At 32.1% G+C, this 72,089-nt stretch overlaps 2 long non-coding RNA genes across 2 annotated transcripts; both read right to left on the reverse strand.

The window, feature by feature from the left end:
* Positions 1 to 8,763: 8,763 nt before the first annotated feature.
* Positions 8,764 to 10,270, reverse strand: LOC123881462. The gene is made up of 2 exons (XR_006799465.1): positions 10,051 to 10,270; positions 8,764 to 9,016 (listed from the first exon to the last, which is right to left on the reverse strand). It is a non-coding gene; the product is annotated as an uncharacterized LOC123881462 (long non-coding RNA).
* Positions 10,271 to 14,243: 3,973 nt separating this feature from the next.
* Positions 14,244 to 17,450, reverse strand: LOC123881463. The gene is made up of 2 exons (XR_006799466.1): positions 17,315 to 17,450; positions 14,244 to 14,426 (listed from the first exon to the last, which is right to left on the reverse strand). It is a non-coding gene; the product is annotated as an uncharacterized LOC123881463 (long non-coding RNA).
* Between the last annotated feature and the right edge of the window lie 54,639 nt (positions 17,451 to 72,089).

Genomic DNA, 72,089 nt, shown 5'->3' on the forward strand with positions numbered 1-72,089 from the left:
TCTGATTTTCTCCGGCCATTCTAAATAGAGATTTGTTGTTGAGTTCCTGAAGAACTAAATTTTTACAACATGATTAAAGTCCATATGATTCATTTAATCGTAGTATAAGTTGGACTAAAATTAAAGGAAATTAACAAAAAATTATTTATGTCTCGTGAATATTATGCTCCTGAAGTAGCAAATTTGAGAAAATAATTTTGTGAATACTTTGAAACGTTATTCACATTTGTGATGTGAAAGACTACATGATATATTTGAGCCTTATTTATGTTGGCACGTTACATTTTGGTATTTTTCTCTGAATACATTAAGTTTTGAGTTTATTTTATGTTGATTTTTTTTTTCTTAAGCTTTGAATAGGTTCTTTTTTACTTATAACTATAATCCGGTTACAGTTTGCATATATAAACTGATTTTAATTATTCGATTACTTATTTAAATCAATTTATTGATTTTAATTCTAAATGCTAGTATGGTTTCAAATAAAAAAAATAAAATAATAAATGCTCCTATTTTCTTATTGCGCTAAAAAAAATATTGTTTTGAGTCTTACATTGATGATAAAAAAAATATCATTAAGACTTCTGAAGAGCTTATGCGATATTGTCCTTTTTCTTACAAAATAAGTAATGGAAGAATGCTTTGTGAATCATGAACCTTACATAAAACTTGATTCTATATGAAATTGTTGTAAGTTCATCAATAGTGAATTATTAATTGGTCCTGAAGTACCATATATCAAATGCTAATATATTTGTTGGGAAATATCATTTGCTATAAATATTATCTGAACTTCTGAAGAGCTTCTAACGTTCGTAGATTAAAGAAATGTTTGAAATGAAATATGTTTGATAAGCAAAATATATTTGGAATCGCAAATTTATAATTTAAATAAAATTGTGTGCCTTAATAAAATGATATAGCAAAAGTGTTAAAACAGTTTGACATTGACAAATCTAATTTGTTTTGTACTAAAATGGATGCGATATCATTTGATGTGTCAAGCCTCAAGAAAATGATGAACAATTTGAATTGGTCCTGAAGTATCATATCTTAATTCAATTGAAGACACTAATATATTTTACTCGTTATACATGTAGTATTTTATTTTTGTCTTTTCAACCAACACAAATAGTGGAACAAAGTCAAGCATATTTTTACCTTAAAGAAATAACAATATCATCCGATCATATGAATATTTTAGCACTACATCAAGCAAATTGAGAATGCACTTTTCTCGAGGCCCGTAATTCAACGCATACAAGAAACTTAATGTTTTTATTACAAAAGGATGGTTCCCGCAATAATTCAATATGAAGATAACATAAGAAGCACTGCTAACTTGGAGAAGAGTATAATAAAGAAAAGGGTTAAATATGCAAAAGGTCCCTACATTTACGAGTCATTTGAGTTTTAGTCCCTGCATTTTAAAAACATTTCATTTTGCCACTGCACTTTCATTTTACTTTAAAAATGGTCCCCGAACCTTTTTTTTTTGTTGTAATGGCACATTTTTGCTGATCTGTCACTATTGACTGGACTTTAGAGTTGATGACTCATTTAATTTTACAGTGAATCGATCAAAATACCCTTAAATAAGTAATTTTTTAAAAGTAAAATAAAATTGACACATCATAAAAAATGTGCCACTTCAACAAAAAATGGGTTCAAGGACCATTTTTAAAGTAAAATGAAAGTCCAGTGGCAAAATGAAATGATTTTAAAATGTAGGGACTAAAACTCAAATGACCCGTAAGTACAGGACCTTTTGCATATTTAAGCCTAAAGAAAATATGTCAAATCTTTCTACAAAATCAACTTCAAGCAAATCTTTTGAGGAACTAGTACCGAAGATTATTCGGTTTTTTCATCTCATATATAACTGTTTTTATGAGGGGGAGACATAAATATATATGTTGTGCACTCTTTTTCCCTTCACCATGGTTTTGTCCCACTGAGTTTTCCTGGTAAGGTTTTTAATGAGGCAGTTCACATATAAAGGATGATATGTACTCTTTTTCTTTCACTAGGATTTTTTTCCAATGGTTTTTTCTCTAGTAAGGTTTTAACGAGGCATATCCTTAACGGACATTCAATGGGGGTGTTATGAATAGTAATATGTAATGAATGTCCATTATTGTATAGGTTTTCTTGTCCCCTAAATATAACGCCCCAAAATTTAGAAATAGTTAGTTTATTAAAATTTATTCGTTTTAAGTGTTTTGGCGTGTTAGTAAATTTTTGGTGGGTAGAATGTAAGACCCGAGAAAATTATTTTAATAAAATTATCTAAAGTGTTAGAAATCAAATTTTATTTTATAATTATGAGTGGCGAGACCATTTTAGTATCAAGTGATTTACTTTTGCAAATGACTCAAAATTGATCATGAAGGACATGTTAATTCTATTCCTTTAATTCCTTCAATTACATTAAACCAACAAATGAATGCTCTTTCTCACTAGCTAGTGGACGTATTGTTCATGTCTTACTTAATTTTCTTCCTGTACATTAGCAAATCAACAAATTCATTCAATTGCATTTATTTTAATTAATTAGAAACATTATATTAGTTTATTTGCCTTGTCATTTTGAGGGATTTGATAAGCCTCTCACAAAGCTAATGACTCACACGGTCCTTTCTCTATTCTCTCCCATACATATATTCCATGTATATATGTTGATTGGTCCATTTTTACAAATTCTCTTGATGTTGCTATACGTTTTTCAAAACTAGCATCCTTTGTCATCTCAAGTGATCATCATGCTTTATTATAAGCTTCATTCTCCTTAGTTCAATTTGTGTAAGTTCTCTTTGATGAGTCTCTATTTTATTTTCTATTTGTTCAATGAAAACTCCAAAAATAATCCATTTTCATTTTCCTTAATGCTGTCACCGTAAAATATCGACTGCGCTTTCGTTAACCGTCAGATCATACTCAATTTTTGACGGTGAGTTCACAACATGTGGCTTTCTATTTTCAACCGTTGGATCGTCTAAACGAATTTTGAAGCATGAGATATCATGTGTGCACGGTAGCTGCGAATTTAGGCTAGTTTGTGCTTGGAAGGAAAGCGGCAAAGGTAAGGGCTCTTTCCCCATACATTCATACTACGTAAGGATTGTGTTGTGAAGTGGTAATATGGCCTTTATCTTTTAAAAGAAAATAATTAAAAATAAACTAGTAGAAAGAAACTAGTTTTGTTTGAAGTGTGTTTGTTGTTGATTGAGAAGTGAGTTGATGATAATTTGATAACTTATAAAAGTAGATAAATAATTAAAAAGAGAAAATAAATAAAAGTATAGAGAAGAAAAGGACTATACTCAAAATATTTGATTTTGAATTAACATATGTTAATCAAATTTAATTGAGTTGATGCTTACAAGATTTATGATTATGCCGTTGTATTAATAATAAATTGTTGTTGTTACCGTTGATTGCTATGGTGGTCGTTGTGTTGCCGTTTGTCGTGTTGACGTTGTTATTATAAGTCGTTGTTTATAAGCCGCTATTATAAGCCGTTGTTTATAAGTTGTTGTCATTAAACTGTTGACTATTGATGTTGTTCTCGTGATTAAGCCGTTGATTATTGTGGTTGTTATAATGATGATGAAGTTGTTAAATGATGTTGCCTATTGACGTGAATTATTATAACATGACATACATTCATTCACGTGTCCAATGGCGTTGCCTATTGAAGTTGTATAAATGACGTTGCTTAATGATGTTGCTATTGGTGTTTCTCAATGAAGTTGAAAATAATGACGTTGATCCACCATGATGTAAAACTGGAAATGTAGTTGTTATTGGTACCACATGCATTTAGCGAGTCTAGGCGCATTCCATGCATTTATTTAATGAAGTTGTATCATATTTGCATTAATGAAGTTGTACTTTACCTATTGGGTGTGTTTCCTCGTTATGTGTTGTTACTACTCGTTGATGTTCGGATAGTGTGTTTCTTTATATAATTGATGACGAGTTATCCGCTTACTTTTTGGAAAATAAATAATTATATATATTTTTGAAAATCTTTTGATTGGTGAAGTGTGTTGTTATTATTTTATGACATTTTTCTTATGGTGAGTATGATTCAATTTGGATAAGAAAATTGACTCTTACATGATTATTGTTGTAGGTACTAAAGATGATGTGTAAAGTTGATATGTTGCTTGAAACGTGTGCGGGGCAGAAAGGGGTTTTTATAAATTGAAAACTTTAATTATGTAGCGAAAAATCCGTTAAGAAACCTATTTTATTTTAATTATTTTGTAAATTAAGTTTTTTCCTAAACAATTTCTTTATTTAAAATTTGGGCTGTTACACTAAATGTGTCCTATAAATAGGACCCCTTTGTTACAATGTATTCCTTTCTCTTCTTCCATATTATTGTTCATGCTTAGAAATAGTTCATAACATAAACAATAATGTTTTTCACATACTCACTAACCGTAACTACTTCTTAACTAACTAAAAATTGAAGTTACTGACATGACTTGGCCCTTATGCAAAATATGATATCTTGTTTTACAACTAAGCTCAGTCAATATGAATTAAAACAATGCTTTAACACACGACAAACCAACCCCATCTAAATTTAATTTTCGGAAGCCTTTTGTATTAAACTCAACACGAAGTCATGTGTTTTATATAGTGCAATTGTAACAATGCAGTTGTTATGCGATTGCACTTTTCTATAAATTGTGTGGTGATAGAATTGAGTACCGTCTCTAAAATAATTGTTGAAAACGATGGATGCAATTTAGAAATTGTGTCTCCTATCTAGGTCAATAAATGTGGTTTTTAGGAGAATTCATTTTGTCATTCAAAAAGATTTAGTGGCGCAACTTGTTGCCAACCTATCTTTCATTCATATGTAATTATTTTTGTTAGAAATAATATAAAATCATTGATATGACTCTATCCTAACCGCTTATCAATGATTTTATATTATTTCTAACAAAATCTTGAATACTTGGCCGGTTTTGAGCTAGGACAACCAGGCCCACATCCAGTGCCTCCAAAAAAGGGGGGCCTCAAAACATTTTGTTTTTTTGTAGTTATAACCAACTTGATAATAAACTAAAAGCAGCCCGGTTTCAATTGTGTCATACTTCAATCCAACTCCTTCCTAAGAAACACGTGGAAACAACCATCGCACTATGTTTTCAATTGTGTCATTTTCTTACTTATGAATTATTATTTTATATTAAATAAATCAAATACAAAAGCTTTGACACTTCAACTAACTTCTTAATTAGAGAAATACTTGCATTTTAGCTTAATAATATGTTAATGTTAAAAGTTACTTAAAAAAATGTAAATATTAAAAGACAAATTTATTATATTTAAAATTAAAATACAAATATTTTAATTATATAGTTGTTTGTAAATTATTTCTTTTGGAAATATTTCTTGTACTTAAAATTATTTTTTTTCTATTAAATAATTATATTATAGTTAATGAAGTTGAATTTGAAAGATAAACTTGTGAAATTCTGAATTGAACTCAAAGCGTTATAAATTTTTTAGAGAGACCGAGTCACCGATTTAATACAAATTTTTATTGCTGAGATCAATTAACATGTCTAAGTTAACCAATTTAATTTGATTCTTTAATGTGGTTCGACTAATCACCTAGTGATTCGACTATTAAACTAGTGAACCAACACTTTTATCGGTTCGATGATCCGTCTGGCTATTAAAATTCTGGTTTAAATAGATTACGTTCTTTAAAAAAAAATCTATTTTTTTTAGTAGGGGTCCATTTTTATTATTTGCCTTGAACCTCTAAAAAGTCGAAACCGACCCTGCTTGAATATATATATAATTAGAGGGTTTGAATTTAGAGAAATGTTATCCTCAAACTCCCTGACAAACTCTTTTCATCACACGCCCATGCAACAAGCCACACCACTCCTCTTAATACTTTCTTTTTTTGGCTTAATTAGTAAAATGGACTCTTAAAGAAAAATGGTCGAATAAGTCCCTTAAAGAAAAAAAGGTCCGAATAGGTCCCTTAAAAACATATTCGTTAATCAGTTTGGTCCTAAAAAAAGGTCCGAGTACGACCAAACTGATTAACGGATATGTCTTTAAGGGACCTATTCAGACCTTTTTTTCTTTAAGGGACCAATGTGAAACCAAAAATATCTTTAAGGGACAATTTTACTAATTAAGCCCTTTTTTTTTTCATGTGAATCTCTTAAGTGCTCACAGTCACACGTAACCCACAACTGGCGCAAAATTGTCTCTGTTGTGAAATTCTTTGGCGCCATATGTAATTCACTATTGTGAAGTCTCTTGACCGCTACACCCATTGCATGTTGTTCTTTTCATGTCAAAACAAATTTGTTGCTTCCTTGTTTGTTTAAAAAAATAAAAAAATTGCTGCTTCCCAACAACTACAAGTGTTGTATAAGTTTGCATTCAAGAGACTAGTTTTAAGTCCAGAGTTGTTGTAGTATTTATTTTGATAATCAAGTATGAGTGGACTTAAGCCAATTGGTTGTGTTTCATCAACTTGTCTGCTATAAATATTATTTGAACTCCTGAAGAGCTTCTAAAGTTCGTAGATTAAAGAAATGTTTGAAATGAAATATGTTTGACGAGCAAAATATATTTGGAATTGCAAATTTATAATTTAAATAAAATTTTGTGCCTTAATAAAATGATATAGCAAAAGTGTTAAAACAGTTTGATATTGACAAATCTAATTTGTTTTGTACTAAAATGGATGCGATGTCATTTGATGTGTCAAGCTTCAAGAAAATGATGAACAATTTGAATTGGTCCTGAAGTATCACATCTTAATTCAATTGAGGACACTAATATATTTTACTTGTTATACATGTAGTATTTTATTTTTGTCTTTTCAGCCAATACAAATAGTGGAACAAAGTTAAGCATATTATTTACCTTAAAGAAACAACAATATCATCCGATCATATGAATATTTTAGCACTACATCAAACAAGTTGAGAATGCACTTTTGTTGAGGCCTGTAATTCAACGCATACAAGAAACTTGTTTTTATTACAAAAGGATGGTTCTCGCAACAATTCAAAATGAAGATAACATAAGAAGCACTGCTAACTTGGAGAAGAGTATAATAAAGAAAATATGCCAAATCTTTCTACAAAATAAACTTCAAGCAAATCTTTTGAGGAAACTAGCACCGATATTTGGTTTTTTTATCTCATGTATAACTGTTTTTATGAGGGGGAGACATAAATATATATGTTGTGCACTCTTTTTCCCTTCACCATGGTTTTGTCCTACTGGGTTTTCCTAGTAAGATTTTTAACGAGGTAGTTCACATATAAAAGATGATATGTACTCTTTTTCTTTCGCTAGGATATTTTTTCCAATGGTTTTTTCTCTAGTAAGGTTTTAACGAGGCATATCCTTAATGGACATTCAATGGGGGTGTTATGAATAATAATATGTAATGCATGTCCATTATTGTGTAGGTTTCTTGTCCCCTAAATGTGTCCTATAAATAAGACTCCTTTGCTACAATGTAAAGCACATATGTGAATAGAATAATACAAAGTCTATTCATTTCTCTTCTTCATTTTCTCTTCTTCTTCTATCTTCTTCCATATTATTGTTCATGCTTAGAAATAGTTCATAACATAAACAATAATGCTTTTCACATACTCACTAACTGTAACTACTTCTTAACTAACTAAAAATTGAAGTTACTAACATATAGACTTGGCCCTTATGCAAAATATGATATCTTGTTTTACAACTAAGCTCAGTCAACATGAATTAAAACAATGCTTTAACACACGACAAACCAACCCCATCTAAATTTAATTTTCGGAAGCCTTTTGTATTAAACTCAACATGAAGTCATGTGTTTTATACAGTGCAATTGTAACAATGTAGTTGTTGTGTGGTGATAGAATTGAGTATTGTCTCTAAAAAATTGTTGAAAACGATGGATGCAATTTAGAAATTGTGTCTCCTAGCTAGGTCAATAAATGTGGTTTTTAGGAGAATTCATTTTGTCATTCAAAAAGATTTAGCGGCGCAACTTGGTGCCAACCTATCTTTCATTCATATGTAATTATCTTTGTTAGAAATAATATAAAATCATTGATATTACTCTATCTTAATAGCTTATCAATGATTTTATATTATTTCTAACACAATCTTGAATATAGGGCCGGTTTTGAGGCAGGGCAACATGGCCTACAGCCCAGAGCCTCCAAAAAATAGGGAGCCTAAAAACATTTTGTTTTTTGGTAGGATTTTTTTTCTACCCCAACAATCTTCCATCTACCCCAACATATTTTCCAATATTCCAATTCCACCCTTATCAAATTTCAGTTTGTTTTATTATTTTTCATTTTGTCATTTTATAACTTTTCCGGTAGACTGATCACATGATACTGTTCCGGTAAGTTTTTTTTTTCAGGTTTGTAAACTTTACCGGAACTCTTTTTCAAGGTGTTCCGGTGTACAAATTTTTTTATTGTTACCGGAATACTTTTCAAAAGTGTTCTGGTTTGTATAATTTTAAGAGTTGTTTAAATTTTTTTACCGGAGCTAGCACTTGTAAAAAATATTCAGGTGTGTAAATTTTTTTTATTACCCAAACACTTTTCCAAAGTGTTCCGGTAAACACTAATGTGCTCTGATTCGTTAAATTTTGGTTACCGGAACACTTTATTTTTTGTTACCGGAACACTTTGATTGTGTTATATTATTACAATACATGTATAAGTCTAAAAAAACTCCTAACAACAAATGAAGTAGCAAGGAAAGTCTTGTCTAGTTGTCAAAAACAAATTGTCAACCCAAGTAACAGCAATTTAAACACCTAATATGCATTACTAGGGTCAACCTATGACACTGCATCTAACATTCTATTTCCACCAAAATTCAAAGACATTCATCAAGTTGCCATTAAAAAAATTCCTTAAGAACTCACAAGTCTAGCACCAGCATTATCTCTTAGAAGAGCTTCGTCGCCGTAGCCGTATCGCTCTTCCTTTATGGCTCTCTGCAAGATTAGAAAATATATTAAAAATATACACAGGATTGTGAATAAGTAAAGCACAAAAAGGTTGAGAAGGGAATTGAAGAAGTGAAGGTCGTTTGAGAGGGGAAGTAACGGAGAGGTTTTGCTTCAGGAAAGTGAGGTTTGGAGAAGAGATAAGCTAACAAACCGGAACACTTTGGAAAAGTGTTACTTTGGAAAAGTGTTCTGGTAACAAGAAAATCAAAGTGTTCCGGTAACCAAAATTTAACAAATCAGAGCACACTAGTGTTTATCGGAGAAAAGCGTTCTCGTAATAAAAAAAATAGAAAATTTTTACACACCTGAATATTTTTTACAATTATTCCGGTAAAAGAATTTAAACAACTCTTAAAATTATACAAGCCAGAACATTTTTGAAAAGTGTTCCGGTAATAATAAAAAAATTTGTACACCGGAACACTTTGAAAAAGAGTTCCGTAAAGTAACAAACCTGAAGAAAAAAAAAACTTACCAGAACATTATCGTGTGATCAGTTTACCGAAAAAGTTATAAAATGACAAAGTAAAAAATAATAAAATAAACTGAAATTTGATAAGGGTAGAATTGGAATATTGGAAAATATGTTGGGGTAGAATATTTTTTTTTTTTGGTAGTTATAACCAACCTGATAATAAACTGAAATTTTTTTTTTCTACCCCAACATTTTTCTAAAAATACCCAATGTACCCTTATTAAAATATTTTTTTTTTTTGTCGTATTATACTGTTCCCGTAGAATTTTCATCCTCCCAAAAAACTGTTCCGGTAAATATTTATCGTTACTGGTAAGTTAACTTTACCGGTACACTTTTTAAAAAATGTTCCGGTATGTTAATATTACCGGTACACTTTTTAAAATCTTTTCCGGTATGTTTATGTTACCGGTAAGTGTACCGGTATGTTAATTCTACCAAACAGTGCCTTAGTTTATCCTTCTAGTAGCTTCTGTTGTGCTGGCAATAGACAGGATCCAAATCTAAGGAACAAATGGAATGAAAAGGATGACTCAAAATTTACCATCAAACAACTCTTCTTCTTACTACTACGTATCATCTTCAACAAGTTGGTTGGAGACTTGCTCAGTTTGCTCAAACGATTCATGTTCAGTTTGAATATCGTGGTTTTGTTGCTAATAGTCTTGCTGATCTTGATGCTTCTATGTTTGAACTCCGTTCACCGGAAACTGAATCTGTTGCTGTTAACTCTGTTTTTGAGCTTCATAAACTCAACGCGCGTCCCGGTGCGCTTGAAAAGGTTTTTTCTGTTATCTGTCAGATTCGGCCGGAGATTGTTACCGTTGTTGAACAAGAAGGGAATCGTAACGGACCGGCTTTTCTAGACCGGTTTACTGAGTCACTTCATTATTACTCAACTCTGTTTGGTATGGTATGAGCTATCATTGTCAAGTTAAGAATGATGGTAGCTTCTGTCTGATCATGGAGCCAGATTTGACAGAATTGGTATGAAAGTGAAGTTACCAAAATGGAGAATCAATTGCCAGCTACTTTGCATTTTAGCACAGATAAAGCAGTTTTACCTTGTGTGGATTCCGTTCATGAACTGAGTTTTTCACACAGCTACTTTGCATTTTTCATGAACTGAGTTTTAACATACCGGTACACTTTTTAAAAAGTGTACCGGTAACATAAACATACCGGAAAACATTTTAAAAAGTGTATCGGTAATATTAACATACCGGAACACTTTTTAAAAAGTATGTACCAGTAAAGTTAACTTACCGGTAACGATAAATACTTATCGGAACAGTTTTTTGGGAGGATGAAAATTCTACCGGAACAGTATAATACGACAAAAAAAAAAAAAAAATTTTAATAAGGGTATATTGGGTATTTTTAGAAAAATATTGGGGTAGAATAAAGATTGTTGGGGTAGAAAAAAAAAATTTCTAATAAACTAAAAGCAGCCCAGTATAGGCCCATTTATCCTTCCTTGGTAACCAAACAAAAATACTCATACTTCAATCCAACTCCTTCCTAAGAAACACGTGAAAACAACCATCGCACTATGTTTTCAATTGTGTCATTTGCTTACTTATGAATTATTATTTTATATTAAATAAATCAAATACAAAAGCTTTGACACTTCAACTAACTTCTTAAGGGTCTGTTTGGTTCGAAATAGAAGGAGGGGAGGGGAGGGAAGGGGAGGAATTTTAATGGAGGGGAGGGGAAGTGAGGGGAGGGGAGGATAATATTTATGTTTGGTTCAAAAGAGGGGGAGGGGAGGGGAGGTGAGAGATTTTTACTAAATATGTGTTTGGTTCACAAGGGGAGGGGAGGGATTCTAAAATTAATTTACTTTTTTATCCTTGTCATCTTTACAAAATCTCAACATTTTAAAATTATTCAGTATTCACTACATAAACAATTAAATATGAAAACTCAATAACCGAAAACTCCAGAAATAATCAAATGCAAAATTCTAACAAAATTTTTTATGTTCAAAAATATTAGAGCACTTCTAAAATATAATGTGTAGAATATGAAAATATGTATAAAACAATTTATTGATAGTTAATTTTCCTAAAAAAACTTGTTGATAGTTTATATATATATATATATATATATATATATATATATATATATATATATATATATATATATATGTATATGTACAGTGCAACGAATTAAAAAGTGTTCATTTTATTATATATAAAAAAAAAGTATTCATTCCAAAAATGTTGTAGGATAGGTAAAAAATAAAAACAAGTATCTTGTAAAAAAAAAAGTACATTAAAACAAAAAAATAAAAATAGTACAGGTAAAAAATAAACACAGGATGTTGGCAACGTAAAAAAAATGGCAACAAGCAAATAACTTATTATGATTTAATATAAATTTTAAAAGGAAAGTTTTGGTATTTTCAAATAAATATGAGGATAATTATGTCAATGTAATTAAAATTATAATAACTCATCTCTCCTCACCTCCCATCCCCTCCAAATCCCCCCAATTTGGGGGGAAGCAAAAATTGGTCATTGAAGGGATTTTGCTCACCTCCCCTCCCCTCCTCTCCCCTCATAAAATTTGAACCAAACACAAAACATTTAAAATATTCCCTCACCTCCCCTCCCCTCCCCTCTAAAAACCCCGAACCAAACATACCCTAATTAGAGAAATACTTGCATTTTAGCTTAATAATATGTTAATGTTAAAAGTTACTTAAAAAAATGTAAATATTAAAAGACAAATTTATTATATTTAAAATTAAAATACAAATATTTTAATTATATAGTTGTTTGTAAATTATTTCTTTTGGGAAAATTTCTTGTACTTAAAATTAATTTTTTCTATTAAATAATTATATTATATTAGAGCTGTCAAAAAGGGCCGGGCTATCGGGCTGGCCCATTAGCCCTATCCTTTTACACGGTCCGGGCTTCATAAAAAGGGGACCGTGCCTTATGGGGCCGGACCTTATCGGGTCAGGCTTTTTCATGGGCCGGCCCACAGGATTTTGGTCCTATTTTTTTTATAATTTTTTTATTGTTATATTTTGGTCCTATTTTTATGCATAAATTCATATATAATTTTTTTTTTATTTTTGTTGTTTTATTGTTATTATTTGTGTTTTGTTCATATCTATAATCTGTTTTATTCCTATTTTTAAGCATATCATCTTTTTATATTTTTTTAAATTATTTTTTTGTGCAATTACAACGAATGATATAAAACTTGGAATATGGTTATTTTAAGCCTATCATCTTTTTTTTTTTGCGGTAAGCCTATCATCTTTTTATTGTATTTATTTTATATTCTTTCTATATTTGTGTTTTTTTACTTAAATTACAATGGATGAATGAAAGATATAAAACTTGGAATTTTTTTTGGGTAGTAATAATAATAATATGACAAAAAACTTATTGGATTAGAATGAGATTATTTGTTAGAGATTTGTTTGTTTGTTTGATGAGGATAAAGAGGAAGATATTGTTGTTTGGGAGATTATGAGAGAAAATATAGGGATACAAATTACCTTCTTGAAGATTTAGTTGAGAAATATAACATAAATTTAGTAGAATATGTTTTTTTTTTCAAAAAAAAATACTATGAAAATTAGTGGGTCAGCCCATCGGGCCATGTAGGGTTTTGCTTATCGGGCCGGGCTAAGCGAGTAGGCCATGAAGTTAACGGGCCGGGCTGGGCCGGCCCCTTTATTTGATCGGGCCCCTCATGGCCGGGCCAGGCCGGCCCCTTTGACAACTCTAATTATAGTTAATGAAGTTGAATTTGAAAGATAAACTTGTGAAATTATGAGTTGAACTCAAAGTGTTATAAATTTTTTAGAGAGATCGAGTCAACGATTTAATACAAATTTTTATTGCTGAGATCGATCAACATGTCTAAGTTAACCGATTTAATTTGATTCTTTAATGTGGTTCGACCAATCACCCAGTGATTCGACTATTAAACTAGTGAACCAACACTTTTATCGGTACGATGATTCGTCTGACTTTTAAAATTCTGGTTTAAATAGATTACGTTCTTTAAAAAAAATCTATTTTTTTAGTAGGGGTCCATTTTTATTATTTGCCCTAAACCTCTAAAAAGTCGAAACCGACCCTGCTTGAATATATATAATTAGAGGGTTTGAATTTAGAGAAATGTTATCCTCAAACTACCTGACAAACTCTTTTTATCACGTGCCCATGCAACAAGCAACATCACTCCTCTTAATACTTTTTTTTTGGCTTAATTAATAAAATGGTCTCTTAAATACATTTTTGGTTTCAGATTGGTCTCTTTAAAGAAAAAAGGTCTGAATAGGTCCCTTAAAGACATATCCCTTAATCAGTTTGGTCCCTAAAAAAAGGTTCGAGTACGACCAAACTGATTAACGGATTATGTCTTTAAGGGACCTAATCAGACCTTTTTTTCTTTAAGGGACTAATGTGAAACCAAAAAAGTCTTTAAGGAACAATTTTACTAATTAAACCCCTTTTTTTCATGTGAATCTGTTAAGTGCTCACAGTCACACGTAACCCACAACTGTCGCAAAATAGTCTCTGTTGTGAAATTCCTTGGCGTCATCTGTAATTCACTATTGTGAATGTAACACCCTTAATTTACCCCTTTATTTTATTTTCAAAAAATTTAATTTCATTTATTTAATAAGGATGTCACACTTACTCCAATTAACTCATTCCTCAAATGATTATAAATCATGCAGCGGAAAATACAAAAATAATATAAGTTTCAAAGTCCGAATTGAAAATACTGAATCAAGTGACATAGTTCAATTGTTATAAAAATTTAACAACATAATTAAATAAAAGTTTCTCCCAACAACATCCTAACAGAGCGACTCCAAATAAATAGCAAAGCAACAGCGATCCGAACACACCATCTATGATTCGTATCCTACCTGAAAATCTACGGTTGCACACCGTAGGGCCAAGCCAGAAGGGGGAATGTAAAGGTGAGTCAAAATACATCAAGAAAGTAACTGAATTAAAACAACGCAATAACTAACAACATCATAAACAACAACAACAAGACCACCTAAGCGGATGGCCACGCATATTCATCAGTCAACCACAATCATCAATCGTTAATTAACTAAAGAGAAATAACAACAACATTTAAATAAATAAATATAATTAAAATGCATGCAATGCGCCTAGACTCGCTACATGCATGTGGTACCAATAGCAACGTCATTTCTAGTTTTACATCATAGAGGATCAACATCATTATATGCAACGTCATTTTCAACATCATTTATACAACTTCAATAAGCAACGTCATTAGACATATGAATGAATGCATGTCATGTTATAATAAGCAACGTCAATAGGCAACATCATTTAACAACTTCGATAGACAACTTCATCATCATTATAACAACATCAATAAACAATGTCCATAAGCAACTACAACAATAACAATTACAACATCATAATTTCGGCAGAACTCCAACATCATCTATATATATAATTCCTAGATAGTTCTCCTACTATCCATCTTAACCCTAATCCACATCATCCACTTACATCCAATTAAATCACACAATAATGCCACATCACTTTCTTACATTATATCATTCTCATCTCTATTTTTTTTTTATATTATATCAATCTCATAATAAATAATAAAAAATTATGCTTCTCCAATTATCCAAAAATTGATGTCACAGGATGTTACAGTTTTCTACATTATTATTGAATTATACCTCTCCAATTATCCAAAAATTGATGTCACAAGATGTTACACTTTTCTATATTACTATAACATTCCTTAGTGACAATGAAGATGAACATAGTTGGATTCTCTTTCAACATTTATCCCATTTAAATGTCAACCGTTTTCATAGAAACAACAAATAGTTTATAATTTAGTCACACTAAAAAATACGAAGAGTGTATACATTATTGACTTAATTACATTTCTATTGAGATTAGTTTTTAGTTAAAACAAATTACTCTTTCAAACCATAGCTCCTATCTACCCTCACGTGTCTGCTATAGTAGCTGGAAAAACAAATCTAAAGTTGAAAGTTCGAATTGTTCATGTGTGGAATGTAACAGACAAATACAAACCAAACTGAGGTTACGTCTATGAATATGTTGTTTGTTGATGAAAAGGTGATGTACTATTTTGATATATTTCTCACATTTTCACAAAATCTCTATTGATGTTTTTTTTATTGACTTTTTCTTTTTTTTTTTTACTTTGATCATCCAATGTGATAAGATTCTTGCTACTTTGGGAAATAGTTTGGTTTCAAAGATAAAAAAATTGGTTGACGAAGGATCGTTGACAATATATTGGTTGGAGGAAGTGATAAGTACATCACTTTATTATTATTATTATTATTATTATTATTATTATTATTATTATTATTATTATTATTATTATTATTATTATTATTTTCATTTTCACAACACTTATTGTTACAATTTATACGAATAATTTTTCAACATTATAATATAAAATACCACATAATACCTGTGCATCGCACGGGTGTGGGACTAGTTAAAATAGATAATTCAACATCGTTATAACCACGTAATTCAACATTATTATTCAACAAAACGGCAATTCAAACAACACAATTACTATCAACGAGCAACGACTTAAAACAACACCGATACACAACAATTATTAGCAACTTCGATTACAACACCAACTAAAACTTCATAACTCAATTAATCATTCACTCCTCTCCAAAACAACAACCTATTACTCCTTTTTAACAGTACTCATAACCCAAATCATCTTGATTTAGTTTACCGACGAAACGTATGAATTTTAAGTCAATTTAATTAATAAAAATTAAGAAATAAATTCAAATCTTAATAGCATATAAAACCAGGGAGAGTGAGGTATACCAGAGGGTTCCAAAATATTTAAAATACCCTTCATAAAATTTTGGGAAATTTTCACAAGATTATAATATTTTTAATCACCTTTTTACTCCAAATAATTAATTAAAAATAGCTACGAGTGTCCAAAAATTACCAAAGAGGTACCAAAATTTCAAGAAAATTATTTACTATTTTATGGAAAAAGAATAAAAATATTTCGAACTCTCCTGAGCTCTCCCGCGCCCGCACGCGCCGGTGCTGCGAGTGGGCGAGGCCACTCGCGCACTGTTCATCTCCTTCACCCGTTTCACTGCAAAACGGGTCGCTCGACCCGGTTCCTCGACCCGACTCGTTCTCTCTCATTTCTCAACGAAAAACAACATTCTTTATACCGTTTTGATCCCCACTCAATTTTAGAAAGATACCCGGTATTTATTTTTAGAAAAGACACTCGAATCAAATGTTTTACATAACAAAAGCTTCACACAAATTTTTACACAAAAACTCCATTGATGGTTGTTCAAAAGCTTCGGTTTTGATATCCTTTTGACTTAGAAAGATCCCATAATCGTTTTAGTAATTGTTTAGACTCTTGAAACAACACAAAAACTCAAGTTTTATGGATTAGCAACTCAATCCTATTTTTCTCAACTTTTATGATTTTAATCTCTTTTCTTTAAACCTCACCATGGATGAAACCAACGAAACTCACACTCAGAATCAGTAACAACCAAGACACGAATTTATTCAATTAACAGAGTACATCATCATCATCATCATCATCATAGTAGCATCTCAAATTCAAGCAAAATCAAACAAAGACAACAAAATAACATCAACATCATTATATAATAGAACTAGGTAGCATAAGAACAACTCAAACACACACATAATAATAAATAGAGCAAATATGCCTATTGAATTCAGAATTTCAAGAGTATAAAGCTCCCTTACTTGGATTGCAGTGAACTCCTTAAATTGAGGTTAAGTTTTTCCTTCCTTGCTTCTCTTCACTCTCCCATGAGCTCTTTCTCTTCTCTCACTCCCTAGCACTATTTTCTGTGTGTTTGTTTTTTGTTATGGATCATCATACTTCTTCTATCAACTAATGTCAATAAACAACTACATTATTATTATTAAAATATGACATTATTATTATTATTGAAATGTTTTAATGAGAATTAAAATTATGTTTCTTCTCATTTATCACTTTCTCTACCATTTTCATATCTACACCCCCTCGATGCTTCCAACACATTTTTATTTAACTTTCTACTTCTTTTTCTTCTTTTAATTTTTATTTAGCAATTATTTAATTATTCGCCACAAAATAATTAAATAAACATCATCAATCAACACTACAACAAGAAAATCAACACCATAATTAAATAAAATGAATCCTAATTTTTGGGGCGTTACAACTCTCCCCCACTTATAGGATTTTTCGTCCTCGAAAATTGCCTGAAGGAAACAATGCTCGATAAAATTCTTTCATCTGACTCTCTCCAACTCCAGCGTCGTTTCCACACCGGTAGGTTATCCCCGGACTATGTTCATCGTAATGTTTTCTTTGTTCCTTAGGTTTCACCTCTCTATCTTCAATTTGTAACTACACGAATTCTACGGTCAGATACTTTCTCACTTGCACATCATCAGATTAAATCACGTACGACAAATCAAAAATGTATTCCCACAGCTGCAACACTTGAAAAAAACACCATGAAGATTTGATGGCGGTGGCAATGCAATCTGATAGGTCACGCCCCCTATCCTCTTAAATATATAGTACGACCCAATAAACCGCGGAGCAAGCTTTTTGGACTTCAAAGTTTGTCCAACACATGTCATCACAGTCACTCTTATAAACACATGATGTCCCTCTCGGAACTCTACTGTCGTCTTCTTTTGATCGTAATAACTCTTTTGTCGATCCTGGGATGCCTTCATTTTCTACTGAATCCTTTTCACCTTTTCAGTAGTCTGCCTAATCATTTCAGGCCCCAACACTACTCGCTCACTGGATTCGTTCCAACACAAAGGTGTCCTACACTTTCTCCCATACAAGGCTTCAAACGGTTCCATTCTGATGCTAGAATGGTAGCTGTCATTGTAAGTAAACTCTATCAATGGCAAGCAACTATCCCAACTTCCTCTCTGGACCGCTACACCCATTGCATATTGTTCTTTTCCTGTCAAAACAAATTTGTTTCTTCCCTGTTTGTTTAAAAATATAAAAAAATTGCTGCTTCCCAACTACTACAAGTGTTGTATAAGTTTGCATTCAAGACACTAGTTTTAAGTCCAAAGTTGTTGTAGTATTTATTGTGATAATCAAGTATGAGTGGACTTATGCCAATTGGTTGTGTTTCATCAACTTGTCTGCTATAAATATTATCTGAACTCCTGAAGAGCTTTTAAAATTCGTAGATTAAAGAAATGTCATATTCTTAATGGACATTCAATGGAGGTGTTATGAATAATAATATGTAATAAATGTCCATTATTGTGTAGGTTTTCTTGTCCCCTAAATGTGTTCTATAAATAAGACCCCTTTGTTACAATGTAAAGCACACTTGTGAATAGAATAATACAAAGTCTATTCCTTTCTCTTCTTCCTTTTCTCTTCTTCTTCTATCTTCTTTCATATTATTGTTCATGCTTATAAATAGTTCATAACATAAACAATAATGTGTTTCACATACTCGCTAACCGTAACTACTTCTTAACTAACTAAAAATTGAAGTTACTAACATATAGACTTGACCCTTATGCAAAATATGATATCTTGTTTTAAACCTAAGCTCAGTCAACATGAATTGAAACAATGCTTTAACACACGACAAACCAACCCCATCTAAATTTAATTTTGGGAAGCCTTTTGTATTAAACTCAACATGAAGTCATGTGTTTTATACGGTGCAATTGTAACAATGCAGTTGTTATGCGATTGCACTTTTCTATAAATTGTGTGGTGATTGAATTGAGTATTGTCTCTAAAAAAATTGTTGAAAACGATGGATGCAATTTAGAAATTGTGTCTCCTAGCTAGGTCAATAAATGTGGTTTTTAGGAGAATTCATTTTGTCATTCAAAAAGATTTAGCGACACCACTTGTTGCCAACCTATCTTTTATTCATATGTAATTATCTTTGTTAGAAATAATATAAAACCATTGATATGTTAGTTGGATAGAGTCATATCAATGATTTTATATTATTTCTATCACAATCTTGAATACAGGGCCGGTTTTGGGCCAGGGCAACCAGACCAGCCAATGGCCTCCAAAAAACAGGGGGCCTCAAAACATTTTGTTTTTTTGTGGTTATAACCAACCTGATAATAAACTAAAAACAGCCCAATATAGGCCTATTTATCCTTCCTTAGTAACCAAACAAAAATACTCATACTTCAATCCAACTCCTTCCTAAGAAACATGTGGAAACAACCATCACACTATGTTTTCAATTGTGTCATTTGGTTACTTATGAATTATTATTTTATATTAAATAAATCAAATACAAAAGCTTTGACACTTCAACTAACTTCTTAATTAGATAAATACTTACACTTTAGCTTAATAATATGTTAATGTTAAAAGTTACTTAAAAAAATGTTAATATTAAAAGACGAATTTATTATATTTAAAATTAAAATACAATTATTTTAATTATATAGTTGTTTGTAAATAATTTCTTTTGGGAAAATTTTTTCTACTTAAAATTAATTTTTTCTATTAAATAATTATATTATAGTTAATGAAGTTGAATTTGAAAGATAAACTTGTGAAATTATGAGTTGAACTCAAAGTGTTTAAATTTTTTAGAGAGACCGAGTGACCGATTTAATACAAATTTTTATTGATAAGATCGTTCAACATGTCTAAGTTAAACGATTTAATTCGATACTTTAATGTGGTTCGATCAATCACCTAGTAATTCGACTATTAAACTAGTGAACCAACACTTTTATCGGTTCGATGATGCGTCAATAGATTACGTTCTTTAAAAAAAATCTATTTTTTTAGTAGGATTCCATTTTTATTATTTGCCCTGAACCTCTAAAAAGTCGAAACCGACCCTTCTTGAATATATATAATTAGAGGGTTTGAATTTAGAGAAATGTTATCCTCAAACTTCCTGACAAACTCTTTTCATAACACGCCCATGCAACAAGCCAAATCACTCCTCTTAATACTTTTTTTTTTGGCTTAATTAGTAAAATGGTCCCTTAAAGACATGTTTGGTTTCAGATTGGTCCTTTAAAGAAAAAGGGTCCGAGTACGACCAAACCGATTAACAGATATGTCTTACGGGACCTATTCAGACCTTTTTTCTTTAAGGGACAAATGTGAAACAAAAAATATCTTTAAGGGACAATTTTATTAATTAAGCTTTTTTTTTCATGTGAATCTGTTAAGTGCACACAGTCACACGTAACCCACAACTGGCGCAAAATAGTCTCTGTTGTGAAATTCTTTGGCGCCATCTTTAATTCACTATTGTGAAGTCTCTTGATCGCTACACCTATTGCATGTTGTTCTTTTCCTGTCAAAACAAATTTGTTGCTTCCTTGTTTGTTTAAAAAAAAAAATTGCTACTTCCCAACAACTACAAGTGCTGTATAAGTTTGCATTCAAGACACTAGTTTTTAAGTCCAGAGTGTTGTAGTATTTATTTTGATAATCAAGTATGAGTGGACTTAAAGTCAATTGGTTGTGTTTAATCAACTTGTCTGGTTACCAATCAACCAAAATGTGCAAGTGTTTAACATTTGTTTTTGTTTCGTTACACATTCAAAAGTTTAACCCGAAAATAATCTTACATTCAAAGGAATTCATTGAATAAATTTGTACTCTCTCCGGTCTTAATTATAAGAAAAAATTGACTTTTTAATTAGATTGAAAGTTTAATATATTTAGTACATAGTATAATCTAGATATATCAAACATTGAATGTATCTAAAAAATGACTATTTTCTTATAATTAGGACCGGAAGGAGTAGTTTTCTAAGTAAAATTGAAGGAACTAAAACGTTTATATTATTGCTACAGAAGAGACAACAATGGCCACTTAGAATGTTGTGGTTAAAGGGAATTAACAAATTAAATACAGTTTTTCAAAATGATATCAACAATCCGATAGAGTTTGGTCAATGAAATCCAAAACTAGTTTTAAAACAAGCTAGCGGTGCGGTGGAGTAACAGAGTTGGTGCATGCAGAAGGCGTTATTTATGCAGGGCACGTGTGCGAGCGGTTGATCATCTATAACAATATATAAAAAGGATAGGTGAGTTTGTGATGGACTTTTCAATATACCTATTTTACCCTTGACTTAGTTTCACAACTTCCATTAACTAATCAATTTAAAAAAATAAAAAATAAATTCAAATCATAAAAATGTGAATAAGTGGCAAATGGGTTGCCTATCCATGAATGATTACCAACTTAATACTACATCTATACAATATAAAAAGAGAATACAATTATTTTTGGTGTCGATTTTTCATAATACCAACATAAAATATTTTTTGGACATAAGTTAGACACAGACAGACGCGGAACGCGCCTGTCTGGCCCACTAGTTATAACAAAAATAAAAAAAATGAGATAGTGACATGACTTGTTGTATGGGGTGTGATGAAAAGAGTTTGTCGGGGGAGTAACAGAGTTGGTGCATGCAGAAAGCGTTATTTATGCAAGGCACGTGTGCAAGCGGAAATAGTGACATGGCTTGTTGCATGAGCGTTTGATGAGGATAGATAGCAGATCTTTTGAATTTATTAGTGTAAAAAAAAACTTGTAAATAAAAGAATGTTAAACCACTTTATTAATCCTTGCAAGTGGGATCAAAACAGGAGTTCCCTGGACACATAAAATGTGCACAAATATGTTGCATGGCTACTCATTTTAGTAGGGTATCTGGTATCGGTATGCGTATGGTACACTGCGGTACACACCGATGTCGTATCTATTTTGATGTTTCGAATAATTTAAATTACATTTAATGTGTGGTGTGATATTTTTAATTATTTTGAATTTCAAATCATAAACTCATTAAGTTGAACTAAACCACCTCAAATTTGATGAAGTTGGTTCAAGTTCAATTCTAACTACAAGAAAATCAAATCAACTGCTTAAATGTATAAATTTAATAGTACTACTTTAATTAATGTAATTTTTTTTTTAATTTTTTATAATAGAAACGCTGACTTCTCAAACTCCAAGTGCAACGTGTCAGACAAAATTCATGCAGAAATAAACAAATGGCTTACATGAAAAACAAGAATAATTGAAGTGCATGCAAGATTAATTTGACACCAATCCAAGTGTCACTAAAACCTCATGCAATAAAGCCACGTCTCATATACTGATGAGTACATATGAAGCCAATATAGGAATGAGCTAGACTCTCATAAGTCATAAGTCATAAGTCATAACATTGTAATTTTTTTTTTCAATTTTTTATAATAGAAACGCTGACTCCGAAAAACTCCTCAAACTCCATGTGCAAGGTGTCAGACAAAATTCATGCAGAAATAAACAAAAGGCTTACATGAAAAACAAGAATAATTGAAGTGCATGCAAGATTAATTTGACACCAATCCAAGTGTCACCAAAACCTCATGCAATAAAGCCACGTCTCATATGAAGCCAATATTTTTGTGATGACTGATGAGTACATATGAAGCCAATATAGTACTCTCTGCTTTCCAAGTAACTCAGTTGATTGTTTTACAATATTGACAATTTTAGTTTAACCATATTTTTCTTGTTAATAAATAAAAATAAACATTAGCATATCGGATGTTATTAGATTCGTCTCAATAAGTATTTTCAAAATATTAATTTTTTATAATTTTTTACTGTCAAACAATTAAATATATTATGGAACCGGTGTACTGGATCACTCACTATGAAACGGAGAGAGAGTAAGATTTATCATCTTTTATTATTTTATTACTGTATTTATTATAAAGTATAATAATGATATATAAATTCATTTTAGTCGTGTCCCTCAATTTTTCCAACGGAGATTAATCATCACTAATAGCGGTAAAAGTTTCGTATACAGATATGATAAAATAAAAAATTTATTTTAATCACACACTATAGGAATGAGCTAGACTCTCATAAGTCATAACATTACAAACTAAATTTCGACTATTGACCAAAAGAAATTGTTCATATTTAACGTTTGGAATATTTTAAGAATTTAATTTATAAGCACAGTCGGTATAAAGTTATTTTGCACATGCGTCCAATAATATACCGACACGTTATGTATAGTAATTAAAAACATATGATGTGTCACATTCATTAAATGATGTGACAACGCGTCATTGAATGCATGTGTAAAAAAAAATTACACCGACGATGCACAACAATTAAACTCTTTTTTGAAACAGAATCTATCTAAAAATTAAAACCACGCTATTGTAAAAAAAAATAATAATAATTAAAACCACACACAATTTAGTTTAATTTGGGTGACTTTTTTTTGAAAAAAATGATCTATTTCGATTCAATTAAACGCAATTTAAATTAAATTCATTTTTGATTAATTAAATTTAAAATTGTAAAACTTCTATAATACTATTATAAAAGTAAAATAACAGGTTTGGTGCTTAGAGACATTATAGGAAGGATGATGGGTGTTCGAAATCCAAATTATTTACTTCTCAACGGTTATAATGTATACAAAGATTAATAATAATATATTTGATAAAAATTATAAAACATAATATTTCAAAAAGGATATATTACAAAGATCGACTCTCTTTGAGCTATTTGATTTTTAATTTTATATTTTGATGTTTCGAACAATTTAAATTATATTTAAAGTGTGGTGTGATATTTTTTATGTTTAATTATTTGGTATATCAATATAATTCTTTTATTTGATATATATATAATTATATTAAAAAAAATTATAGGAACATACCCGTACCTTAATTTTTCTAAAAATGATGTACACCGTACCTTAGTTTTTCATATGCAGAGGCTGGAGATAATTGTCGTCGTGAGTTTACCATGTTAGCTTTTAGCTTTTGTCTTATGGCTTATAAGCTAAAAGACATGTTTGATAACAGTCTTTTCAGAAAGAGCTTTTAGTTTATTTTACTAACTTATAACTTTTTTTCCATAAGCTATTTCAAGTAGCTTATGAGCTTATAGCTTTTCATTTTTTCTTCCTCTTTTACCCTTATTATTTTAACTAAAATCCACATTTACCCTTTATAATTTATTATGATTAGAATTTAAAATAAAATAAGTAAATACATGTTTAACGTTGTTTCTTTTAAAATCACATGTATATAGTATGTTTTAACCTTGCCTTATTATCTATTTTCAAATATGAAGGCTAAAACAATTTTTTTTATCAATTCATAGGTACGCACCTTGCTATAATTTTTTTTTTGAAACAACGTACCTTAATATAATTTACCATTATATTATATTGTGAAAATATTTTGTTGTTATTTTTTCATAAAGTATATCAACTGAAATGAAAATAATTTCTTTTTAAAAAAATTCAGCATATAAAAATTAGATTAATAATAATAATATTTGAAAGATATATTTATTGAATTAATAAACTTTAAATATTGTACCAAATAAAATAAAATAAATTTAAAATATTAAATTATAAGTATGTTAAATAGTATTATTTTGATAAAAAATTTTATTGAATTATAGATGTCCTTTTATGTCATTTTATATTTATCAGTCAGTAGGGTTGGGAACAGGCCAGGCCAGGCCTTGACAGGCCTGAGCCTGGCCTACGATTTTTTTTCAGGCCTGAGCCTGGCCTGTGGCCTATCAAATGTTATTTTTTTTTGGCCTGGCATGAGCCTTTTAAAAGTCTGGCCTGTCCTTGTAGCCTGTTTAAAAACCTGTGTTACATTAAAGCTACTCTATATAGTTTTTTTAAATTGGCTAAACAGGCCTTAAAAAGTTCACATTTAAATTTTTATAATTTCTACAACATTAAGAAAAAGCTAATAATATGATTAACAAAATAATTAAAAACTAATAAAATAACAAATACGATTACGAAAAGTCGCAACAATTAAAAGCTAATAATGTTTATATAAATAATATTTTTTTATAAGATATAAATAATAATTATTATAAACAGGCCGGCCTATCAGGCTTCGTAGGCCTTTTTAGAAGCCTAAGTCTGGACTATTTATGTAAACAGGCCGTTTTCAAAGCCTAAGCCTGACATTTTTAATAACCAGGCCAGGCCAGGTCAGGCTTATACAGGCCAGGCCGAAGGCCCCTGACAGTCAGTTGAACCGCTAATTTTACCAAACACTTCAACCAGCTTATCAGCTGGAAGTTATCTGCCATCAGTCATAAGCTATTAGCTAACTTATCAGCCATAAGCTATTTTTGCCAAATAGAGCATAAGTGCTCATACTCACATGTAACCCACAACTGACGCAAAATAGTCTCTGTTGTGAAATTTCTTGGCGCCATATGTAATTCACTATTGTGAAGTCTCTAGACCGCTACAACCATTGCATGTTGTTCTTTTCCTGTCAAAACAAATTTGTTGCTTCCCTATTTGTTTAAAATAAATAAAATAATTGCTGCTTCCCAACAACTATAACTGTTGTACAAGTTTGCATTCAAGAACTAGTTTTAAGTCCAGAGTTATTGTAGTATTTATTTTGATAATCAAGTATGAGTGGACTTAAGCCAATTCGTTGTGTTTCATCAACTTGTCTGGTTACCAATCAACCAAAATGTGCAACCGTTTAACATTTGTTTTTGTTTCATTACACATTCAAAAATTTAGCCTGAAAAATTATGATTAGAATTTAAAATAAAATAAGTAAATACATGTTTAACGTTGTTTCTTTTAAAATCACATGTATATAGTATGTTTTAATCTTGCCTTATTATCTATTTTCAAATATGAAGGCTAAAACAATTTTTTTTTATCAATTCATAGGTACGCACCTTGCTATAATTTTTTTTTGAAACTACGTACCTTAATATAATTAACCATTATATTATATTGTGAAAATATTTTGTTGTTATTTTTTCATAAAGTATATCAACTGAAAAATAATTCCTTTTTAAAAAATTCAGCATATAAAAATTAGTTTAATAATAATATTTGAAAGATATATTTATTGAATTAATAATCTTAAAATATTGTAGCAAATAAAATAAAATAAATTTAAAATATTAAATTATAAGTATGTTAAATAGTATTAATTTGATTAAATTTTTTTATTGAATCATAGATGTCCTTTTATGTCATTTTATATTTATCAGTCAGTTGAACCGCTAATTTTACCAAACACTTCAATCAGCTTATCAGCTGGAAGCTATCTGCCATCAGTCATAAGATATTAGCTAACTTATCAGCCATAAACTATTTTTGCCAAATAGAGCATAAGTGCTCATACTCACATGTAACCCACAACTGACGCAAAATAGTCTCTGTTGTGAAATTTCTTGGCGCCATATGTAATTCACTGTTGTGAAGTCTCTAGACCGCTACAACCATTGCATGTTGTTCTTTTCGTGTCAAAACAAATTTGTTGCTTCCCTATTTGTTTAAAAAAAATATAAAAATTGCTGCTTCCCAACAACTACAAGTGCTGTACAAGTTTGCATTCAAGACACTAGTTTTAAGTCCAGAGTTGTTGTAGTATCTATTTTGATAATCAATTATGAGTGGACTTAAGCCAATTCGTTGTGTTTCATCAACTTGTCTGGTTACCAATCAACCAAAATGTGCAACCGTTTAACATTTGTTTTTGTTTCATTACACATTCAAAAATTTAATTTGAAAATAATCTCACATTGAAAGGAATTCATTGAATAAATTTGTACTCTCTCCGATCCTAATTATAAGAAATACATTGAAAGTTTAATATATCTAGTATATATTATAGTCAAACTTTGAATATATTTAAAAAATGGCTATTTTCTTATAATTAGGACCGGAGGGAGTAGTTTACTGAGTAAAATTGAAGGAACTAATACGTTTATATTATTGCTGCAGAAGAGACAACAATGGCCTCTTAGAATGTTTTGGTTAAAGAGAGTTAACAAATTAAATACACTTTTTCAAAATGATGCCAACAATCCGATAAAGTTTGGTCAATGAAATCTAAAACTAGTTTTAAAACAAAACAAGCTAGCGGTGCGGTGGAGTAACAGAGTTGGTGCATGCAGAAGACGTTATTTATTCAGGGCACGTGTGCGAGCGAAAATAGTGACGTGGATTGTTCCATGGGCGTGTGATGAGGATAGAAGTTCTCTTGAATTTATTATTGTAAAAAAAACTTATATTAAAAGAATGTTAAACCACTTTATTAATCTTTGCAAGTGGGATCAAAACAGGAATTCCCTCTAAACTAATATGTTGCATGACTACTCCATTTTAGACCGAGTATCAGTACCGGGTATGATATTTCGTGGTACGCATCAATGTCGTACCTAGTTTTTTTTTTGCAATGAGCACGCGCATGGTACACATGTAGTACGCGCGTGGTACACCGATCCAAAAAAAAAACACAATTTTTTTTCCTTTTTCTTTTATTATTAGTTTTTTCATAGCAAGATTTAGGTTTTTTATTTGTTTATAATAAAAAGTAGCAACTATTGCTAAAAAACAATAATAAAGTAGCCGCAAGAATTATTCACTCATTCATTGAAAAGAAATAGACTCAATTCAAAGAGAGATGAAAATATAGTTTTTATTCATATCAATCTTCGTCTTCTCTCGAGACAGAGAAATATTAATACTTATAATGAAAGTGCAACAAAAATGTGGGATATTCGTAGAGATGAATGAGATTTATTTAATATATAGTTGATATTCTTGAAATTGCTCGTCTTTCTAAGGTGAACCTAACTAGAGTCGTTCTTTTTAGTGATGTTAGAGAGGGAAATAATTGACTCTCTTTGAGCTAATTGCTTTTTAATTTCATATTTTGATGTTTCGAACAATTTAAATTACATTTAAAGTGTGGTGTGATATTTTTTATGTTTAATTATTTGTTTTAACAATATAATTATATTATTTGATATATATAATTATATCAATTTTTTTTATAGAAACGTACCCATACTTTAGTTTTTCAAAGAATGATGTACCCCGTACCGATATCCGTACTAGATATTGGTACTGTACCTGCACCCGGGCAACATAAAATTAAGTTTTTTTTTTTTGTGTAACTTGTAAAAAAAAATATTCATAATAATAAGCTTGTTAGTAGTTTTTCTTCTTCTTGACTTATAGTTAGTGGGCTATTGGCACTTGTCACTTTCTTTAACATAATTAACAAGTAATAAAAAAAAAATAGTCATTATAGGATGGGATGAGCAGCTCAATTGATTAAGCTAATTGAGTTCATGTTTAACTTATTGTAGTAATATACTAACAACTAACAATTTTCCATTAATTGGAAGAAAAAAAAATAGTCATTATATTTACTATGAATTGACCTCAAATAAAATAAAAAAATGCCGCAAATGAGATTTGAACCCCGGACCAGTAGCCAATTCATATTTTCTAGTTTCCGAAGAAATAGTTAAAGCAATATATGTAATTATGGGCTTAAAAAAAATTTGAGGCCCCAATTTCTTGGAGGCCCTGAGCTGCCTGGTTGCCCTGACCCAACACCGGGATTGCTTAGAGTACAAATTGTAACAAGGATCAATATAGCTGAGCCAGAATAAGTTCCTCCTTTGACTATGTAGCATTCACCATTCAACGATCCTTTCCCATAAAGCTGCTTTCTACTCATGCTTGTTGCAGCAATCAATAATATCACTACAATTCCAAAGCTAAGCCTGTTTAACATAACCAATATAAATCTTTATTGAATCTCAAGATAATTACAACATCTGTCCCACAATTTAAGTCAATTATAAGAAAAAGTTTATAATTAGTAATTTTAATTTTCCATACCGTTAATAAATCATAATTTTGTAAAATAAGTTATAATAATTATTATAAAATCAACAAAATTTACGATGTTTGCTCGTGCATTGTTGACTATATAGTGACTTATATTGTGAAAACGATAGAATATAATATAAAAGACAATTGTTTTGTGGGGTTAAAAATTAACTAAATCATGTTATCTCCGCGAACATAACTAAGTTGGTACGAAAACAATCTACCATAAACCTTAAAACAAAACTACTTCCAACATGAAATTCCAAAAGAGAAATAAATAAAAATAGAAGAATAGTAAGTGAAAGGAGAATGATCAAAATAGAGTATAAATAAAATAAAGATTAAATCACGCGTAACTGTGACAAAAACGAAGACGAGGAAGGTGAACTATGATCAAAATGAGTCCACTCTAAAATATAATATTTGCAATCTTTCCAAATTCAATCAAAATGACTCTCATGAAGTAGAGAGTAAATTCTTTCCATTGAAATTTCCTCAATTTCTTACAATTGTTACACATTCACAGTCAAACATGAGAGGGAAAAAGAGATATAAAATTACAAAAAATTAAGAGATTGAATTGAATAGTGAATATGTAACAATTAAGAAAAATTAAGGAAATTCAAATTGAGAGAATCAGCTCTATGTATCTATGTAAGTGGCATCAATGTGCTTGTTTGGATAACATTGTCACATAGTTTTTCAATGACAAAACAATATAACAAAAGATGTAATTTTTTATGAGAAAGTCTTGGGTGATAAAAAAGATTTAGTCTCTTGATTTAGATTTAGTCTCACACATGTATTTTTTAGTCTAATGACTAGAAATTTAATGTGAATAAGTAGTGTGCAAGACTAGAAACTCAACTACTGCATATAATTATAATGTGATATCCTTGATCATGTCTATTGTTCCTTTCCATTAATAATATAAGAAAAACAGATGTTGTTTAAAAGACCATATTGCCCTAACACACACCTGACAATTTTTTAGTCTAATGACTAGAAATTTATTGTGAATAAGTAGTGTGCAAGACTAGAAACTTAACTACTACATATAATTATAATGTGATATCCCTGATCATGTCTATTATTCCTTTCCAGTAATAATATAAGAAAAACAGATGTTATTTAAAAGACCATATTGCCCTAACACACACCTGACAGACAGTTTTGCTGTATAAAACACCTCTGCTATATTTGTTTGCAGAAGAACTTATAAAACTCATTTTTACTTTCTCTTCCTTCTTCCTTACTTATTCTTCAACAATCTCATTTCATATAAAGAAAAAAAGCTCTCTCTGTTGAAGAACCCAAAGAAGAAAGGGTAACATGCATCTTCTTCTCTTGAACATTTTCTTCTTCTCTTGTACCTTTCTTTCCTTTTAGATTAAAAAAATAACCATCCTTTTTCTTTTACAGGAAACACTGCTATCAGATCTAGAGAAAAAAGGTCACTTTTTACATCCATTCATGCAATTTTTTTATCACAGTACAACCTATGTTTGTGTTTCCCGTTTATGATCAATAATGTTTCTGTTGCTTTAGATCTGCTTAACATATTTATTTAGTTAAAGAAACTGTTATTTTTCTCATACTGACTCTGTGTTTGCTATCAACATATTTATCTCATATTCTGTTTTTTTTTTCTTCTAAATTATTTTTTGTGTTTAATATTTCTATTTTTTGTGTTTAATATTTCTAAATTATCTAACTATTTTATGTGATATTTTGTTAATTTTTTTGTTGTCAAATTATTGTTGGTTTACTTTTTTTACTTTTTTAGTTTATCAAACTACTTTACAAGTTTATCTCAAATTCTGTTTTTTTTTTATCAAACTATTTTTTGTTTAAATATTTTACTATTTCTACTTTCTGAGTTTATCTAACTAGTATTTTACAAGTTTATCTCCTATTTTGTTAATTTCTTTTTTATCAAATTATTCTTAGTTTACATTTTTTCTACTTTTTGAATTTATCTAACTATTTTACATGTTTATCTCATATTTTGTTAATTTTTTTTTTAATCAAATAGGTTATTTTAAACATTGCAGAGTTAACATCCTTACCATCACATGTGCAACTTAAAATTATTTTTGTAGCCATTGGATAATGAAGCTCCATAATTCTTATCATGCATTAGCAACACTGAATATTTTTTAGTTCATTTTCACTTTCTCTATCCTCCGTTTTTCAGAAAAAGAAAATATATATATCATTGAAGATCTTGGTCTTTCTTTCTCCTCCAACAACATTTAAATTAAAAAAAAACATTTAAATTAGTCATCTTAATCATGTTGTAAACTTGTAATTTTTATGTGAGATATGATTTGGTTGATCCAAAATAATAATTTTGAGAATGATCTTAATCTCACAGTGAGAGAAAATGAAAAATTCTATCAAGAAATTTGGAAAAGGACATGTTCGCATAAGCTTCCCGATCTAATACCCTCTCTCATATAGTGATACTGTCTTGGTAGTTTGCAAATTCTTGAGTTGCTTATTGTTGTTTGCAAAACACCCATTTAAGCAAATTCAAAATCTACATTTTATAAAAAATTGAAATCTGCAATTTTAACTCAAAGTTTGCCTAAAAATTATTCTGTTGTTGCAGTTGCAGCAAGAAGGAAGAATGGTTGAAAGAGGAGAGAGAAGAAAAATTGATAAGGTGTGGACAAGTGTATGGTGCCTATAATAAAACTTTACTCTACTATATCTGTGTTTGCTATCAAACTATTTATCTAATACTCTGTTTTGTTTTGTGTTTATCTAACTATTTTATAAGTGTGCATAAAAAATAAAAAAACTATTTTACAAGTTTATCTCATATTTTGTTATTTTTTTTTGTCAAATTATTGTTGGTTTACTTTTTTTTTACTATTTCTACTTTTTTTTGTTTATCAAACTATTTTACAAGTTTATCTCATATTCTATTTTTTTTTTTTGTCAAATTATTCTTGGTTTAAATTATTTACTATTTCTACTTTTTGAGTTTTATCAAACTATTTTACAAGTTTATCTCATATTTTGTTAATATTTTTTGTCAAATTATTCTTGATTTACAACAAAAAAAACAATTCATAACCATACTGAGAGAGAGAGAGAGAAGCATGATAGAAATTTTAAAGAAAAAATAATTCATAACCAAAATAAATTGTTTAAGAACTTCTCTATTACTTGTCCTTCATCAACTTTTTACAAAATTTTTTGTCTTCATTCATTACTTTTTTTACAGAAAAATGTAGATGCAAGATAAAAAGATGAATAAAATCCAATATGATGATGACAAAGAAAGAAAAAAGTTTTAGTAAAAAAAAGAGTAATGAATAATAGAATGAGCTAATAAAACTGATTGGTTCGAGAGAGGAGAGAGAAGAAAAAAGTCAGCAGCAACTGTGGATATTGCCGTCATAATCCATCCTTCATAGCTTTTCTTATGTTCCTCTGGCCACAACTAAGGTGCATCAGGGAAGTATCCCCAAGCCATTGTCACAGGATGAAGATGCAAGTTTCTCCCCATGTTTTCATTTTTCAAACCACTTCTTTTGAGTAACGGCGGAGTACTTAGTGCACCACAGGCTACCAACTAAGTGAAAGCCTTTATTAGATGAACCTTTCCACAAGAAGTTGCACGTCATTTTATCAATAAAGTCACAAGTGGTTTAGGGTAGCCACGCTACTTTCATGTAGTAATTAGGAATAAAGTTAAACACGGATTTAACCAAAGTCATTCGACCAGCCTTATTAAGAAACTTGTGCTGTCATCTAGCAAGACTCTTACTAAAATTCTCATCCAAAAAAGCAAAATCTCTTCTTTGAAGCCTATCATGTAACATAGGAAAGCCTAGATATTTTTCAAGAGAATGAGTGCCGACCCATCAGACTTTGTAACACTGTTTATAAACTCATTACTAAGATTTTGGTTAACATGTTACGTCCCTACCTTAACCAAATTGTTAGCCCGTTCCAAAGTAGTTTCCTCCCTTGGAGAGGGACCACTGATAATGCCTTCATCCTCTAGCAAGCTATTCACTCTATGCAGAAATCCAAGAGGAAGAAAGGGGACATGGTTTTCAAAATTGACCTTGAGAAAACTTATGACAATGTTAGCTAGGATTTCCTTCAGTCATGTTTAATTAAAAATGGCTTTCCCCTAGTGTCTATCAAGCTGATTATGTTTTGTGTCACTAGTTATTCCTTAACTATTATGTGGAATGGATGTTGCCTACCTAGTTTTTCTCCCACTCGAGGCATATGGCGAGGAGACCCGTTGTCCCATTATCTCTTTGTGTTGTGTACGAAATTCTTGTCACAGCACATTATAAAGAATATTGATGATGTGCTTTGGAAACCTGTGAGACTCTATATGAATGGTCCTCCTCTCTCGCATCTTTTCTTTGCTGATGATGTTCTTCTCTTTATTAAAGCAACCGAGTCCTAAGCTTTGAATATTGATTCTACGCTTAAGAGATTTGCTGAATATTCTGGATTAAAGGTCAACACTACAAAATCCAAGGTTTTCTTCTCTTCCAATACTCAGAGAGGAAAGATATCCTCCATTGTTGCTAGTACAGGTATTGGTCGCACTCATTCTCTTAAAAAATATCTAGGCTTTCGTATGTTACATGGTAGGCTTCAAAGAAGAGATTTTGCTTTTTTGGAAGAGAAAATTAGTAAGAGCCTTGCTAGCAGGCAGCACAAGTTGCTTAATAAGGCTGGTTGAATGACTTTGGTTAAATCCGTCATGAACTCTATTCCTAATTACTACATGCAAGTAGCGTGGCTACCCCAAACCACTTGTGGCTTTATTGATAAAATGACGCGCAACTTCATGTGGAAAGGTTCGTCTAATAAGTGTCTTCACTTAGTTGGTAGCCTGTGGCGCACTAAGTACTCCGGCGTTAATCAAAAGAAGTGGCTTGAAAAATGAAAATATAGGGAGAAACTTGCATCTTCATCCCGTGACAATGGCTTGGGGCTACTTCCCTGATGCACCTTAGTTGTGGCCAGAGGAACATAAGAAAAGCTATGAAGGAGGGATTATGACGGCAATGTCCACAGTTGCTACAGACTTTAACAAATCTGGATACGGTGTGGTGATCCAAACACCTTCATTGCATCCAGGTTTATTCTCGGTTCTAATGCTGTGTAGTTCTGGAACTGATATAAAAGAACGAATGCGCAAATTTTCGAGGACAACTCATGTATTTGCTCTGGCAAGGGATCAAGGATCGGGAACTATGGTGGATTCACCTAACTGTATAAGTTATCAGTTGAAAGATGTAGACAGAGATAATTTAAGCAAAGGAATTGAGAAGGTGCTTAGAATATTGGCAGCAGCCGGAGCTGAAGAAATTGGGACACATAATAATAACGGAAGGAGCTTAAAGGTTAAGGAAGTGTGCTATCATGAATTTGAGAAATTTGTTTAGGAAGAAAGTTCAATGTCGTTTACTGACCTTTTGACACCGGTATGCTCGGCACATCAGATGGGGAGTTGTCGTATGGGTACTAACCCGAAGGAATCAGTTGTGAACCAAATGGGAGAAACATGGGAAGTTGAGGGTCTTTATCTTGCAGATTCAAGTGTTTTTCCCACAGCTTTGGGTGTGAATCTGATGGTCACAATTCAGGCTATTGCATATTGCACGGCGCAACATGTTCTTGAAGTTCTCAAAAGGAAAAGATGAAGAGGAGAGCACTCACGTTGTAATGATTTTAAGGGAGATGTTACACAATTAAGAGTATCGGCTAACTGAATAAGTCTAGTTCCCATAACATTGGAAATATTTCTATTATTGTTATGGTTGTTAGATAATCAGTGTTTGGAAATTCATTGAAGAGAGCTCAAACGTACATAATGGATTGGCTCAAACGTATGTATATTTGAGCTCAATCTAGAGGATTTCTCAACATTCATCACTTGATTGGCGAGAATACCACTACCAGACCAGTTTGTATACCAGAAGGAGCTATTACCATTACCCAGACAAAATTGATATCCTTCTTTGAGTGCCGATAAAGCTTTCATAATAGCATTCCAAGTGACTGTACCTGGTTTTTTGGTTATGTTAAGCAGGACATCTTCTTTAAGATACTTGTGTTTGATAATTCACACCATGCATACAGAGCATCTGTTGTGTGTCTATTATACACTTATACTATAGTGTTATACTATCTCTTATCACAAAATTAATAATGAAAGAAACATGTCATAGTTGAAGAATCAACAATGACAACATACAACTAGCAGGTACATGTCCGCGTTTAGAAATCCTCTAGATTGAGCTCAAATATACATACGTTTGAGCCAATCTATTATGTACGTTAGAGCTCTCTCCGATGAATTTCCAAACACTGATTATCTAACAACCATAACAATAATAGAAATATTTCCAATGCTATGGGAACTAGACTTATTCAGTTAGCCGATACTCTTAATTGTGTAACATCTCCCTTAATATCATTACAACGTGAGTGCTCTCCTCTTCATCTATTCCTTTTGAGAACTTCAAGAACATGTTGCACCGTGCAATATGCAATAGACTGAATTGTGACCATCGGATTCACACCCAAAGCTGTGGGAAAAACACTTGAATCTGCAAGATAAAGACCCTCAACTTCCCATGTTTCTCCCATTTGGTTCACAACTGATTCCTTTGGGTTAGTACCCATACGACAGCTCCCCATCTGATGTGCCGAGCATACCGGTGTCGAAAGGTCAGTAAATGACATTGAACTTTCTTCCTAAACAAATTTCTCAAATTCATGATAGCACACTTCCTTAACCTTTAAGCTCCTTCCGTTATTATTATGTGTCCCAATTTCTTCAGCTCCGGCTGCTGCCAATATTCTAAGCACCTTCTCAATTCCTTTGCTTAAATTATCTCTGTCTACATATTTCAACTGATAACTTATACAGTTAGGTGAATCCACCACAGTTCCCGATCCTTGATCCCTATCAAGAGCAAATACATGAGCTGTCCTCAAAAATTTGCACATTCGATCTTTTATATTCGTTCCAGAACTTCACGGCATTAGAACTGAGAATAAACCTGGATGCAATGAAGGTGTTTGGATCACCACGCCGTATCCAGATTTGTTAAAGTCTGTAGCAACTGTGGACATTGCCATCATAATCCCTCCTTCATAGCTTTTCTTATGCTCCTCTGGCCACAACTTAGGTGCATCAGGGAAGTAGCCCCAAGCCATTATCACAGGATGAAGATGCAAGTTTCTCCCTATATTTTCATTTTTCAAGCCACTTCTTTTGATTAACGCCAGAGTACTTAGTGCGCCTCAGGCTACCAACTAAGTGAAGACACTTATTAGACGAACCTTTCCACAAGTGGTTTGGGGTAGCCACATTACTTTCATGTAGTAATTAGGAATAAAGTTCAATACGAATTTAACCAAAGTCATTCGACCAGCCTTATTAAGCAACTTGTGCTGCCAACTAGTAAGGCTCTTACTAATTTTCTCTTCCAAAAAAGCAAAATCTCTTCTTTGAAGCCTACCATATAACATAGGAAAGCCTAGATATTTTTCAATAGAATGAGTGCGGCCAATACCTGTACTAGCAACAATGGAGGATATTTTTCCTCTCCGAGTATTGGAGGAGAAGAAAACCTTGGATTTGTAGCGTTAACCTTCAATCCAGAATATTTAGCAAATTGCTTAAGCGTAGAATCAATATTCAAAGCTTGGGACTTGGTTGCTTTTGCAAAGAGAAGAACATCATCAGTGAAGAAAAGATGCGAGAGAGGATGACCATTCCTAGAGAGTCTCACAAGTTTCCAAAGCCCGTCATCAATATTCTTTATAATGTGTTGTGACAAGAATTTCATACACAACACAAAGAGATAAGGGGATAAAGGGTATCCTTGCCGTATGCCTCGAGTGGGAGAAAAATTAGGTAGGCGACGCCCATTCCACATAATAGTTAAGAAGAACTAGTGACACAAAACATAATCAGCTGATAGACACCGGGGGAAAGCCATTTTTAATTAAACATGACTAAAGGAAATCCCAGCTAACATTGTCATAAGCTTTCTCAAGGTCAATTTTGAAAACCATGTCCCCTTGGATTTCCACATAGAGTGAATAACTTCCTGGAGGATAATGGCATTATCAGTGGTCCCTCTCCTAGGGAGGAAACTACTTTGGTTTTGAACAGGGTGAGTTAGAGTCTCTATATGAAGCCTACGAGCATTTCAAATTATTACTGAGGAAATGTCCGAATCACTCTCTGGACAACATGGAACAAATGCAGATATTTATTAGAGGTCTGAGAATGCAATCCAGAATGCTTATAGATGCCTCAGCTAGAGGTACAATTAGAAATAAAAATGAGGATGAAGTCAGACAACTGGTGTAGAACATGTGTATGAATGAGTATCGTTCCAAAAGCGACAAGAAGAGAGGTGTGATCGCAATTGACACAAACACAGCTCTACTAGCCCAGATCGAGATATTAAACAAAAATTTTCCTGCAAAGTCTTTAGCAGAGGCGAATGCTAGTAAGGTTCAAGAAGTCATTTGTGATTTTTGCCACGGGCCCCACGCTAATGGAATGTGTTCACCCGAAGCTGAAGAAGTTAATTATGCCAGAGGATATCAGAAAAATAACCCTTATTCCAACAGATATAACCCAGGTTGGAAAGATCACCCTGATCTGCAGTGGGGTAAGAAAGGTAATTTTTCTTAAAGGAACTCTCAAAATCCACCATCTAGAAAATTATCTCCCTTGGAAGAAACAATTAATAAGTTCATGCAGATGACTTAGAGTAACTTCGAAGCCATGAGAGCCAGTCAAGAAACATCCAACAGAAATCATGAAGCTTCCATCCGAAATCTTGAAACACAAATTGGGCAAATATCAAAACAGGTGGCTGCTCAGTCTAGTGGGGGTTTGGCTGGAAACACGTTGGATAATCCAAGGAATGAGAGTTGTAATGCCATTGGGTTGAGAAGTAGAGTTGTACCATCGGGTAGTAAGTAAATAGAGTGAGAAAAGAAAAGAGTCTGAAGTAGAGAAAAATAGTGAAACTGAGGGAGAAGTAGAAAATGAATGGTTGATTGTAAATGAGGGAGAAGTAGAAAAAGAGGGTGGAGTCGAAAAGAATGAAAGACTAGCAGAAGAAAAAAGTGAAAATGGGAATAAGGGAAACACTGAGGGAGAAGTCGAAAAGATAGAAAAATTAATTGATGCAGATTCGATGCTCAGAAAAAACCAAAGCCCAACTTCTCAAGGAACATGGGAAAGAACAGGTAATTCCTTCTTATGTGAAGCTTCCATATCCTCACCTTAAGAAAAAGAAAGAAAAAGAAAGAAAAAGAAGAATGGCAATTCAAAAGGTTTGTAGAGTTGTTCGAAAATTTGCAAATTAATGTTCCCTTCAGTGAAGCTTTGGAGCAGATGCCGATATATGCCAAGTTTATGAAAGATCTCTTGTCCGGTAAGAGAAAGCTTAGGGATGACGAGAATGTTGCCTTGTCAGAGGAGTGTAGTGCAATTTTGCAAAGGAAGCTGCCCCCGAAGTTGAAAGACCCTGGGAGTTTCACTATTCTATGTTCAAATGGTAAGGTAAAAGTTGAAAGAGCTCTTTGTGATTTAGGAGCTAGTATTAATTTGATGCATCTATCCATGGTAAGGAAGCTTGATTGTGGAGAACCTAAGCCAACAAAAATGACTCTAACATTGGCTGATCGCTCCATCACGTATCCCTACGGAGTTCTTGAAGACTTGTTAGTAAAAGTTAATGATTTATTTTTTCCAGACGATTTTGTTATACTTGATATGAATGAAGACTCAGAAGTCCCCTTATTATTGGGAAGACCATTCTTGGCTACCGGTAGAGCGTTGATAGATGTGGAGTTAGGTGAGCTAATGTTGAGTTTTCAAAATGAACAAGTGACTTTTAATGTATTTGAGTCTATGCGTCATCAGAATGAAAACCCTCAATGTTGCCGGGTTGGTGTAGTTGAAGAGTTAGAGGAGGAAATTGCTCAAGATGAGCCACCAATTAGATCGATCGAGCAAGTTAATGTTCTTGTTGAAGAAAACAAAAAGAAGGGAGGAAGCATGAAACAGGTAAAAGCTCCTACGGAAACTCCCAAAACACCTCTAAAAAACAAAAGAAAAAAAATGGAGGAACAAATGGGAGAGGTTTAGGAAGCTGACACTTGAAAAATTGGTCTTTGTTTCTAAAAAGGATGATATATGCACCATGAAGGAAGATATCGTGGTTGGAATAACTATCAAGTATCCACCCTAACTTGTGTGGGTATATCGTCAAGCTCGGGACGTTAAACACGCGCTTGATGGGAGGCAATCCATCCGGTATGTTTTATTTCAGTCTTTATTTTTAGTCAAAAAAAAAAAAAGAAAAGAAAAAGAAAGAGTTGGTCATGTTTTTTGTTGACAATCCCGTATGTTTCATCCTTATGTTACTTGTTTATTATCAAGTTTAATGTTTTTATGTCTTTTCAGTATTGTCAGTGTGTTAATACCTGAATTTGCATGATGAAAATATCTTAGACTTGCACATAAAAGAATAACTGACGTGTGACTGCTCATGAAAGTGTGATGGTTAAAGAGACAACGAGACGAGTAGGAAAGATGGAATTTTGCACAGTGTACTGGTTCAACTTTCAGATACCTCAGCTGGTGAGCTTATTGAGCCAAATAAATTTCACGGTATACTATTTCTTTCACATCTTATGAGTGTATCCATGCTTTGTATATTTTCTAGAACTTGCGACTATTCTCTATTGTTGATTGGTTTTGCATTTACACACATAGAGGCACATTTGTTTGGTACTTTGGGCCTTTTCAAGCTACCTGTCATTATATATCCATTGCTAAACCACTTTGAGCCTAAAAATATTCCCTTTTCTTTCAGTGGCATACCAAATTGTAAGCCTTTTAGACCTGAAATTTTTTATCTGTTTACCCTCCTTGGAGTTAGGTATAAGCTTTAAATTTCCTTGCCATGACATCATTTTAAGTTTGAGGTTGCTTATGGAATTAACATATTAAGTTTGGGGTTGGAGTACTAGAGAGAACTTAAAAAAAAAATAACGGAGACTCACAAAAATAATTGAGTTTCTTCGGTTAAAAAAAAACAGAAAAAAAGAAAGAAGAATATAAAGAAACAAAGAGCCATTAAGCATGAAAAATAGTGGCATCTTTAAAAAAAATTGAAGGATAAGTTCTCTACCTACCTAACTATCATTGAAATTGAGCCGCGATAATGGTATTATTCAGTAAGGAATAGTAGTAGATACCTAACTCCAAATTAGCCTACTTTTCCCAAATTTATCCCACCATTTACCTAAGCCAAGTTACAACCTTGAAGACCTCAAAAAATGTGTGTGATGTATTTACTTTGATCGACGTTTAGAATTTTTTTCAAGCTTATGGTAAAATAACATTTGCATGTTGATGGAGTGAATACCCTATCAAATTTGAGGGAATTAGTGAGTGAGAGAAAAAGTTGAACTCGGAACATCGTGTGGAATAGTCATTGAACCGAATCTGATTGAAGTCTTAAAAGCCAAAGTATTGATTGAGCAGGATCACTGAAGTTAAGACCGGTAGCTCCATCACCAGATGAAGAGAACAGTTTGTGAGATTTTTATCATTCAAATTAATTTGTTAATTCATTGACAATTTTGTTTCGACATGCATATTACTTGAGGACAAGTAACAATTCAAGTTTGAGGTTATGATGACATTCGGTCATTTGAGTATTTTTAATTATTATTTTATAGTATTTTAGTTAATTTTTAGGAGTATTGTAATTGCATGGTGATCGAAAAGAATTTATGAAAAAATGCACATATAAAAGAGTTTGAACAATAAAGACTAAAGGAAAAAAAGAGTTGGAAAAAATTCCAAGATTTTGAGGTAATTCAAGCTATAGCTCCTGTTTTTACCGCGCCACGACACAAGTTTTAAAGGGACACGATTTGTGCATCTATCCAGAGCGTGACACCAGCCTTACATGCGCATTATGTCAGCAATTGTAAAAAAAGAGAAAGAACATGATTTCAGCAACAACAACAAGGACGCGATTTGTTGAAATAGTAGTGGCACGATCTGCCTTCTATGCTAGTGCTACAGCCTATAGTCTTTTGATCATAAAAAGGGAATATCACTTTGTAGAGAGAGAAAGTTACGATCCAGCAAAAGGAGAAATACAAATTGAGGGTTTTGCCGTCGTGCTTTATGTCGTGCTTTACGTCGGCTATTCATGTGTAATTTTTCTAACTTTTGTTATGTCAATTATTATTATGACCAACTAATTTCATCAGATTAGGAATTATAGATGATTCTCTTTGAAACTATCCGAACCATGTAACTACGTGTTCTAGTTTATTCAATGAAAACTTATAATTATTCAGTTAATCTTGTGTTTATTGTTTTTCGTTAATTCATCACTTTCGAATTGATTTTAAGTTATAAATCACTATCGACTCTAGGGTTTATACCGGAAATAGATTAATTGTTTGTCGATCATAATTTCTTTAAGAATAAAGAATTAGTTGGTATGATTAAGAATTTAACGTTTATTCATGCTTTTGATAATATTAGTTTCACCTAAGGAATTAGGGTGTTATATTAGATAAACGGGATCGATGAGCCAATTAATTGGACTCGATCTATTTTGTTAAATTATCTTAATTATAAGAATTTTATTGTTGAGGGCTAGAACCTATAGTACCAGGTAGGGACAGAGAGATGATTCAAAATAATTCTTAATCGTCTTTCTCTCATAAAAGTTCACGTTTCAACTTTCTTGCAATTTTAATTATTGTCATTGTTACTACAAATCAATGGAAATCCCCCTTTGCAATTTATTTATTAATCCTAAATTCATTGAATTGTTTTGTTGAAATAAGTACAATCTCTATGGATACGAGTCTTGTAAATTTTATTACTTAAGGACGAATTTAGTACACTTGCTAAAATTGTCATCAACCGGTCCCTAACCAAACTAGGCCCTCCGTTGTCGGAGAATCGTATTAGGACTTTAAACTTTCGTTTGACTCGGCATCCAAGAAGAAGTTTTTCAACAACAACTTGAAAAAGAGAGGATTGGTTTTATTAACTTGATAAAGTTTTGACCGGTTTTGTTAAATTTTTTTTTTTGTCAAATTATTCTTGGTTTTTTTTTGTCAAACAAGAGAAGATTGGATAAACACTACTACAAAAATGAGTTTTAATAACTCTTATTTAAAAAATGCTATTAAAACACAAACTGTATCCTTTATAATAACACTTTTATTAAACTTGTTATTAAAGCCTTCAAACAGTGAACACTATAATAGTTTTTTGTAAAAAACCGTTATTATAGCCGAATACGCAAAGCATTATGACAACGCTTTTTAAAAAAATGTTATTAAAGCAATCGAACCCAGTGCAACCGTTTCCCAGAGAAATTCAAACAACTCAGAGCAATCATTTCCCATAAATTGTTCCTCTCCTCCAATTGATTTCCTGCAATCAATTTCCTTCTCACATCGTTGTGAACCCTAATATCCAAGAACCCAGAAATCGCTGTGAACCCTAACCCATAAATCCTGTTTTCTCCATCTAAAACTGCTATACATGATAGAAATCAATCTGAAATTGTAGTTAGGCAATGAAAGATTGAATAGCAAGTGAAGTGAATCAAAATTAAAGGTTTATTTGCACTAGTTTAAATTAGATGTGTAGCTTAAGCTCATTTTATAAATGAATTCAATTGTGATAACTTGATTCTTAAATAGATATGTATAATTGGTTCTGATCCGTCTACATTCCAAAAAATAGAATGAAATCTTTGCTCTACTATAGAAGACCTTAATTATCAAATTGAATGATTCTTTTTTCAGGATTTGACACCTTTGATACAATATTAGTATACTTCTACTATAGAAGACTTTTACCAGATTCAGACCGCAATGCTGGATCTTAATTAGGCATCATGATCTCTCTAATATTTATTTTATTTTTCTTAGTTGACTTGCTCTGTTGTATTGAATGACTGGAATGGTAATTGTCCAATTCAATAGCCTATTACTTCAAATGTCATCTGACTTTTTTGCTACTATCAGTGTTATGGACATGATTATTATGAAATGGAAGCCTTGTATGAACTCTCTCCTATTGGTATGTTTTAACTCTTAACATTTTGGTTCTCTTATAGTCTGAATTAATGTGCATGTAAACAAGTCAGTCATAACCCTTAAATTTGATAGAAAAGAAATGAATCTGAAAAATTGGGGAGAAATTGATTCATAAATTGGAATTGAAGAACAACAAAGTCATCTAGCTAATTATAACATGTCATACAACTAGTAGCTAGGTACATGTCCGCGTTTAGAAATCCTCTAGATTGATCTCAAATATACATACATTTGAGCCAATCCATCATGTACGTTTGATCTCTCTCAGATGAATTTCCAAACACTGATTATCTAACAACCATAACAATAACAGAAATACTTTCAATGATATGTGAACTAGACTTATTCAGTTAGCCAAAACTCTTAATTGTATAACATCTCCCTTAAAATCATTATGTAACGACCCAATATTTTATACATATATTTTTAGTGATTTTCTTGATTTATTATGAGACCACTTATTTTATTATAAAGAATTTATCAAAATTGTAATTTAAACCATAGCATGTGACTAATTATAACTAGTATTATATCTAATAATATATTAAGGGTCTTGCTAAACAATATCCCGGGGCACTCTTTATTTAAAGAAATAATTTACTCAAAAGACCTTTTATATTCATTTTAATTAATTTAAAAGAAAATAAAAATAAAAATCCCTGTAAACATCAAGAACATCATCAACATCCAACATCATCCTCAAGACCCCAATCACCGCACCACCTTCCACTTCCCTCAAACCTTCAAACTAAACCCAGAACCGGAAAAAAAAATCAAAGAAACTAGAACACAAATTAAGAGAGAGAGAGAGAGAGAGAGAGAGAGAGAGAGAAATAGGGAAAGAAGCTCAGGAATTGAAGAACATTGACTCTAAAACAGGAACCTAGAATTGCAGAAACCCAGAAATTGCAAAAAATTCATCACTACCACCAAACACAGAAATTGCATAAACCCATAATTGAAAGTAATCAAATTAGGAAAGTTATTGTAAAAAAAAAAAAAGGCAAGTTAGGCAAAACCCATCATCCAACATATTCTTGTGATGAAATCCACTTCAAACAAGAACAACAACACAACAGACTCAAGAATAAAATCTGGAAATTAGCCACAATTCCACCGTGGCTAAACATGACTTCCACCGTGGGTAAAATTGAAACGACAACAACTACACATTTGTGGGTTTGAAACGAAGGTAAACGAGAAACAAAATAAAGAGGAATTAAAACCAGAATTTTAGTGATAGATTTAAACAAACTGAGAATTAAACACAAACCACGAGGTTCGCCGTCGCGTTTCAGAGAGGGAGATGAGAGAGAGGACAAAGCTTACCGGTCGCCGGCGTGTTTTAGAGAGGGAGAGGAAAGTGACTGGATTTGTTCACGCGAGATAGAGGTTCGCCGTCGTCGGTGAGGCACTGGTGCGGTGTGGCGTGTTTGGAAAGAGGAAGACAGGGTGTGGTAACGCGTGAGAAGGAATCTGGGAATGAATTGCCTATTTATTTTATTTTGTGTTTTTTAATTATTATTTTTCTTTTAAAGAATTAATTAGGTTATAATGTGGCAAAATGTCACTAATTAAATTAATAAAAAATAAAATAAAAGCCACCTAGCATGCCAGGTCACCAAATATGCCATGTCATAGTCCAACTTGTTCACCCGGGGGCAAAAGCTAGAATCTTGATATTGTAAGGGGGGAATCCAAAAAAAATATTTTGCAGGGGGTAATACAAAACTGGGCAATTTTGCAGGGGGTAAAAGCCTATTTACCCATCAATATATTATATATAATCTATAACAATATATAAAGGGGATAAGGGAGTTTGGGCTGGATTTTTTTGGTCCATTTTGCCCTTAACTTCCTTTATGGTTTTTTAATTATTCCATAATTGCCCTTAACTTCCTCTTTCTTTTTTTTTTATGGTTTTTTCATCTATATCTATTCTATACTATAATATATAAAAAAACTACATGAGTTTCGGGGTAGAATTTTCATAATACCAACATTACCCTTGCTTTTTTTAGTAGCAACAAAAATCTTTTATTAACAAACTCACCATAACATAAGGCGTATCTTTTTTTTTGGGTACATAAGTTAGACACAGGCAGGCGCGGAACGCGCCTGCCTGGCCCGCTAGTTAGATATAATACTAGTTATAATTAGTCACATACTACGGTTTAAATTACAATTTCGATAAATTCTTTATAATAAAATAAGTGGTCTCATAATAAATCAAGAAAATCACTAAAAATATGTGTAATAACATTTAAGTTTGTTATAACAAAAAAAAAAAAACAATATATATTTAAGTTTGTTATTATATTATTATAGAAAATGTATTTAAAATAAAATATTAAAAATTTATTATATAATATCTTTAAAATATAAGTAAAATTATTATAATACTAGCGGGTCAGACAGGCACGTTCCACGCTTGCTTGTGTCTAACTTATGTCGGAAAAAAAAACATGTCTTATGCTATGGTGAATTTGTTAATAAAAAATTTTTATTGCTAAAAAAAATAAGAGTATTATTGGTATTATGAAAATTCGACACCAAAAATATTTGTATCATTTTTATATATAGTACTAGTTTAAAGACCCGTCGATATTTAAGTTTGCCATTATATATGGTAGAAAATTTATTTAGAATAAAATATTTAAGAATTTGTTATATAATATTGTTAAAATATAAATGAAACTATTGTGCTATTTTTTATAAAACTTATCAATGATTTTTATGTATCTGTCACAAATAATAGTCCCGTGTATATTTTTTAATAAAAATTAAAAATTTGATTAGGGATATTTTGGATAATTTAGTAAATTTAATAAGAATTAACTTTATTGTATGATTATTAATTTTTTTACCAAAATTATTAAATTATTATTAATAATTAATATCTTTTTTTTACTGTAATAGTTAATAGTATATTGTTTATGATCTATTTTATTCTTATTTCTATATTCCTATGATCTATTTTATTCTTATTTCTATATTCCTATGATCTATTTTATTCTTATATCTATATTCCTATAATCTATTTTATTGTTATTTTTAAGCATTTTTTTTTTCTTAGGTTGCTTAAATAGATTATTGAGTTGATCATATTAATCTGTTTTGTTGGTAATTTTATGAGTACGTTTTTATTTTTATTTTTAACACTCTTTATTTGAATTAAAATATATTTACTATTTTGTAACCTCTTGGATCATGTATTTTCATCACTTTCATGAGAATTAATTTCATTGTTTTTAATTAATTCCATTTTTTGTTTTGATAATATCTTTAATTCTTTATTATATTTTTACATGTACAATATATATAGTCTTATGAATTCTAGAAGAATTCAACATTCAAGCATCCCTGGAGGATTGCTCAAATAATGATTTTTCTTGATCATTGTTTATGAAGATTATTTGTGATATAATTTCCGAAGAACTAAAGAATAAAATGTAGAAAACCTTAATATTGGAGCATTTTTGAATGATTGCTCAAAGAATGAAATTTTTTGAAGAAATTATGAAGATCATTGTGATCATTATATGAAGATCACTTGTGATATAGTTCTTGAAGAACTAAAGCTTTAATAGTATGATAGATTGCTCAAAGAATATGGATTTCCTTAACCACTGTTAATGAAAAATTATTTGTATAGTTATTGTAGAACTTAAAATTCAATATTAAAGCATTCTTGTAGTATCACTCAAGAATAATTTTTCATAATCAATTAATGTTTATGAATACTAGAGGTATACTTTTTGAAGAACTACAGATTTAAACATTCATGAAAGATTGTAAAATTCTGATTTTCTCCGGCCATTCTAAATAGAGATTTGTTGTTGAGTTCCTGAAGAACTAAATTTTTACAACATGATTAAAGTCCATATGATTCATTTGATCGTAGTATAAGTTGGACTAAAATTAAAGGAAATTAACAAAAAAATTATTTATGTCTCGTGAATATTATGCTCCTGAAGTAGCAAATTTGAGAAAATAATTTTGTGAATACTTTGAAACGTTATTCACATTTGTGATGTGAAAGACTACATGATATATTTGAGCCTTATTTATGTTGGCACGTTACATTTTGGTATTTTTCTTTGAATACATTAAGTTTTGAGTTTATTTTATGTTGATTTTTTTTCTTAAGCTTTGAATAGGTTTTTTTTTTTACTTATAATTATAATTCGGCTACAGTTTGCAAATATAAACTGATTTTAATTATTCGATTACTTATTTAAATCAATTTATTGATTTTAATTCTAAATTCTACTATGGTTTCAAATAAAAAAATAAAATAATAAATGCTACTATTTTCTTATTACGCTGAAATCAACAGAAATATTGTTTTGTTACTATTTTTTATTTTTTACTCTTCTAATTCTCATACAAGTAAATTATTGATATTCATGAAAAATTAAAGATTATATATTTTTTTAGAAGGAATTAAATATTTATATTTGGCAGTACAAAAAAAATTATTGAAGAGATGACTTAACAATCATGAATAAGTCTCTTTAAGAAAATTTATATGCATGTTGTATAATATCCCTGTTGAATATTTACAAATAAGAAATATGAAAATGACAATTTGTTCAGTTTTAAGAAAATATTTGAAAAATGAATTTGTTATATTTGAGGCTTACATTGATGATAAAAAAATATCATTAAAACTCCTGAAGAGCTTATGCGATATAGTCCTTTTTCTTACAAAATAAGTAATGGAAGAATGCTTCATGAATCATGAACCTTACATAAAACATGATTCTATATGAAATTGTTGTAAGTTCATCAATAGTGAATTACTAATTTGTCCTAAAGTACCATATATCAAATGCTAATATATTTGTTGGGAAATATCATTTGCTAAAAATATTATCTGAACTCCTGAAGAGCTTATAAAGTTCGTAGATTAAAGAAATGTTTGAAATGAAATATGTTTGATGCGTAAAATATATTTGGAATCGCAAATTTATAATTTAAATAAAATTGTGTGCCTTAATAAAATGATATAGCAAAAGTGATAAAACAGTTTGACATTGACAAATCTAATTTGTTTTGTACTAAAATGGATGCGATGTCATTTGATGTGTCAAGCCTCAAGAAAATGATGAACAATTTGAATTGTTCCTGAAGTATCATATCTTAATTCAATTGAAGACACTAATATATTTTACTCGTTATACATGTAGTATTTTATTTTTGTCTTTTCAACCAACACAAATAGTGGAACAAAGTCAAGCATATTATTTACCTTAAAGAAACAACAATATCATCCGATCATATGAATATTTTAGCACTACATCAAGCAAATGGAGAATTCACTTTTGTCAAGGCCTGTAATTCAACGCATACAAGAAACTTATTGTTTTTATTACAAAAGGATGGTTCCCCAACAATTCAATATGAAGTCATGTGTTTTATACAGTGCAATCGTAACAATGCAGTTGTTATGCGATTGCACTATTCTATAAATTGTGTGGTGATAGAATTGAGTATTGTCTCTAAAATAATTGTTGAAAACGATGGATGCAATTTAGAAATTGTGTCTCCTGGCTAGGTCAATAAATGTGGTTTTTAGGAGAATTCATTTTGTCATTCAAAAAGATTTAGCAGCGCAACTTGTTGCCAACCTATCTTTCATTCATATGTAATTATCTTTGTTAGAAATAATATAAAACCATTGATATTACTCTATCCTAATAGTTTATCAATGATTTTATATTATTTCTAACACAATCTTAAATAAAGGGCCGGTTTTGAGCCAGGGCAACATGGCCCACAACCCAGGTCCTCCAAAACTCAAAGGGCCTAAAAACATTTTGTTTTTTGGTAGTTATAACCAACCTGATAATAAACTAAAAGCAGTCCAGTATAGGCCCATTTATCCTTCCTTAGTAACCAAACAAAAATACTCATACTTCAATCAAACTCCTTCCCAAGAAACACGTGGAAATAACCATCACACTATGTTTTCAATTGTGTCATTTGCTTACTTATGAATTATTATTTTATATTAAACAAATCAAATACAAAAGCTTTGACACTTTAACTAACTACTTAATTAGAGAAATACTTGCATTTTAGTTTAATAATATGTTAATGTTAAAAGTTACTTAAAAAAATGTTATTATTAAAAGACAAATTTATTATATTTAAAATTAAAATACAAATATTTTAATTATATAGTTGTTTGTAAATTATTTCTTTTGGGAAAATTTCTTGTACTCAATCTATTAAATAATTATATTATAGTTAATGAAGTTGAATTTGAAAGATAAACTTGTGAAATTATGAGTTGAACTCAAGGTGTTATAAATTTTTTAGAGAGACCGAGTCAACGATTTAATACAAATTTTTATTGCTGAGATCGTTCAACATGTCTAAGTTAACCGATTTAATTTGATTCTTTAATGTAGTTCGACCAATCACCTAGTGATTCGACTATTAAACTAGTGAACCAACACTTTTATCGGTTCGATGATCCGTCTGAATTTTAAAACTCTGGTTTAAATAGATTACGTTCTTTAAAAAAAAACTATTTTTTTAGTAGGGGTCCATTTTTATTATTTGCCCTAAACCTCTAAAAAGTCGAAACCAACCCTGCTTAAATATATATAATTAGAGGGTTTGAATTTAGAGAAATGTTATCCTCAAACTCCCTGACAAACTCTTTTCATCAAGTGCCCATGCAACAAGCCACATCACTCCTCTTAATACTTTCTTTTTTTTGGCTTAATTAGTAAAATGGTCTCTTAAAGACATTTTTAGTTTCAGATTGGTCTCTTTAAAGAAAAAAGGTCTGAATAGGTCCCTTGAAGAAAAAAAGGTCTGAATAGGTCCCTTAAAGACATATCCGTTAAGGGACAATTTTACTAATGAAGCCCTTTTTTTCATGTGAATCTGTTAAGTGCTCACAGTCACACGTAACCCACAACTGGCCCAAAATAGTCTCTGTTGTGAAATTCCTTGGCGTCATCTGTAATTCACTATTGTGAAGTCTCTTGACCACTACACCCATTGCATGTTGTTCTTTTCCTGTCAAAACAAATTTGTTGCTTCCCTGTTTGTTTAAAAATATAAAAAAATTGCTGCTTCACAACAACTACAAGTGTTGTATAAGTTTGCATTTAAGACACTAGTTTTAAGTCCAGAGTTGTTGTAGTATTTATTTTGATAATCAAGTATGAGTGGACTTATGCCAATTGGTTGTGTTTCATCAACTTGTCTGCTATAAATATTATCTGAACTCCTGAAGAGCTTCTAAAATTCGTAGATTAAAGAAATGTTTGAAATGAATTATGTTTGACGTGCAAAATATATTTAGAATCGCAAATTTATAATTTAAATAAAATTTCGTGCCTTAATAAAATGATACAGCAAAAGTGTTAAAACAATTTGACATTGAAAAATCTAATTTGTTTTGTACTAAAATGGATGCGATGTCATTTGATGTGTCAAGCCTCAAGAAAATGATGAACAATTTGAATTGGTCATGAAGTATCACATCTTAATTGAATTGAGGACACTAATATATTTTACTCGTTATACATGTAGTGTTTTATTTTTGTCTTTTCAGCCAACACAAATAATGGAACATAGTCAAACATATTATTTACCTTAAAAAACAACAATATCATCCGATCATATGAATATTTTAGCACTACATCAAGCAAGTTGAGAATGCACTTTTGCCGAGGCCTGTAATTCAACGCATACAAGAAACTTGTTGTTTTTAATACAAAAGGATGGTTCCTGACACAATTCAATATGAAGATAACATAAGAAGCACTGCTAACTTGGAGAAGAGTATAATAAAGAAAATATGTCAAATCTTTCTTCAAAATCAACTTCAAGCAAATCTTTTGAGGAACTATCACCGAAGATTATTTGGTTTCTTCATCTCATATATAACTATTTTTATCAAGGGGAGACATAAATATATATGTTGTGCACTATTTTTTCCTTCACCATGGTTTTGTCCTACTCTTTTTCTTTCGCTAGGATATTTTTTCCAATGGTTTTTTCTCTAGTAAGGTTTTAACGAGGCATATCCTTAATGGATATTCAATGGGGGTGTTATGAATAATAATATGTAATGAATGTCCATTATTGTGTAGGTTTTCTTGTCCCCTAAATGTGTCCTATAAATAGGACCCCTTTGTTACAATGTAAAGCACACTTGAATAGAATAATACAAAGTCTATTCCTTTATCTTCTTCCTTTTCTCTTCTTCTTCTTCTATCTTCTTCCATATTATTGTTCATGCTTAAAAATAGTTCATAACATAAACAATAATGTGTTTCACATACTTGCTAACCGTAACTACTTCTTAACTAACTAAAAATTGAAGTTACTAACATATAGACTTGGCCCTTATGCAAAATATGATATATTGTTTTAAACCTCAGCTCAGTCAACATGAATTGAAACAATGCTTTAACACACGACAAACCAACCCCATCTAAATTTAATTTTGGGTAGCCTTTTGTATTAAACTCAACATGAAGTCATGTGTTTTATAAGGTGCAATTGTAACAACGCAGTTGTTATGCGATTGCACTTTTCTATAAATTGTGTGGTGATAGAATTGAGTATTGTCTCTAAAAAAATTGTTGAAAACGATAGATGCAATTTAGAAATTGTGTCTCCTAGCTAGGTCAATAAATGTGGTTTTTAGGAGAATTCATTTTGTCATTCAAAAAGATTTAGCGGCGCAACTTGTTGTCAACCTATTTTTCATTCATATGTAATTATCTTTGTTAAAATAATATAAAATCATTGATATGACTCTATCCTAACAGCTTATCAATGATTTTATATTATTTCTAACAAAATGTTGAATACATGGCCGGTTTTGAGCCAGGGCAACCAGGCCCACAGCCCAGAGCATCCAAAAAATAGGGGGTCTCAAAACATTTTGTTTTTTGGTAGTTTTAACCAACCTGATAATAAACTAAAAGCAGCGCAGTATAGACCCATTTATCCTTCCTTAGTAACCAAACAAAAATACTCATACTTCAATCCAACTCCTTTCTAAGAAACACGTGGAAACAACCATCACACTATGTTTTCAATTGTGTCATTTTCTTACTTATGAATTATTATTTTATATTAAATAAATCAAATACAAAATTTTTGACACTTCAACTAACTTCTTAATTAGAGAAATACTTGCATTTTAGCTTAATAATATGTTAATGTTAAAAGTTACTTAAAAAAATGTTAATATTAAAAGACAAATTTATTATATTTAAAATTAAAATACAAATATTTTAATTATATAGTTGTTTGTAAATTATTTCTTTCGGAAAAATTTCTTGTACTTAAAATTATTTTTTTCTATTAAATAATTATATTATAGTTAATGATGTTGAATTTGAAAGATAAACTTGTGAAATTATGAGTTGAACTCAAAGTGTTATAAATTTTTTAGAGAGACCGAGTCACCGATTTAATACAAATTTTTATTGCTGAGATCGATTAACATGTCTAAGTTAACCAATTTAATTTGATTCTTTAATGTGGTTCGACCAATCACCTAGTGATTCGACTATTAAACTAGTGAACAAACACTTTTATCGGTTCAATGATCGGTCTAATTATTAAAAGTCTGGTTTAAATAGATTACGTTCTTTAAAAAAAATCTATTTTTTTAGTAGGGGTCCATTTTTATTATTTGCCCTGAACCTCTAAAAAGTCGAAACCGACCCTGCTTGAATATATATAATTAGAGGGTTTGAATTTAGAGAAATGTTATCCTCAAACTCCCTGACAAACTCTTTTCATCACACGCTCATGCAACAAGCCACATCACTCCGCTTAATACTTTCTTTTTTTTGGCTTAATTAGTAAAATGGTTGTCATACCCTAATTTTGTCCTACCCTCTTTTTACAATTATTTTTCATCCTATTTTTTATTATTTTTCACTTATTTTCTATTATTATTATTATTATTATTATTATTATTATGATAAAAAATAAATAAAAAAAAGAAAAGAGAAAAGCAGCAACAGCCAACAGCAACACACTGCTGCGTCTCTTTGCCTCTTCTTTCTCTTCACCTTTTTGCTGCAACTTTAACCACAACAAGCAACAACACATCCATTTCCTGCAAAAATCTCACTTTAATCAACAAGTTCAAACAGCAGCAGATCAAACATTTTGCTTTTGTAATTTTCCATATACTTTGTTCACTCACACACTCTAGATCAAAGGTCATAAATAGAGCCAAAACACACGCAGGAAAGGGGGAGGCGAGAGTTAGAGAGAAATCAGAGAAAGAAACACAAAAAAGCTCACCTCTTCTCCATCACTTTTCCCAAATTCGAAATCCATTAAAACCACCTCCAACCTTCAAATCTCTTCACCCAAATCACTCAAAACACTTCCTTAAGATTGAACCCACAAGAAAAACGAAGGAAAACCATCAATAAAAGCTCACCCAAGGTTACAAAATAACTAATAAAAGAGTGAGAGTTAACCCACCAAAACAAAGCACAAAAAAAGTAGGTTTCTAAACGTTTTTTACTCATGAACTGTTGGTTTCAAATGGCATTCTCTAGTTTATTCATCACATAACAAGTCCTTATATAGGAGTACATCACACACAAGCAAGTACACACACTTACAAGTACTTAACTTGTTAGCCAAGCCACTTCAGGCCAAGCCAGGCCAAGCCTGCTTGCCTTGCGCGCGCGCCTAACCTTGCTCATTGGCACGGCCTAACCCTACTGAGCCTAACCACAAGCTAACAACACTAACAAACACTCCCCTAAACTGAATGTAACGACCCATTTTTCGTATTCGTATGTTTTATTAAATGTTATTTTATTTATTAATTGGCTTTTATTATTTTAGTGGGCGACGAATAATTATTTAGCCGATCGTAAGTTATTAGGCGCGAGAACCTTTGTTTTAGGCTTAAATGGGCGTGAGAGGCATGGGCCTAAGCCATTTGGGCTTGGTTCATGACACATGAGAAGTAGTATAAGTAGCAAGTCAAACATATGAATAGTATCATAAATTCATTTCTTTGAGTTTGAGTGAGTAGAAGCAAGATAGAGCAAGAGCTAGGGTTTTGGCTAAGAGAAAGCTTGAGCAAGAGAAGGCTTGGATCATCATCTTTGCTTAAGGTAAGAGATTAGAATTCATGATTCTTGAGTGACAAGGAGGGGGGAGATTGTCTATGTCTCCGTTCCCGAACTCTCCCACTCAATTTCTTTTAGACTTTGATTAAGCTTTTGTATGTGAGTATGATGTTCTTCATCATCACTTTGTATGTGTTAATCACTAGCTTGATTCCATGATAAATATGTATGTGTTGGGATCATTTTTGTTAAGTTTATGAAAGTTACTTAAAACCCAAGTAATTGGCTTGATTTTGATTGTTAGAGGTATTTGGATGTTTGGAAGGGATGATTAATGTTCCTTGATACCATATATGTTTGGAATAGCTGTTTATATGAATTTATAACATGTTTGGATGAATTTTTGAGTTGATTTAAGGTTAAACCGCCTTAGATAACTCAAGAACAGATTTTCTGTTCTGGTGTGGTTCGCTAAGCGACCAGGAGTTCGCTGTAGCGAACAGGTTCGCTGGATCTCGCCGAAGCTCGCTATGAGCAGGTGACTTCCTGGTGAGGTTCGCCAAGTCTCGCTAAGGCTTCGCTTAGCGAAGGCCTCTGTGACAGCAATTTTTGTTGATGTTTATAAGTGTGATTAGGCACTTGTAACATGGTTTAAGAGTATCCTTACATGATTGTTGATACATGTTGATACTGTTAATGCTTATTGTTAATCGTTATATGATTGATAAACGTGTATGCAATAAGTTGTAGCTTAAAGTGAGCAATGTTATGTTTTGGCATTAATTTGCAATGTTAAGTGAATGTGTTAGGATTGTGTTCCCGCATTCATAAAAGAGTAGCTTCGAGCTAGAGAATATCATATGGTTGATATGTGTATGCATACATGCATTCATGATTGTATGTGAACATTGGAAACTTGGGTTCCAATAACGAAAATGGATTATGTGTCCATAATGAAGCCGAGGATCGGATTAGATGAATCCATGAGTCCGGAGTTGCTATCCAACAGGATATAAAACTGTTTTGGCTTATCCAAGGGAGATAAGATGGTTCGGTAAGTTCCGACATATCCAGCATGATATAAAACTGTTCTTGGTCCACCGTTGGTGAGACATCTTGGTACCACATGCATTAGTCGTGTCTAGGGATGACGTGACATAGAATGATTGGCATTAGATACATTAGGGTAAATGCGCATATATTTGATAAATGGTATGTGACATTATCTGGTTGAACTGTGCTAAACTTTATTAATTGATAACTGTTTGGTGCGATGTTTTGACGTGAGTTAGAATATGTATGATGTAGTTTGAAAGTGTAAGACCTTTCTTATACTCGTATGATATGCGGTTATGTTTTCTAACTCTCTGCTTTGTGTTATTTGCTGGACCTTTGGGGGTTCAGATATTCAGGCTGAGGACGGTGCCGACGTTTAGACTGCGGTTTTAGCGTGGTGTTGAAGTACCTTTTGGTGAGGAGACTTAGAATAGATTACTCCTCTTAGTACTAGCTTTTGACTAGAGTTTGTAATTAGTAAATGCTCTGGTAATGTAACATCGAGTCGGGGTTTACGCTTGGATTTCATCGTATATCGGTGTTACCTTTTGATATGCTAGTTCTTGTATAAGTGACATCCTTAGGGATGAATATGGCTTATGTATATATATATGTATATATATATGCATGCTTGGTTTGATTGGAATCCGCTGTTGCTTTTCATGTTAAATTTCATGATGCTCTGTGTGTATGCTTGTGTTTAATTACCGCGTGGCACTCTGCCTTTACACTTGTTGAAAAGTTTTTAAAATTACGTTTTTAAGGGTAGTATGGGTTAGGGTGTTACACTGAACACATGTGAACAGTTTATACAAAAAACAATAACAAACAATCATTCTAGGCTATGACCATCACATACACCTAGCTTATCCCTAAGATTACAAAAAGTTTCAAGCTTCAATGGCTTGGTCATGATATCAGCAAGTTGCTCCATTGTGCTGCAGTGGCTGAGCTCTACCACTCCTTCTCTAGTCAAGTCCCTCAAAAAATGATACCTCACATCTATGTGCTTACACCTCCCATGCATCACAGGATTCTTTGACAGCTTAATTGATGAGCTGTTATCACACTTTATTATAGTACACTCCTGCAGCTGGCCAAGCTCTGCAAGAATCCTCCTCAACCAGATACCTTGGCAAGCACAAGAAGCAGCTGCTACAAACTCTGCTTCAGTGGTGGATAGAGTGACAATGGCTTGCTTCTTTGAAGACCATGATACTGCACTTGAGCCAAGCATATACACATATCCAGATGTAGATTTTCTATCATCTAGATCACCTGCATAATCACTATCAGACCATCCAACCAATGTCAACTTCTCATTCCTTCTGTACCAAATGCCAAGTTCTAATGTCCCTTTGAGATACCTCATTATTCTTTTGACTGCAGCCAAGTGAATCTCAGTAGGCCTCTCCATATATCTAGCCACCAAACACACAGAAAATGTCAAATCAGGCCTAGATGCAAGCAAATACATCAAGCAACCTGTCATTTGTCTGTAATTAGTAGCATCCACCAATTTTCCACTTTCATCTCTGATCAATTTGTTTCCAGGCACAATAGGGCTACACACTTTGTTACATTGATCCATTTTGAACCTCAACAAAAGTTCTTTTGCATACTTCTGTTGACAGATGAAAATCCCACCATCAAACTGCTTTACTTCTACTCCAAGAAAGTACCTCATTTTACCTAAATCAGTCATTGAGAACTTGCTTTTCATAGAGGTTTTGAATTCTTCAAACATGACTTCATTACTGCCAGTAAAAATCAAGTCATCCACATACAAACTCACAATCAACACATTCTTCTTATCATCTTGTTTTATGAACAATGTATGCTCATGAGGACACTTCTGAAACTTTTCTTGAGCAAAGTAAGATTCTATCTTACTATACCATGCCCTTGGAGCTTGCTTAAGTCCATACAAGGCTTTCTTCAACTTATACACTTTTCCCTCTTGCTTATTGTAACCTGCTGGTTGATCAACATACACATCTTCAGCTAACTCACCATGTAAAAATGCACTTTTCACATCTAACTGATATACATTCCATCCATGTGAAGCAGCTAATGCAAGAATGGTTCTAATTGTATCCCATCTGGCTACAGGAGCAAATACTTCATTGAAATCAATGCCATACTGCTGACTGTATCCTTTAGCTACTAGTCTGGCCTTGTACTTTTCAACCTTGCCTTGTTCATTATATTTTGTTTTAAAAACCCATTTCACACCAATCTTCTTCATACCTTGAGGAAGATCTGTTAATTCCCAGGTTCCATTTCTCTCAATAGACTCTATCTCTTGATCCATTGCCTCTCTCCATACAGCCAATTTCACTGCTTCTTCAAAGCAAGTTGGATCCTCATTATTACTAAACACAGCTAGATTTTGCAACTGTTCCTCCTCTTGCAATTCAGAACCAGTCACATAATCTCTCATCCAGCCTGATGGTCTTCTGGCTCTTTGCCCTACACCATCCTCTGTGTTATCATAGTTTTCTTCACTAGTAGTGTCCATGTCACTATCACTTTGAACTGCTGGTTCAGTAGTGACTGGATCAACTTCAGCAGGTTCAGCTTGTACTGAATCTTCAGCATCATTGTCTATTAACTCAATTTCCTTTTTGTCACTTGTTTCATTCCATCTCCATCCTTGTTTTTCATCAAAAACAACATCTCTGCTAATGATTATCTTCTTCTGCACAGGATCATAGAGCTTGTAAGCTTTTGATTCCTCACTAACCCCTAAGTGAACACACTTGACACTTTTGGGATCTAGCTTCTTTCTATGGACATCAGGCACATGTGCATATGCTATGCAACCAAATACCTTGAAATGAGATACTGAAGGCTTCATTTCACTCCATGCTTCTTCAGGTGTTCTATCTTTCACAGACAATGTTGGGCTTCTATTGATGACATGTGTGGCCCAGACTACAGCTTCTGGCCAAAACCTCTTTGGTACATTCATCCCTGACATCATACTTCTCACCATATTCATTAATGTCCTATTTTTTCTTTCTGAAACTCCATTTTGCTGAGGAGTATATGCTGCAGTTAATTGCCTTTTGATTCCATGTTCACTGCAGAAATCATTGAACTGGCTTGAGGTAAACTCTCCTCCTCTATCAGTTCTAAGACATTTAATCTGATGATCTGATTCCTTCTCCACTAATGCTTTGAATTTTCTGAAAACTTCAAATGCACTAGACTTATCTTTCAATGGATAGGTCCAAGTCTTTCTGCTGAAATCATCTGTGAAGGTTATGAAATATCTGCAGCCTCCATTGGAAGATGGATTGATTGGCCCACAAATATCAGAGTGAATCAATTCTAACTTGCTTGAAGCTCTCCATGATGCTGTTTTGGGAATAGAATCTCTGCGATGCTTGCTAATCACACAATCAGGGCATAATTCTGCTGAATCTTTCAATATAGGCAGGCCTTTCACCATTGTTCTCTTTGCAAGAGTCACCAAACCTTTGAAATTAAGATGGCCATACCTGCAGTGCCATATATGTTCTATATCCTCATGTTTTGCTACAAGACACTGAGGCATCATAACTGGTGCAAGCAAAACATACATTCTATTGGCTGTCATAGGAGTTGAAATGATCAATCCTTTTTCTTCATGAAATATCTTGCAGGTGTTCTTGCTAAACACTATAGTAAGATTTTTCTGTTGCAACTGGCCAATACTAAGCAGGTTGTTCTTAAGATTTGGAAGATAATACACATCACTAATCACACTTATCTTCCCTTCTAAATGCAGCTTAAGATTTCCCTTTCCCATGACAGACATAATGGAGTTATCACCAAGTTTCACAGTTTCTCTAAAACTGGAATCAAAATCAAATAGCCATTCTTTGTTGCCTATCATGTGATTACTACAGCCAGAATCAAGGAACCAAACCTGATCACGTGTGTGAGCTGTTACTTCTTGAGCCATCATCAAGAGTTCTTCATGTTCATTGAATTCAGCATAGTTTGCACCTTCTTCCCAAGATGGACATTCACTCTGATAATGTCCCAGCTTGTGACATTTATAACATTCAACAAATTCCTTAGAGATAGGATTGGATCTACCTCTTCCACGCCCCCTAGAACCACGTCCTCTTCCTCTGGTGGTGGTGGAATTGCTTGAATTGTTGTTACCTCTGCCAAGATTGGAGGCTTTCAGAGCTTGCTCTTCATCCTTAGCTCTGTGCCTCTTCATCCTTCCTTCATGTACAAGAAGGCTGCTCTGCAACTCATCAATAAACATTGTAGTAACGTCTCTTGATTCTTCAATTGAGCAGATAACATATTCAAACCGCTGAGTCATAGATCTTGTGATCTTTTCAACAATAGTGGCTTGAGATAATGTTTCACCTTGTGCTGTCATCTTTGTAGCAATTGCAAGAGTTCTTCTAAAGTAGTCATCTACTGATTCATCTTCTTGCATCAACAATAGCTCAAATTCACGCCTCAAAGATTGCAATTGAGCGCGTTTCACCCTTGTTGAACCTTGGTATTTCTGTCTCATAGATTCCCAAATACTTCTGGATGTGCTTCGATCAAGAATTATTTCAAGAATTGCTCTATCGATGGATTGATACAAGTAATTCTTGACTTTGAGATCTTTCAACTTACTTTCCTCTGCAGCACGTATCTGTTCTTGCGTTGCATTTGCAGGAGCAACGGATACACCATGTTCAATCAAGCTCCAAAATTCCTTCGATCGCAGCAGGTTTTCCATGAGCTCAGCCCAATGATCATAGAATCCTTCGAACTTTGGAATAGATTGATGAAATGGTGTATTAGAATCCGCCATTGATAAAGCTTGGTGAAGCTTTACGTGGGAGGAAGAAAGAAAAGAGAAGAGAAAGAAACGGTTACACCGTTGTAACTAACTTTTTTTCTGTTTTTGCAAAACTGGATTTTGAGGTCTCCTGATACCAATTGTTGGTTTCAAATGGCATTCTCTAGTTTATTCATCACATAACAAGTCCTTATATAGGAGTACATCACACACAAGCAAGTACACACACTTACAAGTACTTAACTTGTTAGCCAAGCCACTTCAGGCCAAGCCAGGCCAAGCCTGCTTGCCTTGCGCGCGCGCCTAAGCTTGCTCATTGGCACGGCCTAACCCTGCTGAGCCTAACCACAAGCTAACAACACTAACATGAACACCCACTGAAGCTTTTTCAACCCTTGATTTTGTTTAACTCGTTCAAATGTGAATTTTAAAGTTTTTTGGGTTTTAAAGTTTCGAACTTTTTTTGAGATATAAACACATTTTCAAAAATATAAGTTTGTTTTCATGATCTACACGAGATTTCGAGCGAAATGGGATTTTATCTTATGATTTTTGGTTAAGAATTGATGACGTTGTGTTTGGCCGTGAGCTTCACTTGAAGCTTTCATGGCTTCTTGTTGTTGATTCTTCAACGTGAAGAGGGTGAAGGAGGTTGAAAATGATGACGTGGCGACGCTTCATTGGCTCCCTCCTTTTTTTAAAACACAACCGTTAGATTTTATTTAAACGATCCAAGGACCGAGATCTGTTATGTGCTTTTTAAATCACAGCCGTTTGATTTAATCAAAAGGCTCAGATCCGTGACGTCTATGTGTGCCTCTGTTCTCATGCCATACTGGATCCTTGCACCGTTTGATTTATTTAAAACATCCAAGGGCCGAGATCTGTTATAAGATTTTTAAATCATGACCGCCTGATTTAATCAAAAGGCTCAGATCCGTGACGTCTACCGTGCGCCTCTGTGCTCACGCCACACGGGATCCTCTCTTGTTTATTTTTTTGTTTGGACGAAAATTAGTCTGAGCTGGGGCTGGTGTTGCAGATTGCTATTTCTACATCTCCAGTACCCAGGTTTGCACCCCTAGTTACGTTTTGCTTATTTTTTAGTGCTTATTTATATAAGTGCTTATTCAAATAAGAGCTTATTCACATAAGTGCTTATTTAAATAAGTTCTTATCATTTGGAAATGATTATTTGAGTTGTTGATTAATTAGTCAATTAATTAAACACTTGATTAAGTGACTAACCATTTAAGTTGTTTGATTAAACGTGCTTAAGTTACTAAGTGCTTAAATGGTTAAATACTTAAATAAGTGATTATTAGTTAAGTGATTAATTAATCAAAACCTCTCAAGCTTATTTTAATAAGTTCATATGCAATGTTTGGATTATTTACTTGATTTAATACTTTCATCTCAAGTTTGTTTCTCAAAAACACTTCTTTACTTGAAAAACCCCGTAACTAAAATAAATAGAATGAAAAAGGGTTAGTCTGACGTATGGTTTTCTTCCCCGAATAATTCGAGTCCCTGACGTATGGTTCGTGACTCGAATTATTCTCATTCTTATTTCTTTTCTCTAAACAATCATGATTAAGCAAATTGACCGGTTGATAAAAGCTTCAGTCCATGCATATATTTATTATTATATTATATATGTTTGCTTTGTTTCTTGGTTATCTTGCTTAAACATATCAAACTAAATCATAATTGGAATGAAAAAGGGTTAGTCTGACGTATGGCTTTCTTTCTCTGAATGATTCGAGACCCTGACATATGGTCGTGACTTGAATCACTCTCATTCTCAAACGCTAAAAAACGTTAAAACACTTCATCATTTGCTTCATCTTTTCTTTTGACTTTCTTAAATCAAATAAAAGAACTTCAGCATAATTAGAGTGAAAAAGGGTTAGTCTGACGTATGACTTTCTTCCCTGGATAATTCGAGGCCCTGACGTATGGCTCGTGATTCGGATTATCCTCATTCTCAGACGTTTTCATTAAAACTCCTAAAATCAACTCAACACACTCAAACCTTTTCTCTGCCCACGCGCGCAGAAAAAGTAAAACTCTTTTCACAAAACGGGTGACGTTTTCGTCTTTTCTTCGTAACAGAAACAACGCTTAAGCCACCACCGTGTGAGCATACAAGCAGCGTTTAAATACGAGAATGCGACATTCTCTGTAACACAAACCACGCTTAAGCCTCCAAAGTGCGAGCATACAAGCAGCGTTTAAATACGAGAATGCGACTTAGGCGTCATGTGTCTAAAAACAACCAACCCACATACATTTTTTACCCTGAACTACGAAACCTTGATTTTCCCATTGCACTTGGGAATACGTAGGAGCAGGATTCAACATTTTGTCGGGCACAATAATAAAAAACAAACATTTTTCCCCATATCTATAATCCCAATATTAGTAATAAATAAGAAACTTTTTCTATCGATGAAGCAAGAAACGAACAATTAAGCAAACATTAAAAACACATTAAAGCAAACAAACAATTTCCCTCTAAAAGGTTCCCGTTGAGTACAACGGATGTGAGAGGTGCTAATACCTTCCCCTCGCATAACCAACTCCCGAACCCATTTCTCTACCCCTCAAGGTTTTCTCGATATTTTCCTTTCCATTCCTTGGGATAAATAAAATTCGGTGGCGTCTCTGTTTCTTTTCAAGTGTTTACACTCGAGGATTTTTCGCGCCGCGACAATGGTCCCTTAAAGACATTTTTGGTTTCAGATTGATTCCTTAAAGAAAAAAGGTCAAATAAGTCCCTTAAAGAAAAAAAGGTCCGAATAGGTCCCTTAAAGTCATATCCGTTAATCAGTTTGATCCCAGAAAAAAAGGTCCGAGTACTACCAAACTGATTAACGGATATGTCTTTAAGGGACCAATTCAGACCTTTTTTTTTCTTTAAGGGACCAATGTGAAACCAAAAATATCTTTAAGGGACAATTTTAATAATTAAGCCATTTTTTTTATGTGAATCTGTTAAGTGCTCACGTCACACGTAACCCACAACTGGCGCAAAATAGTCTCTGTTGTGAAATTCTTTGGCACCATCTGTAATTCACTATTGTGAAGTCTCTTGACTGCTACACCCATTGCATGTTGTTCTTTTCCTGTCAAAACATATTTGTTGCTTCCCTGTTTGTTTAAAAAAATAAAAAAATTGCTGCTTCACAACAACTACAAGTGCTGTATAAGTTTGCATTCAAGAGACTAGTTTTAAGTCCAGAGTTGTTGTAGTATTTATTTTGATAATCAAGTATGAGTGGACTTAAGCCAATTGGTTGTGTTTCATCAACTTGTCTGCTATAAATATTATCTGAACTCCTGAAGAGCTTCTAAAGTTCGTAGATTAAAGAAATGTTTGAAATGAAATATGTTTGACACGCAAAATATATCTGGAATCGCAAATTTATAATTTAAATAAAATTTTGTGCCTTAATAAAATGATATAGCAAAAGTGTCAAAACAATTTGACATTGACAAATCTAATTTGTTTTGAACTAAAATGGATGATATGTCATTTGATGTGTGAAGCCTCAAGAAAATGATGAACAATTTGAATTGATCCTGAAGTATCACATCTTAATTCAATTGAGGACACTAATATATTTTACTCGTTATACATGTAATATTTTATTTTTGTCTTTTCATCCAACACAAATAGTGGAACAAAGTCAAGCATATTATTTACCTTAAATAAACAACAATATCATCCGATCATATGAATATTTTAGCACTACATCAAGCAAGTTGAGAATGCACTTTTGTCGAGGACTGTAATTCAATGCATACAAGAAACTTGTTGTTTTTATTACAAAAGGATGGTTCCCGCAACAATTCAATATGAAGATAACATAAGAAGCACTGCTAACTTGGAGAAGAGTTATAATAAAGAAAATATGTCAAATCTTTCTACAAAATCAACTTCAAGCAAATCTTTTGAGGAACTAGCACCGATATTTGATTTTTTCATCTCATATATAACTGTTTTTATGAGGGGGAAACATAAATATATATGTTGTGCACTCATTTTCCCTTCACCATGATTTTGTTCTATTGGGTTTTCCTAGTACGATTTTTAACGAGGCAGTTCACATATAAAGGATGATATGTACTCTTTTTCTTCTGCTAGGATATTTTTTCCAATGGGTTTTTCTCAAGTATGGTTTTAACGAGACATATCCTAAATGAACATTCAATGGGGGTGTTATAAATAATAATATGTAATGAATGTCCATTATTGTGTAGGTTGCTTGTCCCCTAAATGTGTCATATAAATAGGACCCCTTTGTTACAATGTAAATCACATTTGTGAATAGAATAATACAAAATCTATTCATTTTTCTTCTTCATTTTCTCTTCTTCTTCTATCTTCTTCCATATTATTTGTCATGCTTAGAAATAATTCATATAAAAAACAATAATGTTTTTCACATACTCACTAACCGTAATTACTTCTTAACTAACTAAAAATTGAAGTTACTGACATATTAACTTGGCCCTTATGCAAAATATGATATCTTGTTTTACAACTAAGCTCAGTCAACATGAATTAAAACAAAGCTTTAACACACAACAAACCAACCCCATCTAAATTTAATTTTGGGAAGCCTTTTGTATTAAACTCAACATGAAGTTATGTGTTTTATACAGTGCAATTGTAACAATGCAGTTGTTATGCGATTGCACTATTCTATAAATTGTGTAGTGATAGAATTGATTATTGTCTCTAAAATAATTGTTGAAAACGATGGATGCAATTTAGAAATTGTGTCTCCTAGCTAGGTCAATAAATGTGGTTTTTAGGAGAATTCATTTTGTCATTCAAAAAGATTTAGCGGCGCAACTTGTTGCCAACCTATCTTTCATTCATATGTAATTATATTTGTTAGAAATAATATAAAACCATTGATATTACTCTATCCTAACAGCTTATCAATGATTTAATATTATTTCTAACACAATCTTGAATACATGGACGGTTTTGAGCCAGGGCAACATGGCCCACAGGCCAGGGCCTCCAAAAAACAGGGGGCCTAAAAACATTTTGTTTTTTGGTAGTTATAACCAACCTGATAATAAACTAAAAGCAGCGCAGTATAGGCCCATTTATCATTCCTTAGTAATCAAACAAAAATACTCATACTTCAATCCAACTCCTTCCTAAGAAACACATGGAAACAACCATTGCACTATGTTTTCAATTGTGTCATTTGCTTGCTTATGAATTATTATTTTATATTAAATAAATCAAATACAAAAGCTTTGAGACTCAACTAACTTCTTAATTAGAGAAATACTTACATTTTAGCTTAATAATTTGTTAATGTTAAAAGTTACTTAAAAAAATGTTAATATTAAAAGACAAATTTATTATATTTAAAATTAAAATACAAATATTTTAATCATATAGTTGTTTGTAAATAATTTTTTTTGGGAAAATTTATTGTACTTAAAATTAATTTTTTCTATTAAATAATTATATATTATAGTTAAAGAAGTTGAATTTGAAAGATAAACTTGTGAAATTATGAGTTGAACTCAGAGTGTTTAAATTTTTTAGAGAGACCGAGTGACCGATTTAGTTAGTTTTTAAGAGTATTATATGGTCAAAGAGAAGAATTTATGAAGAAATTAACACATAAAAGAATTTGAAGACAAAAGACCAAAGGAGAAAAAGACTTAGAAAAAATCTTAAAATTTTGAGGCTAAAAGAAGCTTAAACCTCTGTTTTTCTCGCGTCCCCAGCTTGCTACAGTATCGGTGCGATTTTCTGCATAGGGCGTGATCTGCTACTTGCTTGCCCACGAGATTTATGCTGCACATGCATATCATGTGCTGACACGTCATAAAGAAAAGAAACAAATGGCTTTGAAAGAAAAGCTAGGCACGCAGACTTGGGAGAAATACAACACATGATTTGTCCTCTTTCAACTACTCCTATATAAATAGCATAGCAGTTTTTCCAATTGGGGGAAGGATTTGACGCACGCCGAGAAGAACAAAAGCAGACGCAGCACTGTACGACTTTGGTGATTCAAGTGGCTCTCTACACATTCAATGACAATTTTATGTGTAATTCTTTATTCTCTATTATCTCTAATTAATATTATGAGTAGCTAATTTTTCAATTGTTAGGGATGAGTAAACCTAGATGACAATTTTTATTATATGATTTGATTTATGACTATTGAAGAATTCTATTGATTATTTTTCTTATATCTGTGTTTAATGCTTTTATCGATTGATCACCGTTAAATTGATTTACGATTCATATTGTGATACGGGAGTTGAATTTATGAATGCTTTGATATAAGAAATTCTTGCCTTTGTAATTTAGGAATAGATGCAAACCCTTGAAACCAATTTAGAATTCTTGTTCATTCATGCTTAATTCTAATCTTAAATTCACTAAGGAATTAGGAATTATTTTAGAATTAACGACTCTGTCACTAAGGTATTAGGGCACGAATACTTTAGGGAATTCGGTAATAATTTGATAAATAACTTCAATAGTCATAATCAAGTCACTACATTAAGATAGTAGTCTAGTGAAACTCATCCCTGACATTTTTATTATTATCAAATACAAAGTAATTTTTGTTGTTATTATTATTATTGCTATTGCAACCAATCAAACTGAAACCTTTTGTTCAATCGAGTAAAAATCACAATTCAATAGTATAACGCGATCCTTGAGTTCGACACTCGGTCTTACGGTTTTAAATATATTACTTGCACGATTTCGTACACTTGCGAAAATCGCATCAAGTTTTTGGCGCCGTTGCCGGGGATTGCCAAATCATTGTTGAATTTTTATTTTTGCTTAATTGAAATTTTTTGCTCTGCAACAAAATTTTTGCTTTTATTTTATTTTAATTATTATTCAATTCTCTACTACTCACTATTTGTCTAATCTTGTATGCGAGGCCAGGCCTCAGCTGAACTTCTCTTTGACGCATAAATCGAAAAGACTGCTCAAGCAAATCGAAAAGAAGCTCGATTGAGGAAACTCAAAGAGAAGGAGGAAAGTAGTGAAGTAAACTTTGACACAGACGAACAGGTACACGAGGAAGTTAACGAGATGGTAGATGATAATCCGCCACCACCACTAGTGGAGAGACTTCTCGGAGACTATGGTGCCCGTGATAGAAACCGAAATAGGCTAACCATTACTAATCAGCCTGTGACGGTAAACAAATTTGAAATCAATCCAGGATTGCTGCGTGAGCTGAAGGAGAAACAGTTTGCAGGAAAATACAATGAAGATGCCAATAAGCACCTGAAGAATTTCTTTGTGATTTGCAAAACAACAAAGGTGGATGGTAATTCTGAAGAGGCCAAACGGTTAAGACTATTTCCATTCTCACTAACTGATGATGCCAAAGAATGGTTCGACTCCTTACCAGCTGGTAGCATAACAACTTGGAATGAAATGGAAGACAAGTTCTTGGAGCAGTTTTTTTCTACAGCTTTGTTTGTGAGAAGGCGACAAGACATTTCCAACTTCCAACAAAAAGATGGAGAATCACTTGGAGAAGCTTACAAGAGGTACAAGAAGTTACTTGCCGCATGTCCAGAGCACAATTATGATGGTACTGTTCAGATGCAAATTTTCCACAATGGTCTACTCCTTGCTACTAGACAAGTTTTAGACACAGCTTCTGGTGGTTCCATAAATTTCAAAACCGCTACTCAAATCATAAAAGTCATTGAAGCTGTCGCACTAAATGAACAAATGGAGATGTATGACAGAACTGGTGGTACAAGAGGTGGACTCATAGACCTGAATCAAGTTGAACACAGAAATGCTCAGAATATACTCACCAACAAGCAGATTCAAGAGGCAGTGTCTAGGGGTGTACGTGGGCCGGATTAGGTTGGGTTTGGCCAAAACCAAAACCCAAACCACATATGGTACTCCGGGTTGGGTTTAGTAAAATAACCATCCGTTATAACATTGGGCCGGGTTGGGTAAATCCACTAATTTCCGGGTTGGATTGGGTTGGGTTGTGGGTTACCCAAATTATTTTTCTATTTTTTTTTATTAAATATCTAAATATTGAATCATCATATTTTCTCATAAAAAATAACTCAATCAATGTATCTTCTTGAAAAATAGAGTAACTTTTTATCACTATAAAAAATAATCACTCATTTTCTTGTGTAAATCTACTAATTTACGGGCTGGATAGCGTGTTATCCAAATGATTGTTTTTCTTTTTTTAATATCAAATGACTAAACCATGAATCACTATATTTGTTTATGAAAATTATTCAATTTTTTAAAATTTTAAAAAAATAATGCGAAAAGTTATCATATTTGTTTATAAAAATTATTCAATCTTTTTTATTTTCGTAAAAAATAGTATAACTCATTTTCAATATAAAAATATTTAATAATCAAATGAAAAAATCTTTAGTATTTTCATAAAAAAATTTCAAGAAACATAGCACTAGTGGGTTAGTGGGTTTTTTGGGTTGGGTCCGGTTTTACCTGAAACCCGATTTTTTTAATGGGTTTTTCATTTTTGAAATCCATATCCACCCACTTGCCCGACCCAACCCACTTTTTTGGGTTGGGTGGGTTTGACCGGGTCGACCGGATTTGCCCAACCCATGTACACCCCTAGCAGTGTCAGCTGAAGTAACAAAGAGAATGACAGCTCTTAATTTAAGTCAACCTCTAGTTGCTTCAGTTAACCAGATGAACACTGTGAGATGTGACTGGTGTGCAGGCCCTCATTTCACTATGCATTGCGATGTACCTATGGATGCAACACAAGTAGAAGCGGTGAATTTTCTCAGCAACCAAACAAATCGCCAACAGAATAATCCTAAAAAGTCACTCAAAAACCTTCGTCATCCCTAACTCACAAGTTGTTAATTGCTCAAATTATTTCTACTAACTATTTTCTAATATAAGACCATCACATACACATTTTCTATCAAATTTGTAGCATGTACCGTAAGTAACTTTGTACTACAATTTCACTAAACTATCACTACACTCAATAAGTGACATCAACTAGTTATCAAGTACATATTAGATAACCAACTTCCTTTCACTAACCTTATAGATCATCACTTTCTCAAAAGTAAACCATTTAAAACACCACCCAAAGACTAAACATGGCATTCACGCCGCCAGCAATGTAATAACAATATATATCATCATAATGTTAAAGCTTGATATTTTAGTTTCAAGCAACCCCAGAAAACAGCCCCAAAATTAATCTAATATTAATTTTCTTTGATTACCATTCAATTAGGAACTAATTTTGTGATGGATTAACACTTAATTTATGATTCTAATCCCAGCTGGTTAGAATTTCTGATTTCTCTGCCCAATTTTCAACCCAAAATATACACACTCAAAACATAAATGCATGACCCAATATTCCAAAGCAAATATCAGAATGTAAATGCACAATTATAGCAGATTAAGACAAAACGAAATTGCACTCAAAAGTACAAAATCACCAAACAGAAATCAAAAAGAAGAAATTAAAGAAAGCATAAAACCTATTCTGATTCACCCAATTATTAAACATAATTAAGTCTTCCCCTAACCTTAAGTTTTGATGAATTCTTTGTTTGATCCTAGCTGCTGAAATCCTTTCTTCTCCTTCCTATGGGCGGCTGCCTCTACCTCTTCTCTACCTCAATTTTTCTGATTTTCTTTCTAAGTTCGAAAACTAGGTTAATCCCAAGTTTACTTAAACTAGTTTTAACATAATTCTTATTCTTTGGGCTTCCTATCCGCACCCGTCTTTTACTTCGTGCTATCACAACCCAAGTCCACTTACTACTTTTCTATTATTACTATTATTTTCTATTTTTCTATTCTAACTAAAATAAGTCATAAACCCACCTTCTAAACTCGTCTACTATGTGCGCTAACAATTTCTCAATTCTTGTCAATTTCTAACTACTAATTCTCTTCTAATTTTATTGTCTAAAATTCTAAATTTGAGTTTACTAAAAATTCTATTATTATAATTTCTTATTTCCGTTTTCTATACTAACTAAATAAATGAATAAATATACTAAGTATGTCTCTTAAGGTACCCCACAAACACACAAGACCAGAAAATTGCAAAACATGAAGAAATAATTAAATAAATGAATACAAATAACCAAATACAATATATTCTAAAAATCGGGGCGTTACACCAATCACCTTGTAATTCGACTATTAAACTAGTGAACCAACACTTTTATCGGTTCGATGATCCGTCTGACTCTTAAAACTCTGGTTTAAATAGGTTACGTTCTTTAAAAAAAATCTATTTTTTTAGTAGGGATCCATTTTTATTATTTGCCCTGAACTTCTAAAAAGTCGAAATCGACCCTGCTTGAATATATATAATTAGAGGGTTTGAATTTAGAGAAATGTTATCCTCAAACTTCCTGACAAACTCTTTTTATCACACGCCCATGCAACAAGCCACATCACTCCTCTTAATACTTTCTTTTTTTTGGCTTAATTAGTAAAATGGTCCCTTAAGGAAATTTTTGGTTTCAGATTGGTCCCTTAAAGAAAAAAAGGTCCGAATAGGCCCCTTAAAAAAAAATTGTCCGAATAGGTCCCTTAAAAACATTTCCGTTAATCTGTTTGGTCCCTAAAAAACGGTCCGAGTACGACCAAACCGATTAACGGATATGTCTTACGAGACCTATTCAGACATTTTTTACTTTAAGGGACCTATTCAGACTTTTTTTTTCTTTAAGAGACAAATGTGAAACAAAAAATGTCTTTAAGGGACAATTTTACTAATTAAGCCCTTTTTTTCTCATGTGAATCTTTTAAGTGCACATAGTCACAACTAACCCACAACTGGCGCAAAATAGTCTCTGTTGTGAAATTCTTTGGCGCCGTCTGTAATTCACTATTATGAAGTCTCTTGATCGCTACACCCATTGCATGTTGTTCTTTTCCTGTCGAAACAAATATGTTGCTTCCCTGTTTGTTTAAAAAAAAAATTGTTACTTCCCAACAACTACAAGTGTTATATAAGTTTGCATTCAAGACACTAGTTTTTAATCCAGAGTTGTTGTATTATTTATTTTGATAATCAAGTATGAGTGGACTTAAAGCCAATTGGTTGTGTTTCATCAAAGTTACCAATCAACCAAAATGTGCAAGTGTTTAACATTTGTTTTTGTTTCATTACACATTCAAAAGTTTTCTCACATTTAAAGAAATTCATTGAATAAATTTGTACTCTCTCCGGTCTTAATTATAAAAAATAAAAATCACTTTTTAAATAGATTGAAAGTTTAATATATTTAGTACATAGTATAATCTAGATATATCAAACATTAAATGTATCTAAAAAATAACTATTTTCTTATAATTAGGACCGGAAGTAGTAGTTTATTAAGTAAAATTGAAGGAACTAAAACGTTTATATTATTGCTACAGAAGAGACAACAATGGCCTCTTAGAATGTTGTGGTTAAAGGGAATTAACAAATTAAATACACTTTTTCAAAATGATATCAAGAATCCGATAGAGTTTCGTCAATGAAATCTAAAACTATGCGGTGGAGTAACAGAGTTGGTGCATGCAGAAGGCGTTATTTATGCAGGGCACGTGTGCGAGCGGTTGATCATTATAATAAAAATAAACAAAATGAGATAGTGACATGAC

The sequence above is a fragment of the Trifolium pratense genome, linkage group LG4 (genome assembly GCF_020283565.1).
Source record: "Trifolium pratense cultivar HEN17-A07 linkage group LG4, ARS_RC_1.1, whole genome shotgun sequence".
In the NCBI taxonomy this organism is placed as follows: Eukaryota; Viridiplantae; Streptophyta; class Magnoliopsida; order Fabales; family Fabaceae; genus Trifolium; species Trifolium pratense.